Raw genomic sequence first — 71,498 nt, forward strand, 5'->3', positions numbered from 1 at the left:
CCTACATGCCCCAAACTTGGTCTGGTCTGCTCATCAGAGTCCCCTCTACGGGCGTGTTTTGGATTGTATTTTAAGATTTTTGACCATATTTGTCTTCCCTTTTTGTCTGGCCCATAACTCTGCCTAGAAAGGCCCTACATGCCCCAAACTTGGTCTGGTCTGCTCATCAGAGTCCCCTCTACGGGCATGTTTTGGATTGGATTTTTTTTTTTAAATGACTATATTTGTCTTCCCTTTTTGTCCGGCCCATAACTCTGCCTAGAAAGGCCCTACATGCCCCAAACTTGGTCTGGTCTGCTCATCAGAGTCCCCTCTACGGGCGTGTTTTGGATTGGATTTTAAGATTTTTGACCATATTTGTCTTCCCTTTTTGTCTGGCCCATAACTCTGCCTAGAAAGGCCCTACATGCCCCAAACTTGGTCTGGTCTGCTCATCAGAGTCCCCTCTACGGGCGTGTTTTGGATTGGATTTTAAGATTTTTGACCATATTTGTCTTCCCTTTTTGTCCGGCCCATAACTCTGCCTAGAAAGGCCCTACATGCCCCAAACTTGGTCTGGTCTGCTCATCAGAGTCCCCTCTACGGGCATGTTTTGGATTGGATTTTAAGATTTTTTACCATATTTGTCTTCCCTTTTTGTCCGGCCCATAACTCTGCCTAGAAAGGCCCTACATGCCCCAAACTTGGTCTGGTCTGCTCATCAGAGTCCCCTCTGCGGGTGTGTTTTGGATTGGATTTTTTTTTTTAAATGACTATATTTGTCTTCCCTTTTTGTCCGGCCCATAACTCTGCCTAGAAAGGCCCTACATGCCCCAAACTTGGTCTGGTCTGCTCATCAGAGTCCCCTCTACGGGCGTGTTTTGGATTGGATTTTAAGATTTTTTACCATATTTGTCTTCCCTTTTTGTCTGGCCCATAACTCTGCCTAGAAAGGCCCTACATGCCCCAAACTTGGTCTGGTCTGCTCATCAGAGTCCCCTCTACGGGTGTGTTTTGGATTGGATTTTAAGATTTTTGACCATATTTGTCTTCCCTTTTTGTCTGGCCCTTAACTCTGCCTAGAAAGGCCCTACATGCCCCAAACTTGGTCTGGTCTGCTCATCAGAGTCCCATTTACGGGCATGTTTTGGATTGGATTTTAAGATTTTTTACCATATTTGTCTTCCCTTTTTGTCTGGCCCATAACTCTGCCTAGAAAGGCCCTACATGCCCCAAACTTGGTCTGGTCTGCTCATCAGAGTCCCCTCTACGGGCGTGTTTTGGATTGTATTTTAAGATTTTTGACCATATTTGTCTTCCCTTTTTGTCTGGCCCATAACTCTGCCTAGAAAGGCCCTACATGCCCCAAACTTGGTCTGGTCTGCTCATCAGAGTCCCCTCTACGGGCATGTTTTGGATTGGATTTTTTTTTTTAAATGACTATATTTGTCTTCCCTTTTTGTCCGGCCCATAACTCTGCCTAGAAAGGCCCTACATGCCCCAAACTTGGTCTGGTCTGCTCATCAGAGTCCCCTCTACGGGCGTGTTTTGGATTGGATTTTAAGATTTTTGACCATATTTGTCTTCCCTTTTTGTCTGGCCCATAACTCTGCCTAGAAAGGCCCTACATGCCCCAAACTTGGTCTGGTCTGCTCATCAGAGTCCCCTCTACGGGCGTGTTTTGGATTGGATTTTAAGATTTTTGACCATATTTGTCTTCCCTTTTTGTCCGGCCCATAACTCTGCCTAGAAAGGCCCTACATGCCCCAAACTTGGTCTGGTCTGCTCATCAGAGTCCCCTCTACGGGCATGTTTTGGATTGGATTTTAAGATTTTTTACCATATTTGTCTTCCCTTTTTGTCCGGCCCATAACTCTGCCTAGAAAGGCCCTACATGCCCCAAACTTGGTCTGGTCTGCTCATCAGAGTCCCCTCTGCGGGTGTGTTTTGGATTGGATTTTTTTTTTTAAATGACTATATTTGTCTTCCCTTTTTGTCCGGCCCATAACTCTGCCTAGAAAGGCCCTACATGCCCCAAACTTGGTCTGGTCTGCTCATCAGAGTCCCCTCTACGGGCGTGTTTTGGATTGGATTTTAAGATTTTTTACCATATTTGTCTTCCCTTTTTGTCTGGCCCATAACTCTGCCTAGAAAGGCCCTACATGCCCCAAACTTGGTCTGGTCTGCTCATCAGAGTCCCCTCTACGGGTGTGTTTTGGATTGGATTTTAAGATTTTTGACCATATTTGTCTTCCCTTTTTGTCTGGCCCTTAACTCTGCCTAGAAAGGCCCTACATGCCCCAAACTTGGTCTGGTCTGCTCATCAGAGTCCCATTTACGGGCATGTTTTGGATTGGATTTTAAGATTTTTTACCATATTTGTCTTCCCTTTTTGTCTGGCCCATAACTCTGCCTAGAAAGGCCCTACATGCCCCAAACTTGGTCTGGTCTGCTCATCAGAGTCCCCTCTACGGGCGTGTTTTGGATTGTATTTTAAGATTTTTGACCATATTTGTCTTCCCTTTTTGTCTGGCCCATAACTCTGCCTAGAAAGGCCCTACATGCCCCAAACTTGGTCTGGTCTGCTCATCAGAGTCCCCTCTACGGGCGTGTTTTGGATTGGATTTTAAGATTTTTGACCATATTTGTCTTCCCTTTTTGTCTGGCCCATAACTCTGCCTAGAAAGGCCCTACATGCCCCAAACTTGGTCTGGTCTGCTCATCAGAGTCCCCTCTACGGGCGTGTTTTGGATTGGATTTTAAGATTTTTGACCATATTTGTCTTCCCTTTTTGTCCGGCCCATAACTCTGCCTAGAAAGGCCCTACATGCCCCAAACTTGGTCTGGTCTGCTCATCAGAGTCCCCTCTACGGGCATGTTTTGGATTGGATTTTAAGATTTTTGACCATATTTGTCTTCCCTTTTTGTCTGGCCCATAACTCTGCCTAGAAAGGCCCTACATGCCCCAAACTTGGTCTGGTCTGCTCATCAGAGTTCCCTCTACGGGCGTGATTTGGATTGGATTTTAAGATTTTTTACCATATTTGTCTTCCCTTTTTGTCCGGCCCATAACTCTGCCTAGAAAGGCCCTACATGCCCCAAACTTGGTCTGGTCTGCTCATCAGAGTCCCCTCTACGGGCGTGTTTTGGATTGGATTTTAAGATTTTTGACCATATTTGTCTTCCCTTTTTGTCTGGCCCATAACTCTGCCTAGAAAGGCCCTACATGCCCCAAACTTGGTCTGGTCTGCTCATCAGAGTCCCCTCTACGGGCGTGTTTTGGATTGGATTTTAAGATTTTTGACCATATTTGTCTTCCCTTTTTGTCTGGCCCATAACTCTGCCTAGAAAGGCCCTACATGCCCCAAACTTGGTCTGGTCTGCTCATCAGAGTCCCCTCTACGGGCATGTTTTGGATTGGATTTTTTTTTTTAAATGACTATATTTGTCTTCCCTTTTTGTCCGGCCCATAACTCTGCCTAGAAAGGCCCTACATGCCCCAAACTTGGTCTGGTCTGCTCATCAGAGTCCCCTCTACGGGCGTGTTTTGGATTGGATTTTAAGATTTTTGACCATATTTGTCTTCCCTTTTTGTCTGGCCCATAACTCTGCCTAGAAAGGCCCTACATGCCCCAAACTTGGTCTGGTCTGCTCATCAGAGTCCCCTCTACGGGCATGTTTTGGATTGGATTTTTTTTTTTTAAATGACTATATTTGTCTTCCCTTTTTGTCCGGCCCATAACTCTGCCTAGAAAGGCCCTACATGCCCCAAACTTGGTCTGGTCTGCTCATCAGAGTCCCCTCTACGGGCGTGTTTTGGATTGGATTTTAAGATTTTTGACCATATTTGTCTTCCCTTTTTGTCTGGCCCATAACTCTGCCTAGAAAGGCCCTACATGCCCCAAACTTGGTCTGGTCTGCTCATCAGAGTCCCCTCTACGGGCGTGTTTTGGATTGGATTTTAAGATTTTTGACCATATTTGTCTTCCCTTTTTGTCCGGCCCATAACTCTGCCTAGAAAGGCCCTACATGCCCCAAACTTGGTCTGGTCTGCTCATCAGAGTCCCCTCTACGGGCATGTTTTGGATTGGATTTTAAGATTTTTTACCATATTTGTCTTCCCTTTTTGTCCGGCCCATAACTCTGCCTAGAAAGGCCCTACATGCCCCAAACTTGGTCTGGTCTGCTCATCAGAGTCCCCTCTACGGGCGTGTTTTGGATTGGATTTTTTTTTTTAAATGACTATATTTGTCTTCCCTTTTTGTCCGGCCCATAACTCTGCCTAGAAAGGCCCTACATGCCCCAAACTTGGTCTGGTCTGCTCATCAGAGTCCCCTCTACGGGCGTGTTTTGGATTGGATTTTAAGATTTTTTACCATATTTGTCTTCCCTTTTTGTCTGGCCCATAACTCTGCCTAGAAAGGCCCTACATGCCCCAAACTTGGTCTGGTCTGCTCATCAGAGTCCCCTCTACGGGTGTGTTTTGGATTGGATTTTAAGATTTTTGACCATATTTGTCTTCCCTTTTTGTCTGGCCCTTAACTCTGCCTAGAAAGGCCCTACATGCCCCAAACTTGGTCTGGTCTGCTCATCAGAGTCCCATTTACGGGCATGTTTTGGATTGGATTTTAAGATTTTTTACCATATTTGTCTTCCCTTTTTGTCTGGCCCATAACTCTGCCTAGAAAGGCCCTACATGCCCCAAACTTGGTCTGGTCTGCTCATCAGAGTCCCCTCTACGGGCATGTTTTGGATTGGATTTTTTTTTTTAAATGACTATATTTGTCTTCCCTTTTTGTCCGGCCCATAACTCTGCCTAGAAAGGCCCTACATGCCCCAAACTTGGTCTGGTCTGCTCATCAGAGTCCCCTCTACGGGCGTGTTTTGGATTGGATTTTAAGATTTTTGACCATATTTGTCTTCCCTTTTTGTCTGGCCCATAACTCTGCCTAGAAAGGCCCTACATGCCCCAAACTTGGTCTGGTCTGCTCATCAGAGTCCCCTCTACGGGCGTGTTTTGGATTGGATTTTAAGATTTTTGACCATATTTGTCTTCCCTTTTTGTCCGGCCCATAACTCTGCCTAGAAAGGCCCTACATGCCCCAAACTTGGTCTGGTCTGCTCATCAGAGTCCCCTCTACGGGCATGTTTTGGATTGGATTTTAAGATTTTTGACCATATTTGTCTTCCCTTTTTGTCTGGCCCATAACTCTGCCTAGAAAGGCCCTACATGCCCCAAACTTGGTCTGGTCTGCTCATCAGAGTTCCCTCTACGGGCGTGTTTTGGATTGGATTTTAAGATTTTTTACCATATTTGTCTTCCCTTTTTGTCCGGCCCATAACTCTGCCTAGAAAGGCCCTACATGCCCCAAACTTGGTCTGGTCTGCTCATCAGAGTCCCCTCTACGGGCGTGTTTTGGATTGGATTTTAAGATTTTTGACCATATTTGTCTTCCCTTTTTGTCTGGCCCATAACTCTGCCTAGAAAGGCCCTACATGCCCCAAACTTGGTCTGGTCTGCTCATCAGAGTCCCCTCTACGGGCATGTTTTGGATTGGATTTTTTTTTTTAAATGACTATATTTGTCTTCCCTTTTTGTCCGGCCCATAACTCTGCCTAGAAAGGCCCTACATGCCCCAAACTTGGTCTGGTCTGCTCATCAGAGTCCCCTCTACGGGCGTGTTTTGGATTGGATTTTAAGATTTTTGACCATATTTGTCTTCCCTTTTTGTCTGGCCCATAACTCTGCCTAGAAAGGCCCTACATGCCCCAAACTTGGTCTGGTCTGCTCATCAGAGTCCCCTCTACGGGCGTGTTTTGGATTGGATTTTAAGATTTTTGACCATATTTGTCTTCCCTTTTTGTCCGGCCCATAACTCTGCCTAGAAAGGCCCTACATGCCCCAAACTTGGTCTGGTCTGCTCATCAGAGTCCCCTCTACGGGCATGTTTTGGATTGGATTTTAAGATTTTTTACCATATTTGTCTTCCCTTTTTGTCCGGCCCATAACTCTGCCTAGAAAGGCCCTACATGCCCCAAACTTGGTCTGGTCTGCTCATCAGAGTCCCCTCTACGGGCGTGTTTTGGATTGGATTTTTTTTTTTAAATGACTATATTTGTCTTCCCTTTTTGTCCGGCCCATAACTCTGCCTAGAAAGGCCCTACATGCCCCAAACTTGGTCTGGTCTGCTCATCAGAGTCCCCTCTACGGGCGTGTTTTGGATTGGATTTTAAGATTTTTTACCATATTTGTCTTCCCTTTTTGTCTGGCCCATAACTCTGCCTAGAAAGGCCCTACATGCCCCAAACTTGGTCTGGTCTGCTCATCAGAGTCCCCTCTACGGGGACTTTTTTTCCCATTTTTTTTTTAAATGACTATATTTGTCTTCTCATCAGAGTTCCCTCTACGGGCGTGTTTTGGATTGGATTTTAAGATTTTTTACCATATTTGTCTTCCCTTTTTGTCCGGCCCATAACTCTGCCTAGAAAGGCCCTACATGCCCCAAACTTGGTCTGGTCTGCTCATCAGAGTCCCCTCTACGGGCGTGTTTTGGATTGGATTTTAAGATTTTTGACCATATTTGTCTTCCCTTTTTGTCTGGCCCATAACTCTGCCTAGAAAGGCCCTACATGCCCCAAACTTGGTCTGGTCTGCTCATCAGAGTCCCCTCTACGGGCGTGTTTTGGATTGGATTTTTAAGATTTTTGACCATATTTGTCTTCCCTTTTTGTCCGGCCCATAACTCTGCCTAGAAAGGCCCTACATGCCCCAAACTTGGTCTGGTCTGCTCATCAGAGTCCCCTCTACGGGCATGTTTTGGATTGGATTTTTTTTTTTAAATGACTATATTTGTCTTCCCTTTTTGTCCGGCCCATAACTCTGCCTAGAAAGGCCCTACATGCCCCAAACTTGGTCTGGTCTGCTCATCAGAGTCCCCTCTACGGGCGTGTTTTGGATTGTATTTTAAGATTTTTGACCATATTTGTCTTCCCTTTTTGTCTGGCCCATAACTCTGCCTAGAAAGGCCCTAAATGCCCCAAACTTGGTCTGGTCTGCTCATCAGAGTCCCCTCTACGGGCATGTTTTGGATTGGATTTTTTTTTTTAAATGACTATATTTGTCTTCCCTTTTTGTCCGGCCCATAACTCTGCCTAGAAAGGCCCTACATGCCCCAAACTTGGTCTGGTCTGCTCATCAGAGTCCCCTCTACGGGCATGTTTTGGATTGGATTTTAAGATTTTTGACCATATTTGTCTTCCCTTTTTGTCTGGCCCATAACTCTGCCTAGAAAGGCCCTACATGCCCCAAACTTGGTCTGGTCTGCTCATCAGAGTTCCCTCTACGGGCGTGTTTTGGATTGGATTTTAAGATTTTTGACAATATTTGTCTTCCCTTTTTGTCTGGCCCATAACTCTGCCTAGAAAGGCCCTACATGCCCCAAACTTGGTCTGGTCTGCTCATCAGAGTCCCCTCTACGGGCGTGTTTTGGATTGGATTTTAAGATTTTTGACCATATTTGTCTTCCCTTTTTGTCTGGCCCATAACTCTGCCTAGAAAGGCCCTACATGCCCCAAACTTGGTCTGGTCTGCTCATCAGAGTCCCCTCTACGGGCGTGTTTTGGATTGGATTTTAAGATTTTTGACCATATTTGTCTTCCCTTTTTGTCTGGCCCATAACTCTGCCTAGAAAGGCCCTACATGCCCCAAACTTGGTCTGGTCTGCTCATCAGAGTCCCCTCTACGGGCGTGTTTTGGATTGGATTTTAAGATTTTTGACCATATTTGTCTTCCCTTTTTGTCTGGCCCATAACTCTGCCTAGAAAGGCCCTACATGCCCCAAACTTGGTCTGGTCTGCTCATCAGAGTCCCCTCTACGGGCGTGTTTTGGATTGGATTTTAAGATTTTTGACCATATTTGTCTTCCCTTTTTGTCTGGCCCATAACTCTGCCTAGAAAGGCCCTACATGCCCCAAACTTGGTCTGGTCTGCTCATCAGAGTCCCCTCTACGGGCATGTTTTGGATTGGATTTTTTTTTTTAAATGACTATATTTGTCTTCCCTTTTTGTCCGGCCCATAACTCTGCCTAGAAAGGCCCTACATGCCCCAAACTTGGTCTGGTCTGCTCATCAGAGTCCCCTCTACGGGCATGTTTTGGATTGGATTTTTTTTTTTAAATGACTATATTTGTCTTCCCTTTTTGTCCGGCCCATAACTCTGCCTAGAAAGGCCCTACATGCCCCAAACTTGGTCTGGTCTGCTCATCAGAGTCCCCTCTACGGGCGTGTTTTGGATTGTATTTTAAGATTTTTGACCATATTTGTCTTCCCTTTTTGTCTGGCCCATAACTCTGCCTAGAAAGGCCCTAAATGCCCCAAACTTGGTCTGGTCTGCTCATCAGAGTCCCCTCTACGGGCATGTTTTGGATTGGATTTTTTTTTTTAAATGACTATATTTGTCTTCCCTTTTTGTCCGGCCCATAACTCTGCCTAGAAAGGCCCTACATGCCCCAAACTTGGTCTGGTCTGCTCATCAGAGTCCCCTCTACGGGCATGTTTTGGATTGGATTTTTTTTTTTAAATGACTATATTTGTCTTCCCTTTTTGTCCGGCCCATAACTCTGCCTAGAAAGGCCCTACATGCCCCAAACTTGGTCTGGTCTGCTCATCAGAGTCCCCTCTACGGGCATGTTTTGGATTGGATTTTTTTTTTAAATGACTATATTTGTCTTCCCTTTTTGTCCGGCCCATAACTCTGCCTAGAAAGGCCCTACATGCCCCAAACTTGGTCTGGTCTGCTCATCAGAGTCCCCTCTACGGGCATGTTTTGGATTGGATTTTAAGATTTTTGACCATATTTGTCTTCCCTTTTTGTCTGGCCCATAACTCTGCCTAGAAAGGCCCTACATGCCCCAAACTTGGTCTGGTCTGCTCATCAGAGTTCCCTCTACGGGCGTGTTTTGGATTGGATTTTAAGATTTTTGACAATATTTGTCTTCCCTTTTTGTCTGGCCCATAACTCTGCCTAGAAAGGCCCTACATGCCCCAAACTTGGTCTGGTCTGCTCATCAGAGTCCCCTCTACGGGCGTGTTTTGGATTGGATTTTAAGATTTTTGACCATATTTGTCTTCCCTTTTTGTCTGGCCCATAACTCTGCCTAGAAAGGCCCTACATGCCCCAAACTTGGTCTGGTCTGCTCATCAGAGTCCCCTCTACGGGCGTGTTTTGGATTGGATTTTAAGATTTTTGACCATATTTGTCTTCCCTTTTTGTCTGGCCCATAACTCTGCCTAGAAAGGCCCTACATGCCCCAAACTTGGTCTGGTCTGCTCATCAGAGTCCCCTCTACGGGCGTGTTTTGGATTGGATTTTAAGATTTTTGACCATATTTGTCTTCCCTTTTTGTCTGGCCCATAACTCTGCCTAGAAAGGCCCTACATGCCCCAAACTTGGTCTGGTCTGCTCATCAGAGTCCCCTCTACGGGCGTGTTTTGGATTGGATTTTAAGATTTTTGACCATATTTGTCTTCCCTTTTTGTCTGGCCCATAACTCTGCCTAGAAAGGCCCTACATGCCCCAAACTTGGTCTGGTCTGCTCATCAGAGTCCCCTCTACGGGCATGTTTTGGATTGGATTTTTTTTTTTAAATGACTATATTTGTCTTCCCTTTTTGTCCGGCCCATAACTCTGCCTAGAAAGGCCCTACATGCCCCAAACTTGGTCTGGTCTGCTCATCAGAGTCCCCTCTACGGGCATGTTTTGGATTGGATTTTTTTTTTTAAATGACTATATTTGTCTTCCCTTTTTGTCCGGCCCATAACTCTGCCTAGAAAGGCCCTACATGCCCCAAACTTGGTCTGGTCTGCTCATCAGAGTCCCCTCTACGGGCGTGTTTTGGATTGTATTTTAAGATTTTTGACCATATTTGTCTTCCCTTTTTGTCTGGCCCATAACTCTGCCTAGAAAGGCCCTAAATGCCCCAAACTTGGTCTGGTCTGCTCATCAGAGTCCCCTCTACGGGCATGTTTTGGATTGGATTTTTTTTTTTAAATGACTATATTTGTCTTCCCTTTTTGTCCGGCCCATAACTCTGCCTAGAAAGGCCCTACATGCCCCAAACTTGGTCTGGTCTGCTCATCAGAGTCCCCTCTACGGGCATGTTTTGGATTGGATTTTTTTTTTTAAATGACTATATTTGTCTTCCCTTTTTGTCCGGCCCATAACTCTGCCTAGAAAGGCCCTACATGCCCCAAACTTGGTCTGGTCTGCTCATCAGAGTCCCCTCTACGGGCATGTTTTGGATTGGATTTTAAGATTTTTGACCATATTTGTCTTCCCTTTTTGTCTGGCCCATAACTCTGCCTAGAAAGGCCCTACATGCCCCAAACTTGGTCTGGTCTGCTCATCAGAGTTCCCTCTACGGGCGTGTTTTGGATTGGATTTTAAGATTTTTGACAATATTTGTCTTCCCTTTTTGTCTGGCCCATAACTCTGCCTAGAAAGGCCCTACATGCCCCAAACTTGGTCTGGTCTGCTCATCAGAGTCCCCTCTACGGGCGTGTTTTGGATTGGATTTTAAGATTTTTGACCATATTTGTCTTCCCTTTTTGTCTGGCCCATAACTCTGCCTAGAAAGGCCCTACATGCCCCAAACTTGGTCTGGTCTGCTCATCAGAGTCCCCTCTACGGGCGTGTTTTGGATTGGATTTTAAGATTTTTGACCATATTTGTCTTCCCTTTTTGTCTGGCCCATAACTCTGCCTAGAAAGGCCCTACATGCCCCAAACTTGGTCTGGTCTGCTCATCAGAGTCCCCTCTACGGGCGTGTTTTGGATTGGATTTTAAGATTTTTGACCATATTTGTCTTCCCTTTTTGTCTGGCCCATAACTCTGCCTAGAAAGGCCCTACATGCCCCAAACTTGGTCTGGTCTGCTCATCAGAGTCCCCTCTACGGGCGTGTTTTGGATTGGATTTTAAGATTTTTGACCATATTTGTCTTCCCTTTTTGTCTGGCCCATAACTCTGCCTAGAAAGGCCCTACATGCCCCAAACTTGGTCTGGTCTGCTCATCAGAGTCCCCTCTACGGGCATGTTTTGGATTGGATTTTTTTTTTTAAATGACTATATTTGTCTTCCCTTTTTGTCCGGCCCATAACTCTGCCTAGAAAGGCCCTACATGCCCCAAACTTGGTCTGGTCTGCTCATCAGAGTCCCCTCTACGGGCATGTTTTGGATTGGATTTTTTTTTTTAAATGACTATATTTGTCTTCCCTTTTTGTCCGGCCCATAACTCTGCCTAGAAAGGCCCTACATGCCCCAAACTTGGTCTGGTCTGCTCATCAGAGTCCCCTCTACGGGCGTGTTTTGGATTGTATTTTAAGATTTTTGACCATATTTGTCTTCCCTTTTTGTCTGGCCCATAACTCTGCCTAGAAAGGCCCTAAATGCCCCAAACTTGGTCTGGTCTGCTCATCAGAGTCCCCTCTACGGGCATGTTTTGGATTGGATTTTTTTTTTTTAATGACTATATTTGTCTTCCCTTTTTGTCCGGCCCATAACTCTGCCTAGAAAGGCCCTACATGCCCCAAACTTGGTCTGGTCTGCTCATCAGAGTCCCCTCTACGGGCATGTTTTGGATTGGATTTTTTTTTTTAAATGACTATATTTGTCTTCCCTTTTTGTCCGGCCCATAACTCTGCCTAGAAAGGCCCTACATGCCCCAAACTTGGTCTGGTCTGCTCATCAGAGTCCCCTCTACGGGCATGTTTTGGATTGGATTTTAAGATTTTTGACCATATTTGTCTTCCCTTTTTGTCTGGCCCATAACTCTGCCTAGAAAGGCCCTACATGCCCCAAACTTGGTCTGGTCTGCTCATCAGAGTTCCCTCTACGGGCGTGTTTTGGATTGGATTTTAAGATTTTTGACAATATTTGTCTTCCCTTTTTGTCTGGCCCATAACTCTGCCTAGAAAGGCCCTACATGCCCCAAACTTGGTCTGGTCTGCTCATCAGAGTCCCCTCTACGGGCGTGTTTTGGATTGGATTTTAAGATTTTTGACCATATTTGTCTTCCCTTTTTGTCTGGCCCATAACTCTGCCTAGAAAGGCCCTACATGCCCCAAACTTGGTCTGGTCTGCTCATCAGAGTCCCCTCTACGGGCGTGTTTTGGATTGGATTTTAAGATTTTTGACCATATTTGTCTTCCCTTTTTGTCTGGCCCATAACTCTGCCTAGAAAGGCCCTACATGCCCCAAACTTGGTCTGGTCTGCTCATCAGAGTCCCCTCTACGGGCGTGTTTTGGATTGGATTTTAAGATTTTTGACCATATTTGTCTTCCCTTTTTGTCTGGCCCATAACTCTGCCTAGAAAGGCCCTACATGCCCCAAACTTGGTCTGGTCTGCTCATCAGAGTCCCCTCTACGGGCGTGTTTTGGATTGGATTTTAAGATTTTTGACCATATTTGTCTTCCCTTTTTGTCTGGCCCATAACTCTGCCTAGAAAGGCCCTACATGCCCCAAACTTGGTCTGGTCTGCTCATCAGAGTCCCCTCTACGGGCATGTTTTGGATTGGATTTTTTTTTTAAATGACTATATTTGTCTTCCCTTTTTGTCCGGCCCATAACTCTGCCTAGAAAGGCCCTACATGCCCCAAACTTGGTCTGGTCTGCTCATCAGAGTCCCCTCTACGGGCGTGTTTTGGATTGGATTTTAAGATTTTTGACCATATTTGTCTTCCCTTTTTGTCTGGCCCATAACTCTGCCTAGAAAGGCCCTACATGCCCCAAACTTGGTCTGGTCTGCTCATCAGAGTCCCCTCTACGGGCGTGTTTTGGATTGGATTTTAAGATTTTTGACCATATTTGTCTTCCCTTTTTGTCTGGCCCATAACTCTGCCTAGAAAGGCCCTACATGCCCCAAACTTGGTCTGGTCTGCTCATCAGAGTCCCCTCTACGGGCGTGTTTTGGATTGGATTTTAAGATTTTTGACCATATTTGTCTTCCCTTTTTGTCTGGCCCATAACTCTGCCTAGAAAGGCCCTACATGCCCCAAACTTGGTCTGGTCTGCTCATCAGAGTCCCCTCTACGGGCGTGTTTTGGATTGGATTTTAAGATTTTTGACCATATTTGTCTTCCCTTTTTGTCTGGCCCATAACTCTGCCTAGAAAGGCCCTACATGCCCCAAACTTGGTCTGGTCTGCTCATCAGAGTCCCCTCTACGGGCATGTTTTGGATTGGATTTTTTTTTTTAAATGACTATATTTGTCTTCCCTTTTTGTCCGGCCCATAACTCTGCCTAGAAAGGCCCTACATGCCCCAAACTTGGTCTGGTCTGCTCATCAGAGTCCCCTCTACGGGCGTGTTTTGGATTGGATTTTAAGATTTTTGACCATATTTGTCTTCCCTTTTTGTCTGGCCAATAACTCTGCCTAGAAAGGCCCTACATGCCCCAAACTTGGTCTGGTCTGCTCATCAGAGTCCCCTCTACGGGCATGTTTTGGATTGGATTTTTTTTTTTTAATGACTATATTTGTCTTCCCTTTTTGTCCGGCCCATAACTCTGCCTAGAAAGGCCCTACATGCCCCAAACTTGGTCTGGTCTGCTCATCAGAGTCCCCTCTACGGGCGTGTTTTGGATTGGATTTTAAGATTTTTGACCATATTTGTCTTCCCTTTTTGTCTGGCCCATAACTCTGCCTAGAAAGGCCCTACATGCCCCAAACTTGGTCTGGTCTGCTCATCAGAGTCCCCTCTACGGGCGTGTTTTGGATTGGATTTTAAGATTTTTGACCATATTTGTCTTCCCTTTTTGTCCGGCCCATAACTCTGCCTAGAAAGGCCCTACATGCCCCAAACTTGGTCTGGTCTGCTCATCAGAGTCCCCTCTACGGGCGTGTTTTGGATTGGATTTTAAAAAAAATTGACCATATTTGTCTTCCCTTTTTGTCCGGCCCATAACTCTGCCTACAAAGGCCCTACATGCCCCAAACTTGGTCTGGTCTGCTCATCAGAGTCCCCTCTACGGGCGTGTTTTGGATTGGATTTTGAGATTTTTTACCATATTTGTCTTCCCTTTTTGTCCGGCCCATAACTCTGCCTAGAAAAGGCCCTACATGCCCCAAACTTGGTCTGGTCTGCTCATCAGAGTCCCCTCTACGGGCGTGTTTTGTATTGAATAAAAAAGAAAAATTGACCATATTTGTCTTCCCTTTTTGTCCAGCCCATAACTCTGCCTAGAAAGGCCCTACATTCCCCAAACTTGGTCTGGTCTGCTCATCAGAGTCCCCTCTACGGGCGTGTTTTGGATTGGATTTTAAAAAAAATTGACCATATTTGTCTTCCCTTTTTGTCCGGCCCATAACTCTGCCTACAAAGGCCCTACATGCCCCAAACTTGGTCTGGTCTGCTCATCAGAGTCCCCTCTACGGGCGTGTTTTGGATTGGATTTTGAGATTTTTTACCATATTTGTCTTCCCTTTTTGTCCGGCCCATAACTCTGCCTAGAAAAGGCCCTACATGCCCCAAACTTGGTCTGGTCTGCTCATCAGAGTCCCCTCTACGGGCGTGTTTTGTATTGAATAAAAAAGAAAAATTGACCATATTTGTCTTCCCTTTTTGTCCAGCCCATAACTCTGCCTAGAAAGGCCCTACATTCCCCAAACTTGGTCTGGTCTGCTCATCAGAGTCCCCTCTACGGGCGTGTTTTGGATTGGATTTTAAAAAAAATTGACCATATTTGTCTTCCCTTTTTGTCCGGCCCATAACTCTGCCTAGAAAGGCCCTACATGCCCCAAACTTGGTCTGGTCTGCTCATCAGAGTCCCCTCTACGGGCCTGTTTTGGATTGGATTTAAAAAAAAAAAGACCATATTTGACTTCCCTTTTTGTCCGGCCCATAACTCTGCCTAGAAAGGCCCTACATGCCCCAAACTTGGTCTGGTCTGCTCATCAGAGTCCCCTCTACGGGCGTGTTTTGGATTGGATTTTAAAAAAAATTGACCATATTTGTCTTCCCTTTTTGTCCGGCCCATAACTCTGCCTACAAAGGCCCTACATGCCCCAAACTTGGTCTGGTCTGCTCATCAGAGTCCCCTCTACGGGCGTGTTTTGGATTGGATTTTGAGATTTTTTACCATATTTGTCTTCCCTTTTTGTCCGGCCCATAACTCTGCCTAGAAAAGGCCCTACATGCCCCAAACTTGGTCTGGTCTGCTCATCAGAGTCCCCTCTACGGGCGTGTTTTGTATTGAATAAAAAAGAAAAATTGACCATATTTGTCTTCCCTTTTTGTCCAGCCCATAACTCTGCCTAGAAAGGCCCTACATTCCCCAAACTTGGTCTGGTCTGCTCATCAGAGTCCCCTCTACGGGCGTGTTTTGGATTGGATTTTTAAAAAAATTGACCATATTTGTCTTCCCTTTTTGTCCGGCCCATAACTCTGCCTAGAAAGGCCCTACATGCCCCAAACTTGGTCTGGTCTGCTCATCAGAGTCCCCTCTACGGGCCTGTTTTGGATTGGATTTAAAAAAAAAAAGACCATATTTGACTTCCCTTTTTGTCCGGCCCATAACTCTGCCTAGAAAGGCCCTACATGCCCCAAACTTGGTCTGGTCTGCTCATCAGAGTCCCCTCTACGGGCGTGTTTTGGATTGGATTTTTTTTTTTAAATGACCATATTTGTCTTCCCTTTTTGTCCGGCCCATAACTCTGCCTAGAAAGGCCCTACATGCCCCAAACTTGGTCTGGTCTGCTCATCAGAGTCCCCTCTACGGGCGTGTTTTGGATTGGATTTTTTTTAAAATTGACCATATTTGACTTCCCTTTTTGTCCGGCCCATAACTCTGCCTAGAAAGGCCCTACATGCCCCAAACTTGGTCTGGTCTGCTCATCAGAGTCCCCTCTACGGGCGTGTTTTGGATTGGATTTTGAGATTTTTTACCATATTTGTCTTCCCTTTTTGTCCGGCCCATTACTCTGCCTAGAAAAGGCCCTACATGCCCCAAACTTGGTCTGGTATGCTCATCAGAGTCCCCTCTACGGGCGTGTTTTGTATTGAATAAAAAAGAAAAATTGACCATATTTGACTTCCCTTTTTGTCCGGCCCATAACTCTGCCTAGAAAGGCCCTACATGCCCCAAACTTGGTCTGGTCTGCTCATCAGAGTCCCCTCTACGGGCGTGTTTTGGATTGGATTTAAAAAAAAATTGACCATATTTGTCTTCCCTTTTTGTCCGGCCCATAACTCTGCCTACAAAGGCCCTACATGCCCCAAACTTGGTCTGGTCTGCTCATCAGAGTCCCCTCTACGGGCGTGTTTTGGATTGGATTTTGAGATTTTTTACCATATTTGTCTTCCCTTTTTGTCCGGCCCATAACTCTGCCTAGAAAAGGCCCTACATGCCCCAAACTTGGTCTGGTCTGCTCATCAGAGTCCCCTCTACGGGCGTGTTTTGTATTGAAAAAAAAAGAAAAATTGACCATATTTGTCTTCCCTTTTTGTCCAGCCCATAACTCTGCCTAGAAAGGCCCTACATGCCCCAAACTTGGTCTGGTCTGCTCATCAGAGTCCCCTCTACGGGCGTGTTTTGGATTGGATTTTAAAAAAAATTGACCATATTTGTCTTCCCTTTTTGTCCGGCCCATAACTCTGCCTAGAAAGGCCCTACATGCCCCAAACTTGGTCTGGTCTGCTCATCAGAGTCCCCTCTACGGGCGTGTTTTGGATTGGATTTAAAAAAAAATTGACCATATTTGTCTTCCCTTTTTGTCTGGCCCATAACTCTGCCTACAAAGGCCCTACATGCCCCAAACTTGGTCTGGTCTGCTCATCAGAGTCCCCTCTACGGGCGTGTTTTGGATTGGATTTTGAGATTTTTTACCATATTTGTCTTCCCTTTTTGTCCGGCCCATAACTCTGCCTAGAAAAGGCCCTACATGCCCCAAACTTGGTCTGGTCTGCTCATCAGAGTCCCCTCTACGGGCGTGTTTTGTATTGAAAAAAAAAGAAAAATTGACCATATTTGTCTTCCCTTTTTGTCCAGCCCATAACTCTGCCTAGAAAGGCCCTACATGCCCCAAACTTGGTCTGGTCTGCTCATCAGAGTCCCCTCTACGGGCGTGTTTTGGATTGGATTTTAAAAAAAATTGACCATATTTGTCTTCCCTTTTTGTCCGGCCCATAACTCTGCCTACAAAGGCCCTACATGCCCCAAACTTGGTCTGGTCTGCTCATCAGAGTCCCCTCTACGGGCGTGTTTTGGATTGGATTTTGAGATTTTTTACCATATTTGTCTTCCCTTTTTGTCCGGCCCATAACTCTGCCTAGAAAAGGCCCTACATGCCCCAAACTTGGTCTGGTCTGCTCATCAGAGTCCCCTCTACGGGCGTGTTTTGTATTGAATAAAAAAGAAAAATTGACCATATTTGTCTTCCCTTTTTGTCCAGCCCATAACTCTGCCTAGAAAGGCCCTACATTCCCCAAACTTGGTCTGGTCTGCTCATCAGAGTCCCCTCTACGGGCGTGTTTTGGATTGGATTTAAAAAAAAATTGACCATATTTGTCTTCCCTTTTTGTCCGGCCCATAACTCTGCCTAGAAAGGCCCTACATGCCCCAAACTTGGTCTGGTCTGCTCATCAGAGTCCCCTCTACGGGCGTGTTTTGGATTGGATTTTGAGATTTTTTACCATATTTGTCTTCCCTTTTTGTCCGGCCCATAACTCTGCCTAGAAAAGGCCCTACATGCCCCAAACTTGGTCTGGTCTGCTCATCAGAGTCCCCTCTACGGGCGTGTTTTGGATTGGATTTTTTTTTTTAAATGACCATATTTGTCTTCCCTTTTTGTCCGGCCCATAACTCTGCCTAGAAAGGCCCTACATGCCCCAAACTTGGTCTGGTCTGCTCATCAGAGTCCCCTCTACGGGCGTGTTTTGGATTGGATTTTTTAAAAAATTGACCATATTTGACTTCCCTTTTTGTCCGGCCCATAACTCTGCCTAGAAAGGCCCTACATGCCCCAAACTTGGTCTGGTCTGCTCATCAGAGTCCCCTCTACGGGCGTGTTTTGGATTGGATTTTGAGATTTTTTACCATATTTGTCTTCCCTTTTTGTCCGGCCCATTACTCTGCCTAGAAAAGGCCCTACATGCCCCAAACTTGGTCTGGTCTGCTCATCAGAGTCCCCTCTACGGGCGTGTTTTGGATTGGATTAAAAAAAAAATTGACCATATTTGTCTTCCCTTTTTGTCCGGCCCATAACTCTGCCTACAAAGGCCCTACATGCCCCAAACTTGGTCTGGTCTGCTCATCAGAGTCCCCTCTACGGGCGTGTTTTGGATTGGATTTTAAGATTTTTGACCATATTTGTCTTCCCTTTTTGTCCGGCCCATAACTCTGCCTACAAAGGCCCTACATGCCCCAAACTTGGTCTGGTCTGCTCATCAGAGTCCCCTCTACGGGCGTGTTTTGGATTGGATTTTTTTTTAAATTGACCATATTTGTCTTCCCTTTTTGTCCGGCCCATAACTCTGCCTACAAAGGCCCTACATGCCCCAAACTTGGTCTGGTCTGCTCATCAGAGTCCCCTCTACGGGCGTGTTTTGGATTGGATTTTGAGATTTTTTACCATATTTGTCTTCCCTTTTTGTCCGGCCCATAACTCTGCCTAGAAAAGGCCCTACATGCCCCAAACTTGGTCTGGTCTGCTCATCAGAGTCCCCTCTACGGGCGTGTTTTGTATTGAATAAAAAAGAAAAATTGACCATATTTGTCTTCCCTTTTTGTCCAGCCCATAACTCTGCCTAGAAAGGCCCTACATGCCCCAAACTTGGTCTGGTCTGCTCATCAGAGTCCCCTCTACGGGCGTGTTTTGGATTGGATTTAAAAAAAAATTGACCATATTTGTCTTCCCTTTTTGTCCGGCCCATAACTCTGCCTACAAAGGCCCTACATGCCCCAAACTTGGTCTGGTCTGCTCATCAGAGTCCCCTCTACGGGCGTGTTTTGGATTGGATTTAAAAAAAAATTGACCATATTTGTCTTCCCTTTTTGTCCGGCCCATAACTCTGCCTACAAAGGCCCTACATGCCCCAAACTTGGTCTGGTCTGCTCATCAGAGTCCCCTCTACGGGCGTGTTTTGGATTGGATTTTAATATTTTTGACCATATTTGTCTTCCCTTTTTGTCTGGCCCATAACTCTGCCTAGAAAGGCCCTACATGCCCCAAACTTGGTCTGGTCTGCTCATCAGAGTCCCCTCTACGGGCGTGTTTTGGATTGGATTTTAAGATTTTTGACCATATTTGTCTTCCCTTTTTGTCCGGCCCATAACTCTGCCTAGAAAGGCCCTACATGCCCCAAACTTGGTCTGGTCTGCTCAACAGAGTCCCCACTACGGGCGTGTTTTGGATTGGATATTTAATTACTTTTCAAAATACTTTTTGAGATGATCTTGTTGACATGGTCTCAGCTTTCTCTTAGAGCAGAAGACCTGTTGGCATGAAAAGTAGAAAAGTATTACAGTATTTTTGAAAAGTATTTTGAAAAGTATTTTGAAAAGTATTTTGAAAAGTATTTTGAAAAGTATTTTGAAAAGTATTTTGAAAAGTATTTTGAAAAGTTATTTGACCAAGCACTTGAGGGTTATGGTAAGAGAGAGAAACTTTAGGACTTTACCATGGTGAAGAAATTGGAGTATTGGACTGTACCATGTTGAAGAAAGGGTTTCGCTTGACTCCGCTTGACCTGAGAGAAACAAAAGGTAGGAATGGTAGCCACAAAGAGGGGTACTGGCATGATTTTAAATGAAGATCAAGCTGATCTGTTTGTCTGATAGACATAGCAACTGGTGACTGGCACCAAAGGTGTCAGGACCACTCCCCAGAAATGAATTGAGGCCCTGGGCTGCCCCCCCAAAACAATGCGGCGAGGCCCAGGGCCACCCCCCCAGAGAGATGGGGAGAGGCCCCTGTGAAGCTAAATGGGTCCCCTGACCTGTCAGTCCAGGGGACATGGCAGTGTAGGGCAGGACCAGGCACCTGAGGGTTACAGAAAGAGACTTTAGGACTTTACCATGGAGAAGAAAGGGGGGGTTTGGACTCCCGCTTTGGATTTTTTTAGACTTTTTCTTCCACCCCATAACTCTGCCTAGGAAGGTCCCCCAGGCCCTAACTTGGTGTGGTTTGCTCCTTAGATTCCCCTGTAAGTGCAGTTTTTGGATGGAATTGTTTTACACTTTTTCAGTGAGGGAGAGCTTGTCATCCATGTTAATCCATGGTAACCTGGTAACCATGGTACTTAAGTATAAAAAGTATACAATTATCATGGTACTTAAAGTATACTAGTAGTGTACAACCAACCTTTCTTTAGGGTTAGACATTGAGATAATCTCTGAAACTTTAAGTCATTCGCATATTTGGATGCATTTTTATTGGTTAGATTTACAATGCATTCACCCATTGCATAACAGTGCGTGCAATAGCATAGGTACTGTGCTTAAAACTATACCTCGTGCATGTTCTCTACCATAATACTAATTTAAAAAACAATAAAAAAAAACATTATCCAGTATATGCCAAAAAGAGGTCACAATGTAAAAAAAACATTAGGCACAATAGAGAAACCAATGATTAGAAAGGCATAGAAATAAGAAAAATACATATGTGGGGCATACATTTTTACACATTGAACTTTTTGATAACTCACAGTAAATGTAGTTAGACTGCATTAGATCAAAACAATATTGTATGGCTATTTATGGAGTGAAAAAGCGTTCCCTATATATTTTGAGCAGGCACCATCTTTATACAAATTTTACAGCACAGATTACAATAGCACATGCACACACTGCACATGCATGGTAGATTTTATACGAAAACACATCAGTCAGCAGCCACAACATGTGTTCAAACAAATATGTCTATGTTTTCTTACATTTCATAGTTCAAATGTGTAAAACATTTTTTGTTGCTTTTTGATAATTTGAATTTTTAGTGATTAGAATAGAATAGATTTTCTATGATTTATATTTTTTTCCCATGGGATTCACTTTTAACACAGTGATATTTCCACTGAAAAGATGTTGAGTTTCAGAATGAAAATCACAATCCTTCAGTCGAAGAGGAAGCTTAGCTGCCTTTTTTTCAAGAAAAACAAGAAAAACATGGCCACTGATGTTCATTGTTCAGGGCAGAAAATATAGTCCAAGGCTTGTCTCTCTGCTGCAGCCACATTTGGGTGCCAGAAGTCGACGCTGAAAATGACCCGTGGTCCATCCTCTGCCACCCCTTCATGAAAAGCAAGAACGTTAAATAATTTCATAAGTTGCAATTTGATCTACAGCGCTACCTAGTGAGCCTTGTAAATTTGGATAATGTTCTCTGTATTTCAGAAAAGATATTATTGGGATGGCATGCCCTCTTTCAGTGAAGTATTTAAAACGCCATTCAAAGACTGGGATGAAAATGTGAAATGAGTGAGCGGTGTAGCTCACTTACCATTGTGGGAAACAGTGTGAAGGAAAGAGTCATCTACCAGGAGGCAGTGCCCCTCTGACCAGCACTGAGGCTCACCGCCCACTACCAGCTCACACTGAGGTGGGGTCTGTAAACCTAAGAGGACATCAATAGATGTGGGAACAAGATGGCATGAGCTGTTCATCTTTTTTTTTTTTATTGGGTGGAGAAAAGATTTTGAGTAAGTAAGTAGATTCACTCAAAATATAAGTAAGTAGATTTTTCAAGAATTACAATTTAAACTTTAGTCATAACTACGGTGGCCCTGAAGTGCAAACCACAACCCCTAATATGAGTACATCCTTCAAATGAAAACACTTCCCCCAAATACGAGTCAAATCCCCCCAAATAGGATGACTTGCTCACCTCCCCCCAATACAAAGACACGCTCCCCCAAATGGGAAACAACATTACATTAACTCAAAAACACATTACATTAACTCAAAACGGAAAGGGTTGGTACTACACTTTGTCACTAAAAATTCAATAAAAACTAAGAACTTGCAGCCCAAGTACCCCCCCAAATCTTACTCTGTATCATAAATAAATAAGATATATTTAGGTACAGTATGGTTAATTATGCAGATTTTATCCTTTTATTGATTTTATGATTTTATAGACTTGATGTCAAGATTCTCACATCAGAATCTGATTGTCTGCTGAGGGCTGTGAAAACATGAATTGAGTAAGCAATAAACCCAAATATGATTATCTTCCTTTATGGATCAATGAACCAGACCCCCACCTAAATGACAGCGTAGACGGGTGTTGGTGGGGCCATATGATCCACTCAATGTAGCCCCAGGTCCTAAAAGCCAGAATCCAGCAGCCCCCAAAGAATTGCTGCTTATGAAGGTGCGAAGTGAGAGGAGAGTACGGTAGGTGGAGGGGCTGGAGCGGCAGTTGGCGGTCATACACACACCTGCATTGTAAAGGAGAAATGCTGCCTGGCCCTGAAAAAGAAAGCTCTGCAATAAATGGCTAGTTTTCAAAATGAATGAATAAAGAAAGAAAGAAAATTACTAAATAAATAATTAAATTTTTGGTAATGAAAACATAAAATTGCATATGGAAGTTGTAGTTAGTTTTTACCTTTGGTCCAAAACAAGTCCAACCAAGTTTTGGGTCAATTCCACGTTGGTAGATAGCCTGGAACTCTGCCAGGATAACAGGGTAGTTGGCCTCCAGTATTTCAATGTCATGGCGATGGGCATCACGTGGAAAGTAGGGGATGCTTGGGACATCTGGAAGGAAGAAAAGATGAGGCCTCTGGATAGCGGAGCGGTCTTTTGACCTGACCTGATAGAAAGAAATGTTTTATGTATTAAACAGGAAGAAATGTACTAACATTTATCAGCTGTGCAATCATTGATTGTTGAATGTTGTCTCCACGGATTAAATTAAGGTATACCATGATGGTTGACTCCCTTGAGTGAGTGAGCTGGCCCCTTTTTGAACCTTTCCAAATATTTTCAACATTCCACAGTGCAAGTTATTTTTCAGAAACAGTAGCTAGCCAGCTTTGTTAGTTGCCGGGCTAAGTTACCGAGCATTATACTCGTAGCAATGCTTCTACCATGCTAATGTTACTTGCCAAACTTCTAATGAATACATTCTGAGGCCATACTAAAGCAATTGTTGCTTAGTTTTTTGCCTACATGCTCAGGTTGCCACACTATATCGGCAACTGTCCTTACAGTCTGATACTTTTCCAAAAATATTATTTCAACATGACAACATATCTTAACTCATAACATCTCTATTAACTCATAACATCTCTATTAACTCATAACATCTCTCTTAACTCATAACATCTCTCTTAACTCATAATTCAAACATACATATAAGGTGCATATGAGGCAATATGTAGATGTATAAATAGACATAAAACATACCTGCTCACGGAGGCCCTTGTGGATGCGCCCCATCCCAGCCCAGCTATAGCGCTTAGCATACTCTTGCAGTGCTGCATACAACTTCCTACCACTTGAAGAGGTCTGAGCTGGAAACAAGACTTGGCTTAAAACTGGTGTGAGGTAACCCTGCTCTTGTTCTTCTTCATCTCCTGTCTCCAATGCAATGCATGGAGTGCCCTGTTCACTGGACAACACTTTGGACGCTGCAATGTTCTCTGGTCTTGCACTACCTGCACGGGATAAAATTGATCGCATTGAACTGGACTTGAGCTTTCCTGTGTGTGCTCGGCCTGAGGCTGGAAGATCAGAGCCAACCCGGTAACAGTACCATAGGAAGAGAAGGAGAAGAGTCCACAGGAGCCCATTCAGAGGTCGGACCCCTGATTCCGCATATGGAGTGAGGGGGAGCAAGTCCATTGACCAATGCATCCTGGGCAGGAAGTGCTCTGAAATGATGCAGTAACTAAAGGTGAGATGGACTGAAAAATAATGAATGAAAGAAGGGAAAGTGGTAATGATAATAATAATAATTCCACAGCCCCCACACAGTATACAATACATTTGTGTTTGAGTTATGAACAATTGAACAGTATGGAACAAACTAGTGGAAAAATAGAGCTTGAGACAAGGCAGAGCATCTGGACTTCAGTTAAATATATATACAGTAGAAGGGTATATATATCTACTGTAACATGTGGGTTTCCCCATATGATTTCCTTGTTGCTGTCATCTGGACATGGTAGTTTGCCTAAAGGCTGTTTTATTAATTATTGACAGACTGAACTATGGTCCAACTGTATGTTTCAATATTAGTTTTTGGTCAGAATTCAAATGAGTGCATAATAAATCTATATTATTACAATGTTTTAATTTAGATTTCAGAAATAAATTATTGTTGTCTCACAGACTAAAATAAGATTCGATTTAATTTCTCTGTTTGCATCTTACAAACAGTTTGATGTTACCTACCTAGGTCTGAACCATTGCAAGCCAATATATAAACAAGTTGTTAATCTTAGCACTTTAAAATGGCCATTACACTGAGATGAAACAGTAATAGGCTTATCAGTGAACATTTGTTAAAATTACAGTATTATATGTTTTAAATATGGTGCTAAACTTGTCTTATCATCATCAGTTTGACTTACCACGGCTTATTTATTTTCTGTATTTCACCCTGTTCCTGGTTGCACAGCTGCAATTCTCTATGCTACATAATGTTCCGCATTCTACGTTCCCGCAAATCACCGATGAGTCCAGACTCTATACGGAAAATACCGAAGTAGCAAATAACACGGTTATTATTGTGAACATTTCTGTATTAAATTTTAAATGTAATATTTTCCAACGAGCTTCAATACCACTTAATAGGTCACGAGCACCAAAGCACCAAGGAAACCAATTTCAGCCCTTAATGGTAGACAGAAGGGCTAATGGTTCAACTGCGTTGAGGTGGTGTGTGCTATAACTGAAACAACCACTATACGGCGCAGCTGATAAGCGTAACTCCATGCACAAATGCCCTCACATCCCATCGATAGCCAACGCGTCAAACCTAAAAGATAAAACCTGCAAGCTCTGTGCGTTCTACCACCTTGGTGGCCTTGCAAAGAATCAGAGAGGCAAACGAGAAGTATATCTGAGGAAGAAGACAGTGGGGTAGGATACCTTTTTACAATACTGGTTGGATATGTATTAATTTCAGTGGGACTGTGCATCGTAAAAACATATTGCACGCGTTTGCCGAGACAATTCTACACAATAGGGCCGGGATGAGAAGAACTGTCATAATTTTCGTTAGCAGCATCGGTAGCCTACTGGTATTTTTGATGGCAGCCTACTGTCATTTACGACCGAGAAAACGTTGGCTCTAAATATTTTTTGGAGTCAAAAGAGGCATTCTTTATATGCGTCTATATTAACGTGAAGATCCGTTGGCTAAACCGAATTCCACTATTCTCCATGAAACGTTATTTTTGTTCAGCAATAAATGTTACAACAGATTGTGTATAGCTTTCAAATTACGCTAGCCAAATGTTTTAGTCGATGACCATTGCCATGAAAATATGTTTACATTTCATGTCTGTCCGAGGAAAATGACAAGCATAATGTGTTGATTTGATAGATATTGTCAAGGTACGGAGGGGAACGCAGGACCCATGTGGGGCTGTAGACTATGTCGCTGTTGCGTCATACATTTAGACAAGCTGCATTTTTCATGTTTTTGACAGGTAACCCAAAAGGTATGTCCAAACTAGCTCCATGATTGCCGTAACTTGTAGGTCGGTGTAACATCACACAATCTATCTAGGTCTATTGTAGGCCTCGGAAGGCCTTGAAAAGTAATTTGAATGATTCAACAATGATTCTGTTTTGGTAGTCCCATGTTATTCTATGAACTGTAGTTAACTCTAAGCATTTCGAGTAATTTCCTGTCTAAGATGGTACGCTACAAGATCAAGGGATTGTCATGACATTATAAAAAATTGTTGAGTGAAATTGAGTTTTTCAGCAATGAAGTGAGCTTGGTTCTATTCTGCTTTCAGTCCACACTCAAATCAAACATAGACCTACAACTCATAACATTGTAAGTTATTGGCCTATAGGTCTATAACTTATGAAAAGCATTGGAACAAAGTTATTGTCTAGGCCTACTGTAGCGAGAACATTTTGCAACCTTACAACCTGAATTGGATTGATCAATTTTCTTCTACACAAATGCTTTATTTATTTTTACAATTCCGCACATATTCTAAACCAAATGCCAAAATATGAATGCGCTCAAGTATGTAGCCTAACTACACCCCTGCACCCTGCATTCTGACGCATCAACCAACACACAATATAATATGATTTGTCACTTCCACTCAATAACCTTTGAAAACTGTGGAATATTTAGTTGATTACATAACTATACAGTAATATGGTATAAATATGTACATTTACATTTACTCATTTACATTTAGCAGACGCTCTTATCCAGAGCGACTTACAGTAAGTACAGGGACATTCTCCCCGAGGCAAGTAGGGTGAAGTGCCTTGCCCAAGGACACAACGTCAATTGACACGGCCAGGAATTGAACCTGCAACCTTCTGATTACTAATCCAATTCCCTAACCGCTCAGCCACTTGACTCCCTGTTTAGCAGACGCTTTTATCCAAAGCGACTTAGAAGAAAGTGCTTTACAAAAAGTGCATAGGTCAACTATCATAACAACGAGATAACCCCAAAGGCAGGTAGACAAACATGAAGCACACATTGTGAAAAGCAAATAAGTGCCAATGGGTAGAACCAGAAGAGCATGTAGTTAAACAAATTACAATTAAACAACATGATCCTCGAAAGTGCTAGAGTGTACCTGCACTGTAAAAAACAAAACAATCTGGCATCTGGGATGCCAGATTAAACCCATTAAATTACAGTAAAAAAAATACAAAAAAATATGAACAGGAATTAACCGTAAAATAATTGTAATTTTCCTGTACCAAATTTACAAGATATATTACATTACAGGCTGTTCTTTACCGGTAAATATTACTTTTATTAATTAAACTTCAATGTAAAAATACAGCATTTTCAAAAAATAAAAATATTCAATAAAGCCAAGATATCACAATTTAACATGTTCATTCAAAACAAGTCGTGTGCACAACATACAGCATCCAGATGCTGTAATCAGTATCCAGATATTTACAACTGTAGCGTCAGCTAGCTGTACGAATTGGAGAGGAATATTGATCGCAGCACGTCTGTCTTATTAGACAGGTTAGATCGCCATCTAACTGGACAACATTCACACTCAGGGTGAATACTTAATTTATCCAAACTACAGACCATCACATTACACATATCAAAACAGAACGAACACAACAACAAAACTCCAAACAATGCTTATCTAACTAAGCTTAAAGCTTTAAAGGTCCCATGACATGAAAACTTCACTTTAGGAGGTTATTCAACATTAATATGAGTTCCCCTAGCCTGCCTTTGGTCCCCCAGTGGCTAGAAATTTCGATAGGTGTAAACCAAGCCCTGGGTATTGTTCTCCGCCTTTGAGAAAATGAGAGCTCAAACGCTCGGTTTTGAAAATCCCCTATTGTGACGTCACAATAGGGAAGGTTACCTCCCCTTTCTCTGCTTTGCCCGCACAGAGAATTTGGCCCACCAATGAAAAAACGAGCTACGACCGTACAAGCGCGACATTGGTTTTTCCTCGAGACATCATGACTTGCAAACGACCAAAGCATGGCAGTTAGCCCCGCCTCTTTCTTCCTCACAGCATTTAAAGCTACAGACACAGAAACAGGGCGTCCTGAGGAAAGCTCATTGTGGGACCGCTCGTAGTGCCTGTAATTCTGCACCAAGGCTGAATTTCGGGAAAGAGACTTCAGATACAGTATTAGGGGACCACTGAGGCCTATATAAAAGCATCCAAAAACAGCATGTTATGGGATCTTTAACTCTGTAGCTTTTCAGCTTGCCACGGGGTATTCTGGGTAACAGGAGCATTGCCGCTACACAACTATCTAATCAACTTTCCTTTGTCCTACTCTGGAGTCTTTACATTTATTAATTTAGCAGACACTTTTATCCAAAGCGACTTCCAAGAGAGAGCTTTACTAAAAGTGCATTGGTCAATGATCATAAACAACGAGATAGCCCCAAAAAGGCTTTTGCAGGCTTTTGTAGTCTTGGATATTGACTGGTGCATGCTGGGATTGCATGACAACTACACGAGCTCAGTTCACAATTCAAGGTTCCTATGTCTAAACCAAATAAGTTATTAAGAAGTTATTTGTCCGTGGGATGAAAGTAAATATCTGCAAAATAACTGTTCAAATAGCTAGTTTTGGTAAAGTGAAATTATGTGTTTTAACAGAACATTTTGGTGAAAATGTTATTCATATTTGTAAAAAAAACAGAAATTTTAGTGTATTTTTAAGTAACATATTTATTTTGCTGTAATTGTAATGTAAATATATACATTTAAAATTTTCCATTGTCTTTCTATCTGTATTTCCTGTCATTCAGAAATACAGAAAAAAAACACGTATAATTTACAGAAAAAGTACTGTGATTAATCTTTCTTTTTTTTTTTACAGTGTATTCATATTGTATTCATTCTTTAAGAACCCCCTTTGTAACAAGCTGAACCCCCTTTGCAACAAGGTATTCAAACAATGTTGTCGCCGTCAGTATTTCAGATGGAATCGCGATTCAAACAGTACCAACCACTACCACCGAAAAATATGGTAGATCCCAATAGAACAATCCAATCGGGACCAAGACGAACATTTTGACACTGACGTTGTGTATGTAGTCCAAATATTGAGGGATCCTTAGGGGTGGGAAAATAATAATAATAAGATATATGTGAGAGAACAATGGTTGTGCTCGCCAAAGGCTTCAGCATACCCAATAATAATATTCACAGCTAGTACAAGTAGTTAAATCAGTTACAACTAACCAACAAGTGCAACAAGTCCCTCAATAAGTGTCATTGTGTTCCTGGAGAAAATAAACTAACATCTGATCAACCAAATCTTTCTTAAGTATCGTTGTACTCCCGGAACAAGTGCGTCTTAAGCCTTTTCTTGAAGGTTCATGTAGATGAATAGTCGCTCTGGATAAGAGCGTCTGCTAAATGACTAAATGTAAATGAATAATGGAACATGTTATGTAATCCATTTAAAATTAATTCTGTGTAAATGTAAAATGTTTGAATAAATTCACTAGCCTAACCTTTTTCTTGCAATTGAAAAAGTCCCGTCAAGTTCTATTTGTAAATCTTTACTCTGGAGAGATCAAGGGATAACTCAATTGCTTGAGAGTTGAGAAATTATTAAGGGTACGGTACCAGTCATGTAATAAAGAGGATGTTATTAACAGTAAGATCTTACCACAACTGAAGCAGTCAACTATCCACTTATGCTGAAAGAATGTTGTTTTAGAGGTTTGAAATTGTGAGTATGATTTTTTTAAGGACAGCTGACCCCTGTATCCATCCTTTTCATCATCCTCAACTGAGATTATGTGAAATAATATTTTTAGATTTAAGTAAAATAAATGTTTATTGAAAAGGATGTTAAATCCTGCACTGTAAAATAAATGCTGCGTACCACTTAAAATTACACATACTATGAACACACCCTGGTCAGAATTACATTTCAGTTTCCTTCACAGATGGCATTTTCTTTCATATTATCCACCTAGAAATTCTATAAACCCTATTAAAATTCAGTGTTCAGGTTTAATAATTCGGATTTGTTCCCATGTTTTTCAGGAAAGCAAATGTGTTGCTTTATTACCTCTTCTTCTCCTCAGACTTTGCCATGATGTCCACACTGTTTGCTGTGACACTGTCAACAGTTATTAATCTAATATCAGGTAACAACAACTGGACTTTGTGTATGAGTGCATAGATGTAAGTATGTTTTATGTTTGATACTAATGTATTTCTCTCTTTATGTCTAGGTGTGAGCTTGGGGACTGTGGAGCCTGAGTCTCCTCCCACACCCTCCCCTGGTCCTCATGCTCTGGGTGACTTGATACATGCAGCTCTACTGAGGAAGGAGTACCTAGGACATGCCCCTATGGATACAGGTAACACCAATTACTGGGGCATTGGGGTATGTACTTTAGGAGTGTTTGAAATGTACCTTTAAAATTAAATTGACAGTCTGTCAAGTGAAAAGTATGTATTTTTTTAAAGAGATATTTTCAGCACAATTGAACATAGATAGACACGGAATGTAGGGAAGAGAGAGAAGACATGCAGAAATGAGGCCCTAACGCAGTATCCTGGATTAGGGCCTCATGGTACCAGCCTGTACCCTGTGAGCTAAACCTACAAATATGGTTCCATCTAAAGGATCCAAACCTTCTTTTTTTGTTTTAGGTTGAATCTGTGACTCTAAGACTATAAACCAGGCTTTGCTAGTATGACTTGTGAGTGTGTATGCATACTTCTCATTTTTTGGCAGACACAACCACCAACCCCACTCAAGCAGTCCCTGCTATTGGGCAGACTGAGCCTGCATCCACAGTGATGTCACCAGGGGTGCTCACTACAGCTTTGGGGTCGACCAGCCTGTCAGGAGCAAGGAGCAGCCTGCCATTTACAGAGGAAGAGACTACTACCACTTTGATCACCACAACAACCATAACTACTGTGCACGTACCAGGTAAATGTTAGGTGTTATGGATATAAAAAGGGGCCAGGTGAATAAGAGAGATATACATATTTAATCACTGTGGAATCTGGATGGGAATAAACCTTGTGTGTGCGTAATGTGTCAGTAGAAGCCTGTCAGTCCAACCAAGGGGGTTAGGGCTAGGGCAGCACCCAGTATGTAACAGTGCAAATTTTACACAACACTGATTAAAAAAGACAGAAAATTGGGAATTATTACAATCAAAGCAAACATGAAGTGTGATATGAGTTATTCTGCCTGTGGGAGGGTTCCACTCACTTTACAGATTAATTTACCTGCTGTGCGGGTCTGTTGTTCCATCCAGTCCCCCAGAGCAAGTGAAAAGTAAAGACTGGTTGTCTTTGGATCTTATTTATCAAAAAAAAATCATTTGAATCTCAATAAATAATCCACAAGATGTTCATCCCCATCCCACTCTCTAACCCTAACCCTGCATCCATGCCTCTCTGTGACCCACTTGCTCACATTGCCATTAATTGCCTCGTTAGCAATAGCAACACACTCTCCTTCATATCTATATACATTTTTGCTGTTAGCTTTACAATTCCTTCGGGCTGCTACAAAAACTGACTTGTTGCGTTGGCTAAAGTAGCTAGCTACTGTCAGCTATGTCTGTGACTGTTAGATGAATTTGTCTGTCAGAAGATGGGCCAAGGAATACACCACAATGTAAAAGAGTTGACTTGGTTTATTAGTCGAGCTGCTCAGATCACATCATCAGTTCATGACAAAATGATTAGCATGAGTGCAGACTCTGTCCCTCAAGACGTGCTTATATACATTAGCTGGACATGTTCAAACATAGAATGCACAGAATCGCTCCTTACTGGGTCTCAGAGATCAGTACATTTGACAGTAAAACAGAGAAAACAGGTGAAGTCATCGTGACTCATGTAAGCTCCTATTTGTGCATGTTTGCTCCCTACTTTCTCCTAAGAGTCTAAGCCCCAGTGCGTTCCGTGTCTATATTTTGCTCAGTGAGGGGCCTCGCTGCATGACCTCTTGACCTCACGAAGACCCAAGCTTCATGTACATAGAAAATCTGCCTATCAGTGACATAATGTCACAGATTAGCATGAAAAACAAAGTACATTGAATTGATGTCAGAGATCCTGCCCTAAGGAGGAGAGCAGGAGCCCATCCTCCTCTGCCCTCCACACCCAACATCGCCATCACCACTTCACAATCCTCTCCCAACATTGCCATCACCACTTCACAATCCTCTCCCCACTTGCCTGCCCTGCAGGTGAAAAAAAATAATTTTACTATAGGTTTTCCAAAAAACTCGAAACTCTACACACTAACCACAAAACCTTACACCAAACCAGCAAAACATTACACACACTTAGCAGTAGCTAACTAGCACAGACAGTCATTGGACATGCCTCACATTTTGTCATCTTGGTTGAGCGACAATGAGATTATGGTGCAGATCATGGACATTTTATCTATATTGTAAAATACCTTATAATTAAAGCCGACAGTCTGCACTTTGCTATCATTGTATCCTTTCATGGAGAGACACATGGTTGATTATTTTTTTCTCCCTCTTTAGTTCAGTGCAATGCCAGTCTCTCGGGCATGGAAGGAATTGTGGAGTCTCCAGAATCCATGTCACCATTTTCCCCCCTAGAGTGCATCTACAGCATCACTGTATATCCAGGGTATGGAGTGGAGTTGCAGGTATGAGAAGGCTATTGTCATTACAGTATGTTGTTAACTATTTAGCAGCCTCACTTATTTTGTGTAATCCTTCAAAGACATTAACACCAACCAGTTGGAATAAAACATATATGTTGTTTAGTAAAAGGTATATGCAGGTTTTTTCTTCTTCCACATATGATTTTGAGGTTAATTGTTAATCGTACATTTTATTGGGTACAGATGGTGATCCAAATATAAGTGAAGATTGGAAAAAAAGAACATTAAAATGGAAGCTAAAATATAATACATTTTGATCTCCATTACACAGGTGAAGAAGGTCAGCCTTTCAAAGAAGGAGTCACTGACCATTTTTGGATATGGAGAATTGGGACCTGAGGTTTTAGCCAATGAAACGTTGATCAATGAGGGTCAAGTAATTCGCAGCTCAACCAATAAGGTGCAGATTTACTACTGTAGCCTGCGGCAGACCAATCATGGCATTTTCAGCCTCCAGTATCAAGGTAATCATCCCAAATTACAATTATTAAACAAAAATGCTATGTACGAGGGGTTATGATATGTGTCAAACAATAAATACATTTTTGGTCCTGTCTCTTTCCATCTTCTGTCAATACATTTCTGACTCTCCACATATTCCAGCATTCCTCCTTTCATGCACGTTCCCTCTCTCTCCTGGGGGAGGGGGTGTAACAGTAACAGACATTCATCCGGGAGGTCAGGCACACTTTCATTGTGATCCAGGGTTTCAGGTCAGGGGTCACGAGGTAGCCACCTGCCTCAACACGACACGTCCGCATTGGAGTTTTCCTGAGCCACAGTGTGTGGGTCAGTAGTGCTCCTTTAAATTGTTTTTATTGTTAATTAGAAGTAATATTATGGTGGCTTCTTTTTCAGTCCAGTTCCAACATGTTTTTAAAGGAATCCTGAGTAATTTTTCCTATGAAATCAAAATAATTAATTGTCTTATCGCAGAATGACATTGGAAACAAATTGATTTAGCAACTTCAAAAACTGTGTCAAGCTTGTACCTGCCGGCACTCACAATGAATGCCCATAGAGATCAAATGTATGCAGTGACCCAGTGGCTGGTGTGCGTACTAGATAGAAGTATTTAGGAATGTCACAGTACTTAATCAAGCAGACATATACAGATAGCAGTAAGAAAGAAATGAAAAAAAAACATGTATTTCACAGATGTGTCCAAAATCTGATAATTGTTGTAGCTAGATTTAACTTCTTTCTCCTCCTTCTTCCTCCTCTTTTCTAGCTGTGTCATGTGGAGGGTGGATTCGAAATGCAACCATGGGACGAATTTTCTCGCCACCTCACCCATCTGCAAATAACCACAGTAACGGAAATAATCTGAGCTGCCACTGGTTACTAGAGGCCCGGGAAGGACATAGACTTCATCTCCACTTTGAAAGGGTTGCGCTGGATGAAGATGATGATAAGTAAGCTTTAATATTACTTGTATTGTTATTAGTATGTTATTGTTATAAAATTATTTAATACTAGCGGTGGTATCTAGTATTATGCTAGTGATCTTTACTGCTGCCACAATGACACTGTGAAATGGCAGTCCTATCCTTAAAGAGATGTGCTAACCAATGCTAGAGAAACTTCCTTCGTGAGATATAAATCTGTCAGATTTTCCATAGCTAAGTTACATTTTTTCCCAATAAACCTTTTCCTTTTGGTAAAGCCATAGTTGAATTGGAGGGGATGGCAGCAGCCAGCTAGCATTTAATTTTGATAGCAAAATAAGCTAATTAACAAATTAATTAGCCTAGCTACATTGTTTGTGGAATTTGAATTTAATGATATAAAAGATAGGAATCATCAAAACACGTTTTACTGTTTTGTATGTGAGTAAAAAAAATCAATCCTCAAAAGAAATGAAATTCTAAATGTATTATACTGGGTCAGATGGCTGAGTGGTTAGGGAATCGGGCTATTAATCATAAGGTTGCCGGTTTGATTTCGGCCATGCAAATTGACGTTGTGTCCTTGGGCAAGGCACTTCACCCTACTTGCCTCGGGTGATCGTCTGCTAAATGTAATGTATACCACGTCATACAGTACATCACAAAACACCTTGATGTGCATCGTTGAGTTAGGGTTGTGGTGGTCATTTGATTTTCCTTTCTTTTGAGGATTTTCACAAACCATGACTCACCAAATAATGTTTTGTTTACATTTTTATTATGAAAATAGCATAGACAATTAATTAGTTTACATTGACGCCCATGCCATCATCTCCTTTTATTAAGCCTAAATGGTTTAGCCTACTATTTGCAAAATAGTTGCAAACTATCAAAGTAATATCATTTGTTTCGTTCATGTGTGAATATGCTAAATGTATTTAGGCTATTAGTTTGTATTAATATGATATATTATATGTAATATGAGCAATTATGTTCATCCACTTTACAACACATATTCGCATTTTAGATTACAATTATTGTTCCCACTATGTCATGACATAAGAAGAATTATAGAAAATATATAAACTATAAGTATTTTGCTAGATATATCTTATTTAGGCTGCATAACCTTTATCTGAATGATAGACTTGTGCAAGGGAATCCTTGCGACATCTGCTGATAGAAAGGTGAATTGCAGCTTTGAAAGGCAGGGGAAAAAATGGCAGAATGCGCAGCTAAACCAAAACATGAGCAAAATAGCCTTAAATTAGCTTTCCCCGGTGTGATTTTGAAAATGTAAAAATACTGGGTGATAAAAAACACATATCTAGGAAAAGTTAAGAAATCAGGGCCCTGGAATTTGATTGAGTGCGAAGATGAAATTTTATTTCTCTTCACTGGGGTCAAATGACTGCTCAGCGCTGAACATAGTCTCACGACTTCTGGATAAATTGCGACAGCACAATAAAAATGTCTGTCCATTTTGCCAGTATTATTTGTCCTGTGACAGCTACACAATCTACACAATATTGGGCAAGTGGTAATACTGTTATGGCTGAACGGTGTATGTTTGTAATTTAACATTTCCTTCAGTGCAACTTAAGGGCCTAAACCAGCCCCTAACTCAGATATATGCTTGTCAAATATTTTCTTAACTGTAGGGAAATTACATTGTTTCTCAACTCCAAAAAAAACCTACATATGCAATATAAATTACTCATATATTATTTATTGTATTCGTATACATTACACAATATTAAGAGAATATACTATTAACCATAGTATATTCTCCCCTCCCTTTGGATAAAAGCTTCTTGTTCTTACCCCCCCCTCCCTCCTTCCGTAAGGCTGATTGTGCGCAGCGGCAACAGCTCTACAGCTCCTCTGCTCTTTGATTCAGACCTGGATGATGTTCCAGAGCGAGGGATTGTGAGTGAGGGCTCTATGCTCTACCTGGAGCTCACAGCAGACTCCTCTGCCATACCACTGCTTCTGGCTCTGCGCTATGAAGGTGAGCATAAATAACTCACAATGTTCCCGTTATACCTCCATAAGTCACTTCCCTCTCTTTCTAAAACATCTATCAACAACAGCATCAAGTCAATCTGGTTCATCTATAAACAGATTTGTTTTTCCTAGAATGCACTAAAATATGTGTCTCTTCTCCATCAGCTTTTGACAGTGAACACTGTTATGAGCCCTACTTGCCTCATGGAAATTTCAGTAGCAGTGACATCACCTTTCAGCTGGGTACAACTGTAACCTTCTCCTGCTCTTCGGGATTTGTCATGGAACAGGGCTCTGGGATCATTGAGTGTGTTGACCCCAGTGACCCCCACTGGAATGAGAGTGAGCCTGTGTGTAGAGGTAAGAGCTAAGGCTGAAATATATAATATATATTCCACAGTAATTGAATGACTTCAGATTATGTGGGTAATGAGGTTAGACCAGTTGAGAAACACTGGTTTCTATCATTCACCCTGCAATACACTGTTGCTGAATGACTGAATGTCTTTACTCTTAAAACGATCTCCTTTTCTCTGTTCTGTTTCATACTACTCCTATTAATTATTTTATTGTATTACCCTGTTTCTCTCCTTGCCTCCTTCTTTCTCTTTCTTTAATTGTTCCATTTCCATCTACATCTCCCTATTATCTTCTATTACCCCCAAATTGTCATTTCCTGTGTCTCTCTCTTTCATTCGTGTCTAAGCTCTATGTGGGGGGGAGCTGACTGACCCCACAGGCACTGTCCTTTCTCCCGACTGGCCTCAGAGCTATTCTAAAGGGCACGACTGTGTGTGGCAGATCCATGGAAGTGAGGAGAAGCGCATTGAACTGGATGTGCAGATGTGAGTTTAGCCTGGCTTGGTTTAAGTGATTGTCAATTCCTGCAAGATATCTAGTTATTGTATAACTATGTAGGATGCTACTTGTTTAAAAATGCACTGGCAAGGGAGGAACAATGCTATTGGATCATATCTTCTATTACTCAAAGGTAAAGACGGAGGAATCAATACAAAATCACTGAAGTTAGTTATTGGTGGTTTGTTTTCATAATGTGTAATAAAATGTCTTGAGAATAAATTATTGTGTTATATTCACCTCTTAGTGCAGCTATTGTGACTGTCAACAGTTTCTGCAATAGCAAAGGTAAGAGATACTTAATATCATTCCTGATTCTGGTTTTCTTTCTGCTTCTTGAAGCTTAAATATTCGTCACAAGGATGTCCTCACCATTTTTGATGGACATGACCTCATGTCCCATGTGATTGGTCAGTACCTGGGGTCCAAAGAGCGTTTCCAGGTTGTCTCAGGAGGCTCAGAAGTCACTATTCAGTTCCAGAGTGACCCTGATGATTCCACATTTATTTTAAGTCAAGGATTCCTTATTCACTACCGTGGTATGTATTTTGATAAGTTTTTCTTTTTACCTGAATAAAAATGTTATATATCCATAGACAATATCAAAATGTTCAGATTCTGACTGTGGTAATTTGCTAATGTTAAGTGTGAAATTAGTTGAGTAATAGTAGTCCATATCAAAATTCAACTTACTGTTTGGTTCCTCTGCCTTGGCAATAAAAAAGATGCCATTAGTACATTTTGAAATTCCATTCTATTCAGTTTCAAGTGCATATGTAGCTGGCACACTCTGTCTAAGTGATGGTGTGGTTGTGTTGTGTTCTGGTACAATTATAAGTGCTGAGGACACTACCAATTCTACCAATTCTCCTTCTGGGTTTAGCCGTTTTCACAAACAGATTGACATCAAGTTTAGGCTGTGGCATTGAAGACAGCAACCCACCACACAATCTTGAGTTTAAATACATTATTTAATGTGACCACTTACTGTACATTAAAGTTTTGAATTGCTTAAATGTATGATGCTGCTAGTACTTGCTGAGCAACAGTCTTACTAGCATGTTGTAGATACACGTCGTATCAATGCATCGTTGTGATGTTGGGCTAGCACTGAGGTCCCTTGGTGCACACAAGGCACTTTTTGCCACAAAAACTTAATTCAAGCCTAAACCGTGCAATGTCACGTAAATCCCAATAGAAGCAACACAATCGCTACCAAGACAAACCTTTTGACACCAGCGTTGTCTATGTAGTCCAAATATTTACGGATCCTTAGGGGTGGGAAAATAATAATAATAAATATATATGAGAGAGTACAATGGTTGTGCTTGCCGAAGGCTTGAGCACACCCAACTAAATCATAACCTCATAACTGACTCAGGTAATTTACAGTTAGCGCTTTTTGTAAAATGTTCATAAATTCCGCATAGGTGCACAACTTTTAACAGTTTTTAAAATATACTTTAACAGTAATACAATTTATATTTTATATTTTAATTTAAAATTATAGGCAACAATTTTACACATTCTAAACTTTGTTTTTGGAACTTTTATATTTTAATGCTATAGAGTGACAAAGACCTCACTTTTTACTACCTTCTCGTTCTTATAGAACTAGCAATAAACAGGCACATACGCGCAACACTGACAACTCTCATAAACCTAAATAGCATATGAACATCCCAAAATGGATGAATGACACTGGGGTGAAATGGTGACAATTCATTCTGAGAACTTATTACAGTTTATTGAACGGAATAACTATATAAAATGTTATTCTGGTCATTTATTGTAATCATGTAATCCTGCACTGAAGTTATGAACATATCATCTGAACACCTCAATTTTGACATTATCCTTTAAAAAAGTGAAAATGCCTTTCAACAATTGCAATCCATATTTTCATTCATTTTCAGAAGTTGAGCCCAACGACACCTGTCCCATTCTCCCTCAAATTGAATTTGGATGGATTAGCTCCTCCCACACGTCTCCTGTCAGGGGCAGTGTGTTGACATACCAGTGTCAGCCTGGGTATGATATCAGTGGCTCTGACATCATCACTTGCCAATGGGACCTTTCCTGGAGCAACAGTCCACCTACCTGTGTTAAAGGTGAGATGGAGGTATTGCTTAGGGTTGACTTTAGTTTGCACTGTAACTGTATAATAATTCTGTATTATTATTCAGTTTTTATAGAAAACTAGTTGGAAGAATTGTTTGAAGAAAACGTAACAAGAAAGGTTTCCTTTTACAGTTTCCATTAAGTCTCCAAGTTTCTTTCATAAAAAAGTATTTGTTTTCAGCCAAGTCCCTGTATCTTTTGAGCATTTTTTTCAGTCAGTTTTATAAAACTTTAAGAAAGAACACCTAAGACATATGCTACAGTATTGGGAAAGATGAGGCAGAGGGTCTCCGCGTACGACGGGTGGAGTGCATTATAAACAAAACGAACAAACCCCATCATCACTCGTGGAAGGGATGGTACAAAATTTGTAACAGAAAACTGTATTTGTTAGACAGCACCCAGAAAGTCTGATAAGGACAAGACACAAGGACTGCTATCTTAAATATGCAATTCAAGTCACTGACATGTAAACAGAAAACAAACTTTGTCTTTGATAGTGATAATGCCACTTCAGTTGAACTTTTTGAGTTGTACAATAGTTGTCACAAAATTGCCAAAGCAGGTTGTGGGAGTGACAGAGAAGCAGTGTGAAGAGGTGTTCTTGAATACGTAGAATTACTGGTGTTTTGTCTTCATAATTGTTTATCCTATTTGCATTTATGTCACTACGAAACATTTACTACCATAAACATGTTTAAAACATATTAATTTAGCTGTCCAGACATTAAAGGTCCCATGACATGAACATTTAACTTTAGGAGGTTATTTAACATTAATATGAGTTCCCCTAGCCTGCCTTTGGTCCCCCAGTGGCTAGAAATTCAGATAGGTGTAAACCAAGCCCTGGGTGTTCTTCTCCGCCTACGCTCCGATTTGAAAATGTTCCTCTAATGTCGTCATAGGGTTACCTCCGCTTTGCCCGACCAGAGAATTTGGCCCGCCATTGAGAAAATGAGCTACGACCATGCTAGCGCGATATTGGTTTTTCCTCGAGAGACATCATGGCTTGCAAACGACCGAATCATGGCAGTTAGCCCCGCCTCTCTCCTCCTCATAGCATTTAAAGCTACAGACACAGAAATGGCATGTCCTAAGGAAAGCTCATTGTGGGACTGCTCGTAGTGGCTGTAATTCGGCACCAAGGCTGAATTTCGGGAAATAGACTTCAGATACAGTATTAGGGGACCACTAAGGCCTATATACAGCATGCCATGGGTTAGGGTTAAGATTTATAGGTCGTTATGACCCTACATTTCAAAAAATGTAATTATTTCCTTCATGGTGAATTAATTAAAATTCACTATTTAGTCATTGCCTATCCATCCTTATTACTTATACAACTGTAAATATTTATTAGAAATGTCCATTTGTCCTGTTATGCTGGATAAGAACATTGTATACCCTAAGACTTATAAACAAATTATTTTAAACAATCATCTGTGTTGAAAATGCCTATTAATCCCCAGGTGCATGTAGCTTTCAGCTATAAAGGGTTAAACTGTCATGTCTGGAAATGCTTAGGTCTTGATTTTTCCATAATGTACATTTCCACAATGCTAACACTTTTCCAAACTAGTTTCACACCCACTGTAATAACATCCAAGCCCTATCTCGTGTACCTCAGGTAGCTAATAACAGAATGTTTGGCAAATGCTTCTGTTGTTATCTATGTTGCTAGGCGCTAATCTCACACCATGCAGCCTCCCTACGTGTTTATTTTACAAAATCCTAATCTTTTATGAATCAGTTGGTTATTCCACCCATATTTTATATGCAGTCTAATTGACTCATCTAACAATGTTATGCTTTGATTGTTTTTTATTATTGTACAAAGACAATCCATAGTTAATATTAAGCTGAGATGTCTGCACATATTTATTAATTTCAGTTCAGCAGTGTCCGGATCCAGGGGAGGTTGTAAATGGAGCCCGTTCTGTACGGCCGGAAGCTGGTTTTGCAGTAGGAACTGTGGTGCGCTTCTCCTGTAACCAAGGTTATCAACTAGAGGGTCCTGGGCAGATTACTTGCCATGGGAGAGACACTGGCACTCCCAAATGGAGCGACCGCAGTCCAAAATGTGTCTGTGAGTCACAATACTAATGTGTCTGTATTTTTGTACCCAGTATCTTATTGGTCCTCCAACAATGAAAGGAGTCATCCCTAACTCCCCTCACCATTCTCTCTTTCAATCTTAAACAGTGAAGTATGACCCATGTCCAAACCCGGGCGTCCCTGACAATGGTTACCAGACTTTGTACAAGCATAGCTACCAGGCTGGAGAAACTCTACGGTTCTTCTGCTATGAGGGCTATGAACTGATTGGGGAGGTCATCATCAACTGTGTTCCAGGCCACCCCTCTCAGTGGAATAGCCCACCACCCTTCTGCAAAGGTAAAAACTATCTTGGATCTGTTTAGTCACAGTAAATTACCATACATTAAACCAGACAGTGTCCTATGTAACAATTTGGAAAAACATTGTTCTATTGAGCAGCCTGTAAAGGAAATGTTTAATTTAAAATAATAAACAAAATGAAAATATAATATTCATCTCTGTTTCAGTGGCATATGAGGAGCTACTGGATGATCATAAATTGGAAGGTAGTACTCTTGTAAAATGTGTTTAATAAATATCCCTCTATACAGTTACGGATTGATGACATCTCATTTCATAGAAAGTGGCTTATCTTTACGTTTTCTTCTATTTTGACTTTTTCCAGTTTCCCAGTCATTTGAGCCGTCCCACCAGATCCTAAGTGAGAACATAGCCTTGGCCATTGTCCTGCCTATTGTCCTAGTCATTCTGCTGATTGGAGGAATTTATATGTATTACACAAAGTAAGTACACTTTTCTACTCTTTACACCCATGAGGAAATATTATTTTACCTAAATTAAATCCACTATATAGAAGGTGAAGAAAGATTTCTCAGTGATTGTATTGTAATTTAAGACCTACTGTTTTATAAAAACTTGTAGATTACAAACTAGAACTAATCCTGTTGTACAGATCTGTGGGACACATTTTAAATGTTTACTACGATTGAAGACTGATACAATTAATACGTTTTTTTTCTTCTTCAAAGAACATGTAAAATAAAATAAAAAATCTTCAAGTGGACACTGTGCTCCCCCCCCTAAACATTTAACCTTTTAATGAGTGAGTTCCAAATATTTCTGACGGTCCCCACAGCGCAAGTTATTTTTTCTGAAAAGGTAGCAAGCTAGCTTAGTTAGCTGCCAGGCTAAGTTACCTTGCATTATACTCGTAGCAATGCTACTACCATGCTAGTGTTACTTTCTAGCCTTCTAATAAGAACATTTTGAAGCCATACTAAAGCGTCTGTTGGAAAATAATCAATTGGAATGTTCAAATCAGATATTTGCAATGTTACGCTTTGGGACCCACATTCAAACAATCATATATTTGTGATTAAAATCTCATTAAAAGGTTATGACATACTGTACATACCATAGACCCAGGGGTAATAATAATGTGTGTAGGTTTAAAAAGTAACAATTAAACAAAAAGGTTTGCGGTGTGCATTCAGTGTATTTCCAGGCCCTGCTGTTTGAACACCGACAGCCTGTCTGTGTGCTTGCCTGTCTGAATGTCTTCTGATTTTTACCCTTTGTAATGTGTGAAACTACATTATTCAATACATTATTTAGATACATTGTAAAAAGTGTACTACTTTACTACACTCTACCCCAGGCAGGTGCAAATTGGTGGTTAGTTTGCAGAAATGGATTTGGCTGTATTGTTTTAAACCCCCAATAAGGTTGTGGGTCCATCAGACCCGTAAATATTGGGTGAGTATCAAAAATATGGACGCCACACCACTTCTAACTAAAACACCACTTTTTAATTTAGATTTTTTGTACCTAAATTAGGTCTCAGATAGACTGGCATTGTAGATTTATCGATCATTTGCTAAATATGTTTTTTCATGGATGATTTATTTCTCTATTATGTATGTCTGTGGCATGGTGTGGTTGAAAATGCATTCAGGGTCTTGAGTGGGTCCCCTCCTTTCTGTCTTAGTATAGCTCTATACTTTGTGCACAGTTTCAACCTCTCTTCTTATTTGTAACACCAACAAAACACCTGTCAATATTTTCAGGCCACATGAAGTGAGGTTAACGGCTTCATAAACCAACCAAGATATTCTAGGTGTACAGAATACACGTCTGACTCAGAAAGGGTAGATGTTCTAGGTGTACAGAGTACACGTCTGACTCAGAAAGGGTAGATATTCTAGGTGTACAGAGTACACGTCTTACTCAGAAAGAGTACAGCTGGTTACAATGTCTGAAAAAGTTGTCTATAGGGACCACATGGCTTAATCCTCAACTGAAAACATCTTCCTATGGCAATTATAAGAGAGTAGTTCATTGTATTATTAGTTATTATTTGGGGGAGACAAGCAAGGTTGTATTATTTCTAAATAAATACTATAAACATTAGTTTACTGTTTGTGTATGTACATCATGAATTTTGGATGTTAAATGTTTAATAGCAATGAATAGTTATGCTTTTGTCTGGATATACTCGTCTCTTCATGAGTAGTGTCAGTGATGAGTAGTGAGTCATGGAGAGGCTGTAATTCTGTCTGTTTTTCTTTATTTTGATCTATGTCTCTCATTCCCTCTTCTTCTCAGTGTATGTAGACTACAGTGGAAGCCTCTGTTCTGGAAGTCTCTCTCACACACACACTCATACAGTCCAATTACAGTGGAGTCTGATTTCAACAACCCTCTATATGAGGCAGGGGTAAGTGTAACAATGTCAAAAACATTTACTATACAGGTATACTTATCCAAAATATAAGTTTTTACATCTGTTAATTAGATAGAATGTATTAAATAATAACAAAGTAATAGATGTAGATTGATCTAGCTAAAATGTGGAGTCAGGTGGCCGAGCGGTTAGGGAATCGGTCTAGTAATCAGAAGGTTGCCGGTTCGATTCCCTGCCAGGCCAATGACGTTGTATCCTTGGGCAAGGCACTTCACCCTACTTGCCTCGGGGGAATGTCCCTGTACTTACTGTAAGTCGCTCTGGATAAGAGCGTCTGCCAAATGACTAAATGTAAATGTAATGTAAATGTAAAATGTTGTTACCCTTTGTTAACTTAAACTTAGATAAACCTAAAGCTATTGGTTATTTACATGGAAAACATTTAACTATTCCTTTAGTACACAGCAAATCAGTAATTGTTTATTAACATATTTCAACATTCTAAATAAACTGTTTTGTTTTACTGTTTGTTTCCCAGGATACACGAGAATATGAAGTGTCTATTTAATATGGAAATGTAAAAAAGAAAAACTGGGAGACATGGCTTCTTTTTATCCCTTCATCTCAAGCCTGCCCTCTAACCCTAACCCAAGCCTGCCCTCTAACCCTAACCCAAGCCTGCCCTCTAACCCTAACCCAAGCCTGCCCTCTAACCCTAACCCAAGCCTGCCCTCTAACCCTAACCCTCTCCATGTCCTACCTGTTCTTTACAAGTGTAAAACTTTAACTGTGAATCATTTCCCTCCATCCCTCCAATCTCCCCATCTCGCTTTGTATTGATGGTCTGAGCTTGCGTTTTAACATTTATGTACTTTACGGCTGTCCTTCAGTGTTGTGCTCATATTCACATACCAACTTCGTCTCACATTAGGACTGGTGCCTTACAACAAGTAAGATGAGAGAGAGAGAGGCAGAGACAGAGAGAGGGAGACGGAAAGAAAAAGAATGAAAAAGAATGAAAATTGCATCAAAAGAGAGTTGAGGGTGAATAACACATTGTTAGAATTGATATAATTGTGTATAGAGGCAATTAGAAATCTACATATATACGGTTTACACATTATTCAGTTCTGGTACTTTATGTACATCTTTAGTGTGATGAAGGTTATACTGAAATTAAAAAAAATAAAAACGAGAGAGGAATGCAGACACATACACACTGCCATCATTTCACCACACGCACAACCCCAGACACAATTGCGCACACACAAAACACCCAAAAATATTGAATGTAAATACTTGGTTAAATATTGAGGCTGACTATATAAAGTATGTAGACTATTCAGTGCCAAAATGTAACATTGCATCATGTAATGTATCTAAATGTTTCTCTTGTTGCCATAGTATTTCCTTCATGAAATGTAAATTATGTGTAAAGCCAGCAATACAGATTGTTCTTTGCTGTTTCAAATTGTATTTTCACCTGTTTTTGACTGATGTGAAGAAAAGGTGAAGGCCTGAATGTCATCGCGCTATAGCACGCAATGATTGTATATTTTACTGCTTGTACTGAATCATGTTTTATGATTATGGTAAGTGAAAAGTATCATTGTTATTGATGCAGGTTTGGTGTTGTACATGCACTGTGTTGATGAAAATAGCTATATTGGCTGCTTGCTGTAATGCAGTATAAAAATAAAAGCTTTTTAATTTCTTACAGTTTATTGTTTGAGCAGTGAACTTGCGAGTCCTAGGGACTGTTGAATTGTACATTTATTCTGCTCTTATTACTATTTATTATATATACGGTATAATGTAGAAAATGTATTATTTATTTGAGAGAGAAAATTAACATAAAATAAAGTATTTGTTGAATGGTTTTATGAGGTTGTGTCCTGATTCATGCAAACAAATCATGAATTTATAACATTTACAATTGTTTTTGAAAAACATCAGAAAGTTAACTGCCAGTAGAACAGAGCCCTGCCTAAAGTTGCAGAATTCCGCGAATTTTCTGCCTTGGAAACTTTTCATGGGAATTTGGGGGAATTAACCCTAACAAAATTAGATCTGGATGACAATTTAAAAACATTTCTAGGTCTTTAGATTGAGAGCATTTGAAACTAGAGAGGGTACAATTTCTGGGGAAATTGTAGGGTGTGCTTGCTTGCGTCGGTTGCAGGTGGGTCCATCCCATTAAGTTTTTCCCTTCTAGTGATATTTTCAAGCATTTAGCCTAGCTAGGCTACTCATATTGCATAATTCATTAAGAACCCCCTTTGAAACAAGCTATTGTAACAACATTGTCACCGGAAGTATTTCAGATGGAATTGCGATTCCATCTGCTAACTGAAAATATGCCCCCAAAAAACGTAAATAAGCTTGACATTATTTAGGGGAAATGGCTAATTCAAAAGAAGTTCGCTATGAACAAGCTAGCTGTTATTGCAAGCCAAACATCAGTGAGGGGATTGTTTGAAAGCGCCAGAAATTAGAATGTTTCTTTGGACATAAAGTTTAGGCTGTGGCATTGAAGACAGCGACGCACCACACAAGCTTGAGTTTAAATACATTATTTAATGTGACATTACTTACTGTACATACAAGTCTTGATTTGCTTAAATGTACATGTGCTGCTAGTACACCACGGCACGATAATCGCTGTGCAACAGCACATCTATGCACGTTGTATCCATGCGTCGTTGCTAACGTGTGCTGACGTTGTGACGTAGGCTAGCACTGAGTTCCCTTTGTTGACAAAAGGCACTTTTTGCCCCAAAAAAATCATTTCCATCTAAACCGTGCAACGAAACGTAAATAAAAATACAAGCAACTCAATCTCTACCAAAACAAAACTTTTGACATCGACGTTGTCTATGTAGTCCAATTATTGACGAATCCTTTAGGCCGATTTATACTTCTCCGTTTTTACGGAGACGGACACAGGGAACGCCCTCTCCGACGAGGAATTCCCTCTCCGTGCCCTCTCCGAGCCCCTCAGAGAGCTCTACGTGCACCTCCTGATTTTCCTGACTATCCGTCTGTCCGTCCGTCATTTTACGGATACCCCTTGGCTGTGATTGGTCCGTATTAAGAACCGCTTGCGTCAGGGGCGGGGTTGCCGTGATAAACAGGATGAACAGAATCCTTTGACCGCCATTGCTGTACGTTTTTACAATTCATATTTCAGCTAAACAGTACATGTAAATCAGCATCTGAATTAAAATTTGACGAGAAATGGGCAGTGTAGTTGCTGAAAATGTGCGTATTTTATTGATGAAACGGCTAATTTGTACATTTGCTCCGACTTCTCGATAACCTAGGTAAATAAACACTCAACGACGACTTACAAAAAAACGTTGCGCCACCTACTCTTCTGGCGGTGAATTGTTTTCAGCACCCACAGCCTTCGGAGTACTATAAATTCAACCAATCCACTCCGTCCGTCCGTCTGTCCGTAACGGAGTCGGAGAAGTATAATTCGGCCTTTAGGGGGCAAAAAGGCGTGAGCACACCCAATAATAACCTTGACCCTGCCTCCACTTTCTCCATTACTTTCTTTTTCCCTACTTCTCTCTGTTTCTGCATCTGCTTTTTGATGTTACAAAAGAACAACAATCAGTTAACTATAGTCAAAAATGAAAATCAATTCATTTCCATATAATAACCCTGTTAACATGGCCTAGTCTATTGTGTACAGTTGCATTGCTGCATCTGTCAAAGTCTCCACTGGACCCTGTCACCACAGCAGCCTCCATCTCTAACCCTAACGCTAACCACAGCACCATTAGGGATAGGCTAACCCTAACCCTAGCTCTATATATTTGCTAGAAAATTGAAAACAATATGGTTTGGATATTTGAATTTTCTAAATGTCGAAAATGCAGCTGCTTGCACCTGACACCTCTGGTACTGCCGCATCTTCGGGCTGCAGACTCTCCCTAACTTAGCTTGGCTTTTGGCGGTCTAAACATTTGTTCAATATTTTTACATTTTGCAGCATTTGCTTGGAGTGCCCGTTGTTTTTTGTCTCTTGCTTTTACCGCGCCACCCTTTTCTCCTTTTCTTTTCCTTTCCATTTCTTTGCAAAAGAAACTTTAATACAATGCATTGCTTCCACCCACTCCAACGAATTGGCCATACGAAAACAATAGATTTTTGACCAATCGCGATCTGTAAACGGGGGGGAGTCAGGTGGCTGAGCGGTTAGGGAAGCGGGCTTGTAATTAGAAGGTTGCCAGTTCGATTCCCGGCTGTGCCAGGTGACGTTGTGTCCTTGGGCAAGGCACTTCACCCTACTTGCCTCGGGGGGAATGTCCCTGTACTTACTGTAAGTCGCTCTGGATAAGAGTGTCTGCTAAATGACTAAATGTAAATGTAAACCGGATGGACAAGTGCACCGTTCAAGTTTACACCGGGGAATCCCCAACCCCACACCCTTTGGATTTTGGATCGGTTAAACAGTTGCTTGGTATTCAGGCCGTCTTCAAAGTAAGCGTAAACTATTAGGCTATATATTTGTTTGCATAGTGCCATGGCCATAGCGGCCGTTAGTTTGACCGGCCGTTCGGGAAATTTCCCGATTCTCCCGATGGCCAGTCCGACACTGTGGACAGGGCATGCAAGGAATTGCAACTTCACTGAATTCATACAGGTGTGTTTTCACCTAAATGAAAAATACAATGCAAAATACAATGTAGCCTATATATGCATTTATATAGCCTATATTATGTGTGTCACTGAAATATGTGTGTGTCACTGACATCTTACTCACTGACTGCATCACGGCCACTGAGCCTTATCTATAATACTAGGAATTTGTGTGTGTTCATCATGGGCACTGTGCACTGGTATGGCCGTGTGCACTTATGCACCTTTTCGGTCGGTTATTTAATTTCTATTGACTTGAGAAATGTGACGTTCTAAGCAGGTATAGGGTGCAAGGGTGGGTGACAACAACGATAGGGATGTTTTTTCTTTAAGGGACTGAGACATTTTAAGCTACGATATCTTGTTGTAATGCCACTGTCTGACCTATACTCCAGAGCAAAAGGTGGCGGTAATGCACCAATAAACTGGATGCAGTAAAACAAGAAGTAGACATTCAGTTACATGCACAGTCAACAACGACAGCTTGCAGTTTGCTTTGTACTGTGTATTATAGCTAGTTAGTTAACCTAAGCTTCTCAACATTTACATTCAAACGTAGCCACTGCAGGACACTTGCAGCGACTTTGCTGGCCTGGTTTGGTGAGTATCTAGTCTAACGTTAATTTACACATAGGCCAGCTAGTAGGCTACGTGAGTAGCAGTATGTAGCAGGCACTTTAGCTAGCTAAAAATATGGCAACTACTGGAGATAACTTCTTACCAAGTCTACCTATGCATTGAGAATGGATCACCTTTGGGCTCCCAGGAACCCTTCGCCATAACTGTGGTAGACTTGGACCGGGTTGAACCGTGCATGATACCGGAGCGGCAGGATTCTAAAATCACTGATTTGATCAGCGTTTACACGTCGATTGTTTGTCAGTGTAACAGGAAGAAGACGATGCGCAATGGACAATTTACCGCTATGGCAACTTAAATTAAGAAAGTGAATACATGTGAAAATAATTCAAATTTAAGAATGAATATAGGCCAAGCAAATTGACTTGAGGTACGTTTTTTTTTCATACCAACGATTAGCTAGCTAGACATACCTAGCTTCAAATTACTAAATGTAATGTAGTTAGTGATATGAAACCAATCACAAATTTGCAATAGCATGCGACCACATTACGTACGCACAGGCAATGTTAGTGAACTGACCGAAAGAGCGAGCCGTTGTTGCTATAGTGTCAAAAAAGCAAACAAGCTAGCCTAACACCTAGCCGAATTGTTCTGCAGATAGATTGTATTGTACGTTGTACATTAAATCGTACAAAGTAATTTTGAGCTAAACTGTGTACTGTATATTTCATCCAGTATGTAGAGCTATCACTAAGCGCGTTGTTGGTTTTACCCATGGCGGAGCTAACCCTTACCTACGAGGACGCTGTTACTGACACAATTGATCGCTAGATGGCGCATACTGCAACCTGTATGTTAGAGTTTACAGAGCTTTGAGTCCAGATAAATGACTGTAAAAAGAATGGACATAGTAACAGCAGAGAATGCCTGGTAACAGCCAGACCCCCGCCCCTCGGCTTGAGGCAACGGTCCCGGTGGATGTTGGTGGTATTGCATTTCCGATTTGGTAGCCGACTGGTCGAGTAGCATGTACCTGCAGAGCCGGAGAGCTGTTTCAGGACCGCAGTTCTAGGTCATATTATTGGGTCGATTTTATTCTATTAACTCCAGTCAACATATCCAAAACTCTCCCCCTATATTTGTTGCTGTAGCCAGTTTTGCAAATGGTTGCACACATACATGACGGTTATTTATAGAGATTATTTCCGTTAATTTAAAGCAGATCTTACAATTTTGTAATGAATGTTATTATGTTGATGGCATGACAAACGTAATTATAAACTAATATAATTAGGCTAGTGATATCGTGGCATGTTAAGGCGTCATTATAGATTGTTGTTCTTCTGGAGCAAAGATGAAGATGAATAAATCATGTCTGATAACCACAATATTGTTATGGCAGAGCAGGCTTGCTGTGTCTACTGTATATAAGTCTATGGTAACAGCCCCTCAAAAGTGAAGCCAAAACATCTCAATCGCCACCTGATGGCTGGCTGCAGTACAGGTCATAAGTCCCGCCCCTCCATTTTAGTGGATGGGACATGAGCCAACTAAAAGGTCAAAATGCACGCCTAATAGTGCGTTTACGCTGCGTTCACACTGCAGCGTTTTTTAACGCTCTGCATCGCTTGCCTTCCCACAGTACACCACGCTCGGGGGCGTGTTAGACAAGTTAATACAGAGTTGTAGTTCTCTAAGGTCACTGTTGTAGTCATGGCCAAGCGTGCAGATTTGGGTTCATGTACTCACAATATCGATCAAAATACCACTTTTACACAACATTTATGTAAGTGCAAGATTTTACTAGTGCAAGATTACAGTAGAATACATGTTACGCCACCGGTCACTCAATCAGTCGTTTGTAGGCTGGGCTAGCAGTGGCACAGAACAGTCACGTAATGTGACGAGACTGAATTTAAAAGTAGGCTATAAAAACACACTAGGAACAATGACGACATCGGCAACCATGCACCATGCATTATTAGTTTAATGTAATCTTTAAGTTCAGGCTCGTCACATTAGTAACTTTGTTCTGAACAGAACTGGGTGTGCAGACACATACAAAAAGTTTCTCCTCCATCTTGAAATTGTCAAACCTAGAAATGTTTATCATGACCAACGGTTGCTACGTTACAAGAAACAAGAAACCAATCCGATTGGCCAACGCTCCGTTTTCACGCTCCTCATTTACATAAAGTTGAGAAAATCCAACTTGCAACGCTCCGCTCCGCTCGCCTTCCCACAATGCCCTACGCGAGCGTCAACGCCTGGTTTCATTGAAAATGAATTGGAAGCCGACGCCCCGCGCCGCCCGCTCCGCTGCAGTGTGAACGCAGCGTTACACTGCAGCGACGCAAATCGCTTGCCATCGCTCGCCTTCCCACAGTTCACCACGCGCGGGGGCGTATCAAACAGATTAATGTAGAATTGTAGTTCTCTAAAGTCACTGTTGTAGTTGTCATGGCCAAGTGTGCAGACTTGGGTTTACGTACTCGCAACATCGATCAAAATACAACTTGTATACAAAATACAAAACTGTTTAATAGACATACACGTTGACATGTGTAAAAACGTTTTATTATAGTACTCAAAGTCTCTGCTAATCTGTCGATACGACCAGGGAGTTCCAGCCGGGCTTATAGTAGTAGCCCGGCTGGAACTCCCTGGAACGTAACTTTGTTCGAGAGTACAAAGTACAAAAAAAACACCAGGAGCACCGACAACGTCGGCAAACCTGCGCCTGGCCTCATTCTTTTTATTAATGTCTTTGTACAAATACAGAGACGTATCGTACAGGACTGGATATGCAGCCACACAGGCGATTAGTTTCTCCTCCATCTTAAAAACTGAAAGCTAGACATGTTTACCATGGTTGCTACGTTACGAGAAACAAGAAAACACTGCCATTGGCCATCGCTACCGAAAATCGCTCCTCATTTGCATAAAGTTGAGAATCTCAACTCGATCGCGTCGCTACCCACAATGCACCACGCAAGCGATTCGCCTGGCTCCATTGAAAATGAATGGAAAACATGTTGTCGCTCGCGTCGCTGCAGTGTAAACGCACCATAAGAATTATTTTGCAAAGACGGTGTCTGTCATTTTAGGTTGTTCTTATCACACTAATGTCTGCTCAAGTGCTCATTTTTTGCTCAGTTTGTTTTTAATTAGTTATTTGACAATAAAAAAGGGGTTAGTGTGCTTGTGATTGGAGTGTTGATCAGGACCTCGATACCGCGGCTCCACCACCCGATCACTACTGTGCAGACTTTGCCTACGTTCTGCCATTTATGCTCCAGCCTCTTCTGCTTACTCTCTTACCACTGTCACGCAGCGGGTGTAGCGGTTGTGTACTCATCGTGCGTTGTGTATTGATGGCACCAGTTGTATGTAACAGACGTGGTCTTGCTCCATCAGAGGGTTCACTTGGCCAATGGTTGCTCCGGGAGTCAAACCTGCCACCTCTGGCATCCCAAGCGCGACCACTACCAGCTACGCCAAAGAAAATCTAGCTATTCATTGACGCGGGTGGCCTGTTACATACTTGAGGAGTGAGTTTCACCGATTCACACCGGCAAAACGGGGACCATCAGACAGACCCCCCCCCCCCCCTCAGACAGTTAGCTAGAGCTAGAGACGTTCACTGACAAGCTAGAGACACATTTATTTTGACAGACTGTTACAGAATGTAACAAACTCACACATTACACACATTGTTTCTTTTGTATTATTGTTTTTATTGATTTTATGCAAAGCACCTTGAGCTGCAATTCTTGTATGAAATGTGCTATATAAATTAAGTCTTACCGTAAAACTTCAAATAATAGCCGAGTCCCAAATAGACGCCTGTCTCTTTTAAAACGCCTGGTGTGACAACAGATTTGGGTAAATAAAGGCTGGTCTCAAATAGAGGCCTGGTCTGTTTTTTTTTTTTTTTTTGTGTCGGGTTGTATTTGATCTTTTAAAACCCGTCAGATCGTTTGTTCTATGTTTTGATTTGATTTCACGTGACAGACGCAACCGTTCATAAACGACTCATCACTATGGCAACATAACAAACAGGTTAACGAACTTTCTTTTAGTCTTCAGTTTTTCTTAATTCTCTCAATACCACCATGGAGACAAAAAGAAAAAAGTATGATTTGACATTTAAGCTGACAGTTGTCAAATTTGCCGAACAAAATTCTGGAGAAGCAGCGGCAAGACATTTCTCGATTGATCCTAAGAGAGTGCGAGAATGGCGTAAACATAAAGCAGAACTGCAACGTCTGTCCAAGGAAGACGACAAAAGGGCCAGACTGCGAGGTGGAGGGAGGAAGAAGGTCAGTGAAGAGCTGGAGGTGAGCGTGTGTGAGTGGATCCACAGCATGCGGGCAAAGCATCTCAGAGTCTCACGTAAAATGATCAGGGCCAAGGCAAAAGAAGTGTATGCAACAGTGAGTGATGGCAGGGATGAGGAGAGATTTACTGCGAGCGCTGGCTGGCTGGACAAATTCCTGAAGCGCAACGACTTTTCAGTCAGAAGACGCACAACTGTAGCCCAGAAAGACGCCAAGCACTTCACTGAGAAACTGGTGAATTTTGTAACATATACAACGCGGATTATTAAGTCAAAGAAAATACAGCCGAAAAACATTATAGCCATGGACGAAACAGCGGTGTGGTTTGATATGGTGGGCTCTACAACGGTGGATGCAAGAGGTGCGCGCAGTGTCCCACTGAAAACCACAGGTCATGAGAAGAGCCACTTAACTGTGGTGTTGGCTGCGAAAGCAGACGGGACCAAAATGAAACCGTACGTTGTCTTCAAAGGGGGGATCAAGGAGGTGAAAGCAATGCAAAATATCAGTGGGGTGGTGGTGGCCACGTCCAAAAATGGATGGATGAACGAGGAGCTGACTGCAGACTGGCTTCAGAGAGTGGTGGGAAAGCTTAACTTTGCCCCTCGTCTCCTAGCCTGGGATTCATATCGCTGTCATATCAGCGCAGCGACCAAAGCTGAGCTCAAAAGGGGCTACAACATAACCACGGCTGTGATACCCGGTGGCTGTACAAAGTACATACAGGCCCCTGACGTCGTATGGAACCAACCGTTCAAAGCCAGCCTGCACGAGTCCTATGACAACTGGATGGCAGGGGATGTGGACAAGGAGTACACCGCTGGAGGAAATATGAGGGCCCCAGCTCGCCGCTTGTTGGTGTCCTGGGTACTTCAAGCGTTGGAAAAGCTAGATACGGAGCGACTGAAAAATTCCTTTAAGGTATGCTTGTGCGCAGCACGCGCTGTGTGTGTGTGTGTGTGAGGGAGAAAGAGGAGATAATGTATTTCATTAACTTCGGGATGTTATCCTTAGGTATGTGGCCTGACAGTAGCTTCTGATGGAAGCGAGGATCACCTTATCCATTGTTTCAAAGAGGGAGAACCGTGCGCATCTGGGCGGGAGCTGTTACTGCAAGCAAGGCAGGCAGAGTTAGCGGAGGCTGGAGAGGGAGGAGTGGAGGAGAGCGACGTGGAGGAGGAATTTGCCAATGAACTTGTCATTGAGGATCGTGGGGATGATGATAGTGATGAATAGAGTAATTTTCTATCAAATGATTGCAGTTGTTTTACAGGGTAGCGTTCTTTCTTGTTGATGTGTTTCGGGCAACAAGTTCATATATGATGGATTTTAGCGGTAGATATTGTTCTGCCCATTGCTGTCACATCATTTCTTTTTTATGCTGCCAATACCGGTAATCTAAGACATTTCTTACATTAAATGATTTTTAAACATACCGGTATTCGTTTAGCAGTAATTTATATTGTTCTGCTTATTGCTGTCACATCGTTTCGTTTTTTGTGTTTTTTTTATGCTGCCAATAGCCAAAGACAATTCTTACATTAAATGATTTGTTAAACACATTCGAATTAATTATAAATATTAATTAAATACGAATAATACGAATAAAAAATAAATAATATAATGTGGTAACCTCCTATTGTCAATTAAAGGCCTGTCTCTTATAGACGCCTGTCTCAAATACAAGCCGGTGCATTTCGGCGATTTGGGTAAATAGAAGCCCGGGCTATTATTTGAAGTTTTACGGTACTTACTTACTTACTTGTCGAGATATTAAAATGTCATTCTGGGCTACACTCAAAAGGTTGGAGGCTGCAGCCCCTGAAAAATGGTTGGCGACACCCCTGCTCAGAACTAGGTCATCAAATTCTGTGATGGTACTGCTATTTTTGGCATATTATACAGGGATAGCAATCAATCAGTTTATTACTCTAAAATAAAAGAAACTGTTAAACCCTGTTGACATGTTATGTTAAGATGGTCTCCTATCTGTGCCTTTGTTTTTCATTCAGGAATCTGTAGCTTCATGAGCTGCTATGTCTGCTGAGGCTTCAGCTCAGAGGATGGCAACTTCCCCAGTCCCTGTTCCTCTGTCTGCCAGCCAGGGCTCTGCCAGCCAGGGCTCTGAGGAGAAGGAGAGTGGTGGAGCACTGGCAAGGAGCAAGTATATCAAGTTGAACGTGGGGGGCTCCCTGCATTATACCACAGTACAAACCCTGAGCAAAGAGGAAAGCTTGCTGAGGAGCATGTGTGATGGAGGAACCGACGTCGCTATAGACTCAGAAGGTATGTGACACTTCCTGCTACCAGAGCTCACACTTTGGGATTAGAAGAAACAGTGCTGATTGTTGAAAGTTGCAAGAAAGAAACATTTCATATGGTTTTATTCTAGGCTGGATAGTGTTGGATAGGTGTGGGCGCCATTTTGGATTGGTCTTGAACTTCTTACGGGATGGCTCAGTGCCTCTCCCTGAAGCCCACAGAGAGCTGGAGGAAGTTTTGAAAGAGGCTCAGTACTACAGGGTCCAGGGGCTGGTCCAACACTGCCTCGCTACCATGCAGGTACTGTCTCGCCTCATCTGTTTAATTTTGCAGTGGAATTGGGTGTTCTTTATCCATACCCTTATAATAATCAGAACCCATGTATTGAATAAAATGCTGTTTATGTAACAATTCCTAAAATCTATATATACCTCAATCTACTTCTAAAGATTTGTCTGTGTTTTTTGTCATATCAGTCCTATTTATTTTTTCATTGATATATTGATGGAGAATGTGGCTCTGGTGTCCCTCAGATGCGAAATGACATCTATGAGGGGGTGTGCCGCATTCCTATGATCACCTCAGCCACAGAAGAACAAAGGATGATTGCCACCTGTAGGAAGGTGAGAGAAACGAATGGGAATATCGAATGCCAAAGGAGAGCTTCAAGAGAAAAAGGTTCAGGGCAATACAGGGTGTTAAGACAACAATAAATCTTACATGTGCAAATGAAATATTATCCAGTAGTGAATTATATTTGAGCAGTAAATATAAATGAATTCATATTTTAATGTTTTCTGTCTTCTGCAGCCTGTAGTTAAGCTTCAAAACAACAGAGGAAACAACAAGTACTCGTATACCAGGTAATGTTACCCTTCAAAATGGTTCTCAGAAAAAGACATACCCTCACCTAAATACCAAGCACAGAAGTGTTAACTTCATACAAGTAGTAGTGATAATAATAAATGTTTGTGGTGAGTTATGTTTTGTGAAAAGCCTCAAAAGAAAGGAAATTCAAATGACAACCAGAACCTACTCCACTTTTTCTAGGTTTATTCACTCCAGGCTTTTTCTTCTAGATATCTTTCAATATACGAGTTACCAAAAACAAAACAGTTCATTGGGTAGAATCACAGAAGCTCCTCGTGGATGAATAAATTGTAATTCCCCCTGGGATGTTAAGTCATCTTTAATTATATGAAATCGAAAATTTGTGAAAATGAATCAATTTACTGTACTGAATTATCAAATGATCTGGAGTCGTGCGCAAGCTAGCCAGATGTTGTAGAATATTTTAATGGTTGTCTAGCCAAAAGGTTTCCCTAAGCCCGAGAATCAGCTTTATTCAACAAGTTACACAAACAAGGAATGTACTGTGGCAGGAAGGTTCATACGATAAACATATAAGAATCTTAAATATTAAAAAGTAGAAAATGTACAACTGTCTAAATAATTCTAAACACTACTATACAATGTAAAATATAAAATAAGATAAGAAATAAGTGCAATATGACTGGTGATTTTGTGCAATAAAGTGTGTATATTAGGCTTTGCGATTGGTTGTGATATGTTGGAGAAATTTGCAGTAGTGTGTTCAGATTTTGAATGGAGGTGCCAACCAAATCATTTTCATCCAAGGAGTCCTTCAGATACTCTAATAATAATCTAGTAATATTTAAAAAGCATTATCCAGTCACTTTTACTAATGAAGGCCAGAGTATTCACAGTCACTGAACTTTAACAGTAAATAATACAAAAAACTGCTTTGACAGTACTGGATCATTTGTCATTGGTTTTCTTGGTGTCAGATACATTTATAATTATGAGTAATGATTGGTTTGAGCCGTATATTACTGACGCCTTTCACAAGATTTTCATGTAATTATTGAAAATGTTGGCACACACATTAGTTATTATTAATTGTTATGGACTGACAAACCTAATTTTTTCCTTTTCATTAGTAACTCTGATGACAACCTACTCAAGAACATTGAGCTGTTTGATAAGCTGGGTCTACGCTTCAACGGCCGTGTTCTGTTTGTCAAAGATGTGCTTGGTGATGAGATCTGTTGTTGGTCCTTTTATGGCGAAGGCCGCAAGATTGCTGAGGTCTGCTGTACCTCCATTGTCTATGCAACTGAGAAGAAACAGACCAAAGTGAGTGCCTCGAAAGAAGTTAGAGTACCGTGATGATGTATAATCTGGCGACGGTGTGGTATACAGTTTTTGCAAAGTAAACATACGCACATGGGCAACATGGCATGCCAATAATGCTAGCCCACATGCGATCAAATCAAATTGTATTTTTATACCTGCAATGTCACACAGGGCTTCCCGTGCCCATTGAACTGCACCTAAACCCCTCAAAGAAGACAAGGAAAAACTCCCAGGAAAAAAAATACTAACCTCAGATAGACATCTGGTGATAGAGAGGTGCAGACAATAGGCTGAATACAATTAGAAAAGTATGAGTAGTCAAACATGGATATCCTTATGTTTAACCTGCTACTGATATCCAGGCAAAGGCTAATTTCTTGTTCAGGAAGTTTCCTAAATTAGGTCATCTTAGATTTTAGAAAATATATTTTTTCTGTATTATTGAGGGTGAAGAAAATCTATATTGACATATGGTGAATAATTTTAACCCCAAATTAACAGAATTATAACTATGAGTAACTCCCAGGAGCATACCGTCTTGTGCCTCATGAATCATTTATGTAGTCTGTAAGCCTCTATGTAGTCTGAAAGAAATAGGGCGCTATGTCAATGAAAATGGTCATAGTAACATTTATTCTTGTCCATGTCAGTTCATCATTTAATCTGAGTTGATGACTACTTTCAATGAATAGTTAATGTAGCTGATGTAAATTGGTTAAACTCACTCAAGTATAAGTACAGAATCAGGATGAATGAGAGGTCGGAGACCAGCTGTGTGGAGGGTTAGGGCTAACCCTAACCCTTAATCACTGGGTTAGGGTTCCCTTCATCACTGCTGTCTCAATCATCTCTGGCGAGTGTCCGCCTTTGAATCTGGATATGTGAGGGTCTAGCAGTTTGCTCCTGGTTAGAAAGGAAGGTGGCTTATTGTTGTTAAATATATGTATAATATTCTTGTAAATTAAAAAAATCTGTTCAGTGCTTGGACCTGATCATACTTTTTCATACCTGATAGGTGGAGTTTCCAGAAGCACGTATTTTTGAAGAAACTCTCAATATTCTTATCTATGAGAATGGACGCTCTGGTCCCGGTGGAGTGGGTCTTTTGGAGTCTGGTGGCTCGGGTTCCTCTCCCAGGGCTGGTCAGCTGGAGGAAGAGGGGGCAGGAGGGGACAGGGGGGCCGGCATGGCAGGAGGGGACAGAAGGGTGAGACGGATCCACGTGAGGAGGCACATTATGCATGATGAGAGGGGCCATGGTCAACAGACTGTCTACAAGGACTGAAAGAGAAGTCTTTATTCCTGGGGAAATGGAGAGGGATATTAAAAGATGAAGATGCACTACTAGGAGGTAACATTGGGAATCACTGCACATATGATAAATAGAATCCTTTATAGACTGGAAAACACCTAACTTGAAGTTCTCTTGATTTCAAACTTTGGAGAGGAACCTTTGATGTTGGCACAATGCGCTAATAATGATGCCCAAGTACCGTCAACTGGTTTGATATTCCCTGCTTATTGAATGAATGATATGTCATACCAAAATAACATGTACTCACATCATTTCAACAGTTATTGTTAGTGTCATGAACACAAAATAGAGGAGTTCAGTCATAATTTGGTACTTAAACATTGCACAAGTAGTAATTGGGGAGTCTTGGGGATTTCTGGGGAAGGATATGTAAATAGAAACTACACCCACTATTTGCTTTCATATTTTTTTTTATTACATTTGTCATCATTAAGTTATAAAAAATATGGTTAATTTATTATATTTATTATTTTATTATTGTGAATGTATTATGTAAGATCATCTTGTAGGGATTTTGTAGTAGAAGGTTTAGGCAGCTGATTTACAGTTGAATGACAATTTAACTGTAAACATGTAATTTCTGAAATATAATGGATTTTTGTTCATTTGCATTTCAAATTCCAGTTCTGAAACTGAAAGTACCATACCAATGCCATATAATGGGGAGTTTTATTTTTTTGTTTTTACAGATGTGCAAGCCATAATTTCTCAACATTATGTAATTTGTTTGTCCAATGTTAAACTTAGTCTTGTTAAATGTCATTGTCATCATTCATTTGTCATTGTATATAGTTTTATATTTGGATCCTTGAAATAAGTGATTTTTCTCTAACTGTGACAAGTTCCCACATTAAATGTGAGTGACTAACATCTAAATGTGGTATGGATGGAATATTTGTTTTATTTTTTAATATTAGATTATTTGCATCCTATATGATGTTTTCAGTCTGTTAAACTAAACTGATCTAGCACTTCTTGGGGTACAAGTTTCTTAATTCGGGAAGCATTCACTGTGAGCAGTTACAAAAGTAAACAGTATTAGATGACATGATGATGTAAACAATACCTTCTTCCACAGATTTCAGATGTGAATTGCAAAGGTATCACGCAATTTTAAAAGTATCCTTTTTCAACCGTATAGCCTAATTCAAGATCTCTCACAAATGTATTCAAAATATAATATTTTATCTAATTTGCATAGGTAACCCCTAGTAACACCTCTTCTAATTGTATGTGCCAATGACAATTAATCTTTGGATCTAATTCTAAGGTTAATGGCACTGGAATAGTATGGAATGCTTAGTTGATAAATGACAGCAAATCATCAAGTGTGTGTGGGTGCAAATCAGCATCAAACGATCATAGCCCGGCTACTAAGGAGTATGTTAGAGTTTAACTATGTACACAACAGAACTTCTTTCATTTAATGCTGTATTATGAAAGTAATAACCAAAGTATAATTTAAAGGGGTGATTGACTGGGTTTTTGGGGTATTTCACACTGTTCCTTAAGGTCTCCAAATAGGGTATGTAACATTGGTTGGGCTGAAAATGGCCCAGGTGCTGTTCTATGCCCCCTGATACATCCTCTGAAATTTTCCCGGGAAAAAACGCTAGGTTTTCTCCTTTTATGGTATTCTCATGAATATATAGATGAGCTGCGCGCTGATTGGTTGGTTTACAACGAGTGAAGCTGTGGAGCAAAGACGCAACACGGCCAACACTCACTGAAACAACGAAGGTAGAGACTTGAAATAAAAATGTACAAATAAATCTATTGTGTCTACACAACACTGTTTTCAACAGATTGTCTAGATATCATTTGAAATGATTACGTTAGTCAGACCCTCCAGGAATTCGCGATGTTGCGATCGCACCAATTCACGCGAATTCAATGATTCCCCGCGAATTCAGCGCGACGTTGCAATTTTAACCAATCACCGCAATTTTCCAGCAACTTTGACCAATCATCGTCGTCTCCCACAACTCTCTCCAGTAGGGGTTAAATCCAGTGTTGCGGCTGAACGCGTTCATTGAACGAAAGTTCATGAACTCGTTGATAATTTTGGTGAACGTGAACTGAACGTACTGTATTACTGCCTGATGAATGATACTGTGAACGCATTCATTCTGGTGTCTGTGAACTCTTTCACTCTTTTTAATTTCGTTCAGTAAGGTGCCATATTTCTAGAGACTTCCAGGCGAAAAACACACCGTTAACAGTCCTGTATCCAGGGTTGCCCAACCAGTCAATTGCTGCGTGTGCTTTCTTCTACTGTCTATGCCTGGCAAGCGTGAGAGCGCCGAGTTGCGTAGAGGCCGAGAGCGGTATTGCAGACAGATGGAGATTTCAATCTTTTTTGGTAAAAAAAAGGGAGATTCCTCCCTTCAATGCATGCGAATGTAAATCCTGGTTGGATAAGGATTAAAAATGGGATATGATGAAAATTGGCATGTTGGTAAGGTTATTTAGGGGACTATTTCTCAATGGTTTTATTCTTTGATGAATGTTTGTTAATTACTTAATTTTCAACCAATAACTCGATTAAAATGACAAAGAGGGAAATTCGCAACTTTTTATCGCAACTTTTACTTGCTCCCGCAATTTCATCGCAACAAACACCTAAAAAACACCGAAACTTTCATCGCAACTTTTTGGAAAAACTCCCGCGAAATCAGGAATTTTAGCCCGCAACTATCACAAAAAAGGCCTGCGATATCCTGGGGGGACTGGTTAGTTGTTTCCACTTCTGTTGTCAAAGCAAACTGGATCGACTTAGGTGGGTAGAACGTTACATCTTAGCAACCAAACTATATCGTGATTCAACTCAGCTTCAGTTAGCTAGATAAAAAATAATCTGCCAAAACTCTGGACAAACATGCATCGTGAATTGTAGATTTACATGTACGGGTTATGTATTCGAATGAAACACAGTCAGGAACAAGAAATAACGTTAGCCCCATTGCCAATAAACTAAATCATCACACATTCTACCAATGGTAGATACAGGCAGGATACGTTAGCATCAGTGTTGGGGTAGTTACTCAGAAAAAGTAACTAGTTACAAGTTACTAGTTACTTCTGAAAATTGTAACTAGATTACCTTACTAGTTACTGCATTTGAAAAGTAACTTCACTACTAGTTACTTTACTTTCCAAAATTTTAAGCAAATGTCCAAATTCATTAACCCTACTCCTGAGAACAAAACCAGCATGTTATAGGAACCATTGTAGTGGTTTAAGAAAAATAAATGTACATTACATTTAGACATTTAGCAGACACTCTTATCCAGAGCGATTTACAGTAAGTACAGGGACATTCCCCCGAGGCAAGTGGGGTGAAGTGCCTTGCCCAAGGACACAACGTCAGTTTGCATGACCGGTAATCGAACTGGCAACCTTCGAATTACTAGCCCGATTCCCTCACCGCTCAGCCACCTGACTCCAATAATGGCACTATTCCCATAAAATAGAAACAGAAATGCACTTAACCCAAAATATAGAAACAGAAAATCCACTTCATCATTGCCTAAATAAACAGAAAATGCACTTTATCCCAAGAAGTTTATAATTTCTCTATTCTTCAAAATAGCGATTGTATCGCATGAGTAAAAGTCTCTTGAATCTTTTGTCCGACAGCCTGTTCCTCCTCAGGGTCAGAAAAATACTGCCCAGGCTGAAAAGCCTTTCGACAGGTGCACTTGATGGTATTTGAGTGTTGTATTGCTTTGCAATATCCTTAATCCTAGGGAACCTGGAGAGAACCTCCCAGTTGGATCCGGGAATTTGTAAGTACTCCATGACTTCTGTTTCTGCTGTGTAGGAAAACTGTGTAGGAAGACTTCAAAATCAAAAAAGTCAGTGTGACTGGAGGTGGTTGGGCTCTGAACTGCTGGTCCAATCTGTGGCTCATTAGGAATCCGGGCACGACACTCAGAAATTAGCAGGCTTTTAACAGCATCTCTTCTCAAATCAAATCAAATGTATTTGTATAGCCCTTTTTACACGCAAGCATGTCACAGAGGGCTTCACATATGCCCATAGAGCTGCCCCTCAACCAACCTAAACCCTCAAGGAAGACAAGGAAAAACTCCCAAAAAACTGTCAACAGGAGAAAAAAAAAAATGGAAGAAACCTTGGGAGGAGCAATTCAGAGAGGGATCCCCTCCTCCAGAGACGGTTGGTGGGAGAGAGGAGCAGAACACAGGCTAAACATAGTCATACAGTGTCGATGGGTTTTAAAACACCAAAATCCATTATTCAACTTTATAGATGTAGGACAGGACCGGGAGACTCGCGACCAGGTCCAGCGTTGGCTGACCGACGACCAGGCAGGTGCTGACAACTCAAACCCCCCACACCACAAGGGATGTGTGTGGGGGGGGGGACAGAGAGAGGAGAACAGGGATTAGAGAATGCCAGGCGCAGCTAACAGTTACAGTCATAATAGAATGAGATCCCCACCGGTCAAGTGTGGACTGGTGCAGCAATTTAACAGAGCAAAAAAGGGGAATTTGATGCAACCCCACACACCAAGACAGCGACAGCCCCCCTCATTTGGAACATGAAATCTGTTCCAGGGGAAGAGAACTCTAAAATAAGTTATACTTAAAGAATAAGGATGGAAACAACCCGTCCCCCGTTGCCTCCAACTAGTAACATACTTACCTTTAACAGTCGTAGAATTGACTAAACAATAACGTTTTTAACCTAATTTTAAACGTCGAAACAGTATCAGACTCCCTAATTGAGACGGGTAGTTTATTCCAGAGAAGAGGCGCTCTATATGAGAACGCCCTACCTCCAGCTGTTTTTTTCTTAATTTTGGGAACCACCAGATAGCCGGCATCTTGAGATCTAAGTGTCTTCTCATCTTTACATTTACATTTAGTCATTTAGCAGACGCTCTTATCCAGAGCGACTTACAGTAAGTACAGGGACATTCCCCCGAGGCAAGTAGGGTGAAGTGCCTTGCCCAAGGACACAACATCAGTTGGCATGACCGGGAATCGAACTGGCAACCTTCGGATTACTATCCCGATTCCCTCACCGCTCAGCCACCTGACTCCCTTTGAGCCAGCGGACCTTGAATTTGGGCATTGTTGCAGCAGCCATGAGAGCATCCTTGCGGTCCAAGACAGATGAAAATCTGCCTTTGATCGCCTGTGATATGAAACATATAGGCTACAGTTCAATAAAGGGAACAGCTTTTTAAATGGGCACAACCCACATACTCAGCTCTGCTGCTCATCCTACAAATGCATGTTCCTAACAAATGTGACACTATTTAAAAGGGAAATAAACAGGCTTTCCAACGCTATAAGATTTATTGCCAAGAAGCGTTGTTACAACAAAGAAATAATCTACCAAACACAAATGTTTACTTTTTGTGCTGAGTTTAAATGCTATACACTGTAGACTATTATGTAAGGGGTATTCATTTTATCATTCAATATGTATTTACCTGTACAATAGCTTCAGGCATGCCAGCTGTCATCTGAGAAAGGCCATCCTTCATCGCAAGCAACTTCAACATCAGAATTTCCAAGGTTGGCAGGGGGGTGCCATAGTAGCAATCATCATCACCTTGTAGTATATCTAATGCAGCAGCAAGAGGTTTTGACACTATACAATATTCCTTCAGGAACTGATACTCTCGCTCAGTGATGCATTTAACACCCAGTCTATAGCAAATGTTATTTAAATCTCTGATTGGGATCTCTATGATGAGGGACAGGGTGTCATGAGTCGATTTCCAGCGTGTAGCAGTGGGCATGATGAGCTTTCTTTTGATCACATCCTCAACCTGGTCTGAAGCCACAGTAGAGCGACTAGGGTTAGGGTTAACCTGTCCAGAGAGCTGTGCACTTGGCGAGAGCACTTCTGTAAACTGCTTTACAGTCATTGTTACTTGTCAGCCATTTCTCAAAGTCATTTTTGGAGATCAGGTTCAGTGTATGCAAAGCACAGCGCAAGTGAGGCGGCAATGAATATGTCGCGTCTGATTCTGTAGAGAGTACTTCAGAAACATCGGTAAAAGTGACTACCTCCTCATCATCGGATAGCTCATCAGTCAGACCCATTATCAGGCTGGGATTCAAACATTCTGAAGGCTTTTACAAAATTGCTGCCATTATCTGTAACGCATGCTGTGACTTTATGCGATAGTCCATAAGCTGAATGAATCTGTTCTATTTCATTAGCTATGACATCATATGTATGTCTTCCTCTCACTCTCTTACAGGCTAGAGCTGCCTTCTGACGTTTAAAACTAATGTTGTTAATCCAGTGAGCGGTCATTCCTAAATAACTTTTGTTGTTGGCGGACCAAATATCTGCAGTTGTTGTAACATAATCCAAGGACTCAAACGTTCTTTTAAGATTGGAATGTCAGAATAACATTGGTCTAGGTATTGGGAAAATGTTTTCCTGTCTGACGTTGGCATGCGAGTATACAGCTCACCTATGGTTCAGCTACAGTAAAGCAAAGATGCATAAGATAAAAGTGGCATACAATGATGCACTTAGAATCCTGTGTAAGTGTCCAAGATGGACCAGTGCCATTTGTTTGTGATGAATAATGTTCCCACCTTCCATGCTGGGCTGAGGAATTGTATGTACAGATTTATGTCCCGATTAACAGAGTCAAGGAATACAATTTTAACCGCCTTAACCAACCCTGCACTTGGTGATACCAGATATACCTCCCAACTCTGGAAACACTGGAACACGCATATATATCTGTTTTAATTGTTGTGCATATGTATGAGCTATATGTATATTTGTATGTTTTGTATGTTCCCCTTATGTAATATGTGGTAGCCAGTATGTCTGTATGTATTTATGTTTGTGTGTACTCCTCTTGTAATATGTTATGTGTATTTTTTTATCTGGACCTTGAGTCTGCAAATAAAGTTAAATAAATAAAAAATATTCAGATCACGTGAAAAATGATCCAAAGACTCGTATCCGAAGCATAGACATATATTAGTAGACACAGCAACTTTTCTCTTCCAAGATGGCGTCCCCATTCATTTCTCTGAAAAATGCTCAGTTCAAGTACAAATACAAACACACACTAACACTTCCTGTTCCGACACAACACAAACACTAACACTTCCTGTTCCGACAACACAAACACTAACACTTCCTGTTCCGACACAACACAAACACTAACACTTCCTGTTCCGACACAACACAAACACTAACACTTCCTGTTCCGACAACACAAACACTTCCTGTTCCGACACAACACAAACACTAACACTTCCCGTTCCGACAACAAAAAACACTAACGCTTCCTGTTCCGACAACACAAACACTAACGCTTCCTGTTCCGACACAGCACAAACACTAACGCTTCCTGTTCCGACAACACAAACACTAACGCTCCCTGTTCCGACACAACACAAACACTAACGCTTCCTGTTCCGACAACACACAAACACTAACATTTCCCGTTCCGACACAACACAAACGCTAACGCTTCCTGTTCCGACACAACACAAACACTAACACTTCCTGTTCCGACAACACAAATACTAACACTTCCCGTTCCGACACAACACAAACACTAACACTTCCCGTTCCGACACAACACAAACACTAACACTTCCTGTTCCGACAACACAAACACTAACACTTCCTGTTCCGATAACACAAACACTAACACTTCCTGTTCCAATAACACAAACACTAACACTTCCTGTTCCGACAACACAAACACTAACACTTCCTGTTCCGACAACAAAAAACACTAACACTTCCCGTTCCGACACAACACAAACACTAACACTTCCCATTCCGACACAACACAAACACTAACACTTCCCGTTCCGACCCATCACAAACACTAACACTTCCCGTTCCGACAACACAAACACTAACGCTTCCTGTTCCGACACAACTCAAACACTAACGCTTCCTGTTCCGACAACACAAACACTAACACTTCCTGTTCCGACACAACACAAACACTAACACTTCCTGTTACGACACAACACAAACACTTCCTGTTCGGACACAACACAAACACTAACACTTCCTGTTCCGACACAACACAAACACTAACACTTCCTGTTCCGACAACACACAAACACTAACACTTCCTGTTCCGACACAACACAAACACTAACACTTCCTGTTGCAACACAACACAAAAACTAACACTTCCTGTTGCAACACAACACAAACACTAACACTTCCTGTTCCAACACAACACACACACTGTCTCACACACACACACACACACACACACACACAGCCTCACACACACACACACAGCCTCACACACACACTGCCTCACAAACACACAGCCGGAACAGGAAGTGGCAGTGTTTGTGTTGTGTTGGAACAGGAATTACACACTGCCTCACACACACTGCCTTACACACACATACACACACACACTGCCTCACACACACACACACGCATACATATGGAAGCAAATCAGTGACATAATGTTTTGAATTTTAAAAGGCATCGAATACTTAATATTGAAATTTAAACAAGACCGAATTCTCATATGAATATATTTCAATGTAAAATAAAATTCAGGTTGCTCAAATTCAAGTCATTTACATCATAAATTTGTTGAAACCACATTATGACATTAAAGATGATAAACAAAGTATGAAAATAAAAATACATAGGCCTAGCTTACTGTAATAAGCGATAAAACATCTAATGTGGTCACTATTATACATTTAATTTGGTCTGCTACTTTTTGGGAGCCCTCTTTCTTGAATTTTGCAGACTGAGGTGTTCCCTGGCGTTCTGATTAAATCTTCAAATTCGGAGTAACCTTCGAGCAAGCTGTTGCTCTGTTAGCTCTGTTGCGGAAAAAACGGGGCGCTCTTTTTGGCTATGGTGAGCAGCCATAGACTTATGTGAGCAGCCAATAGCAGCGTTGCTGATCAAGGTTTCTACTATCGATACATACCCCCTTTTTGGATGTGTCATTTGATCTTGGATGTAATAAGCGACGTACGGAGAACGGGCCCCTGTTCCGACACAACACAAACACTGCCACTTCCTATTCCGACAACACAAACACTAACACTTCCCGTTCCGACAACACAAACACTAACACTTCCTGTTCCGACAACACAAACACTTCCTGTTCCGACACAACACTAACACTTCCTGTTCCGACACAAACACTAACACTTCCCGTTCCGACAACACAAACACTAACACTTCCTGTTCCGACAACACAAACACTTCCTGTTCCGACACAACACTAACACTTCCCGTTCCAACACAACACTTCCCGTTCCGACACAACACAAACACTTCCCGTTCCGACACAACACAAACACTAACACTTCCCGTTCCGACACAACACAAACACTAACACGTCCCGTTCCGACAACACAAACACTAACGCTTCCTGTTCCGACAACACAAACACTAACGCTTCCTGTTCCGACACAACACAAACACTAACGCTTCCTGTTTCGACACAACACAAACACTAACGCTTCCTGTTCCGACAACACAAACACTTCCTGTTCCAACACAAACACTAACACTTCCTGTTCCGACACAACACAAACACTTCCTGTTCCGACACAACACAAACACTAACACTTCCTGTTCCGACACAACACAAACACTAACACTTCCTGTTCCGACACAACACAAACACTAACACTTCCTGTTCCGACACATCTAGTATTTTTCTAAATCTTGGCGATTCGATAGTGGACAGTGGAGGCATGTCTTCCACGATGTACCCGGCAACTAGTTTGTTAATTTCCTTTTGTGTTACCTTCTGCGCTCCAAGACCAAGATGCTGGAAAATCTTAGCTTGTTTAGGCGGGGTTGGTTGGTGATGAGCGTCTTCAACTGACAGGCTAGCGGGATCTGTCGCCACAAGTTTTGAAGTGCTATGCTGGCCTGTCAAATGCTTCATCAGGTTGCTCATTGAGTTGACAGCAGTTGAAAGACACCTCTCGCCTGGACATAGAGTGCATTTTACTATAATATTTTTGTCCTTTCGAGCAACAAAGTTAAAATAATGGTTGACTGGCAAAAATGGCTTGGGTAACACAGGAAAGTGTGTTTCTGAGGTCTAGTAAAGTAGTGTAGTTACCAATATTTTGAGTGTAATGCGTTACTTTACTTTGTTACCTATAATAGTAATATCGTTACTGTAATCCGTTACTTTGTAACTCGTTACCCCCAACACTGGTTAGCATTGCTAATAACTGTTAGCGACAACATCATACAGCTTGCGGTTGTGATGAACCTAAGGTCGCAACAGCACCTCCTTTCTGGTTCAGCTTCTTAGCAAATCCTGATTTAAATTGTCCCCAGTTTTCGTGTCTTGTTCTTTGGAAAGATAGTGAAAAGTGTCAGGATTCCCGGTACAGCCTGGAACACTGCATTTACGGCGCTCCATTTTCAATATCTTGAAAACTTATGAACTTTCTTATTTGTAATTCCTGTGGAAGTACCGAGCAGCGCGCAGTTAGCTAAAAAAGTGTCGGAGATCTACGCGACCTCCGTTTATGTTCCTGGACCAGAAAACCAGAGGGCATTTTGTACATTTTGGGGCGTGACAAAGTTGATGCTGCAAGTTGTGACGTCAAAACAAAAGCTAGCGTTTGCAAGTTGCAGTTTCAAAAAGTGAAATTTTGATAGGAAAGAGGTTTCAATGGACTTTGAGGTTCACTGTATGTCTATTTTACACACCAAACTGTCATTTTTCAACTATGACAAGGTAAAATCGGTTTTGCAATCAATCACCCCTTTAAAATGCCACTGTGCTTACAGGGAGTCAGGTGGCTGAGCGGTTAGGGAATCGGGCTAGTAATCGGAAGGTTGCCAGTTCGATTCCCGGCCGTGCAAAATGACGTTGTGTCCTTGGGCAAGGCACTTCACCCTACTTGTCTCGGGGGAATGTCTCTGTACTTACTGTAAGTCGCTCTGGATAAGAGCGTCTGCTAAAATGACAAAAAATGTACAACCTTGTGTCCAAAGGAAGTGTTGGGAGTGCCTTGAGTCATTTGAGATATTTTACATTACATTTACACATTTAGCAGACGCTTTTATCCAAAGCGACTTCCACGAGAGAGCTTTACAAAAGTGCATAGGTCACTGATCATAACAACGAGATAGCCCCAACATTGCGAGCAACCAAAACATGAAGCCTACATTGTGAAAAACCAAATAAGTGCCAAAGGGAAGAACCATAAGAGCATGCAGTTAAACAAGTCACAATTAAACAACATGAAACTCAAAAAGTGCAAGAGTGTACCTGTAGAAAAACAATCAACAGTAAAATATTTCACAGCGAGTACAAGAATTTAAATCCGTTACAACTAACCAACAAGAGCAACAAGTCTCTCAAGAGTCATTGTGATCCTGGAGGAAACTAACATCAGGTCCAGCCAAGCATTCCTAAGTGCCGTTGTACTCCCGGAACAAGTGCGTCTTGAGCCTTTTCTTGAAGGTGGAGAGACAGTCAGTGTCTCTGATGGAGGTGGGGAGTTGATTCCACCATTGGGGGGCCAGACAGGAGAAGAGCTTGTGTTGGGACCGGGCGCTCTTGAGCGGTGGGACCACCAGACGGTTGTCAGAAGAAGACCGTAGGTGGCGGGTGGGGGTGTAAGGCTGGAGGAGAGACTTGATGTAGTCGGGTGCACTCCCGTTCACCGCTCGGAAGGTCAGTACCAGAGTTTTGAATCTGATACGTGCCGTGATGGGAAGCCAGTGGAGGGAGATGAGGAGCGGGGTAACATGGGAGCGTCTGGGTAGATTGAAGGCCAGACGGGCCGCTGCGTTCTGAATCCTCTGGAGAGGGTGGGTTGCGCATGCTGGGAGACCGGTGAGCAGCGAGTTGCAGTAGTCCAACTTTGAGAGGACAAGTGCTTGGACTAGCAGCTGGGTGGAATGCTCAGACAGGTATCTCCTGATCTTCCGGATGTTGTAGAGGGTGAATCTACATGACCGGGAGACCGCAGCAATGTGGGCTGTGAGGGAGAGCTAGTCATCCATGGTCACCCCGAGGTTCCTGGCAGAGGATGAAGGGTTACCGTCGCCGATCCCAGGGTGATTGAGAGATCGTGGGAGATGGAGGGTTTGGCCGGGATGATGAGGAGTTCTGTTTTGGCGAGGTTCAGCTGGAGGTGGTGCTTGGTCATCGAGGCGGAGATGTCTGTGAGGCAGGCCTCGATCCTAGCTGAGATCCCCGGATCAGTCGGGGGGAACGACAGGTAGAACTGTGTGTCGTCAGCGTAGCAGTGGTAGGAGAAGCCATGGGAGGTGTTGATTGGTCCAAGCGAGGTGGTGTACAGGGAGAAGAGGAGGGGTCCAAGGACGAAGCCCTGTGGGACACCAGTGGAGAGCTGGCGTGTGCCTGACACTTTGCCTCCCCAGGAGACCTGGTAGGATCTTCCCAACAGGTAGGATGAGATCCACTGAAGTGCAGTGCCAGTGATGCCCATCTGCTGGCCAGAAAGTCTGGCGAGCAGGATTTGATGGTTAACCGTATCAAACGCTGCAGAAAGGTCCAGCAGAATGATGACAGATGACCTTGAAGCCGCTCTGGCAGACTGGAGGGCAGTGGTGACTGACAGGATAAAGTATAAAGTATCTTAGTTTTATAACTAATATAATAATTTATAAAGAATCTACTGTGGTACTCTGTGTCTAGAGGAGGCTACACAAAACGCACCTGACGCATGACAAAATATCAAATTTCAATAGCATTAGTTTTGTGTCTGCTGCGGCAATTAACTGAAACCTGAA

The 71,498-nt window shown here is 41.8% G+C and overlaps 3 protein-coding genes across 6 annotated transcripts; 2 read left to right on the forward strand and 1 right to left on the reverse strand.

Moving 5' to 3' along the window:
• Nucleotides 1-20,398: 20,398 nt before the first annotated feature.
• On the reverse strand, nt 20,399-24,846 carry asphd1 (aspartate beta-hydroxylase domain containing 1). 3 transcript variants are annotated; one of them, XM_062484377.1, is made up of 7 exons: nt 24,554-24,841; nt 23,734-23,851; nt 23,385-23,491; nt 22,582-22,788; nt 22,235-22,442; nt 21,472-21,585; nt 20,399-21,261 (listed from the first exon to the last, which is right to left on the reverse strand). In XM_062484377.1, exons 2-7 carry the CDS (start codon nt 23,768-23,770, stop codon nt 21,152-21,154), a joined length of 783 nt encoding a protein of 260 aa, XP_062340361.1. In that variant the 5' UTR covers nt 23,771-23,851; nt 24,554-24,841; the 3' UTR covers nt 20,399-21,151. The 3 variants fall into 3 exon arrangements, with proteins under 3 accessions (XP_062340361.1, XP_062340351.1, XP_062340343.1); XM_062484367.1 differs by having other exon boundaries at nt 23,385-23,884; nt 24,554-24,846; XM_062484359.1 differs by having other exon boundaries at nt 23,385-23,851; nt 24,554-24,842.
• A 59-nt stretch (nt 24,847-24,905) lies between these two features.
• sez6l2 (seizure related 6 homolog (mouse)-like 2) lies at nt 24,906-45,316 on the forward strand. The gene is made up of 20 exons (XM_062484350.1): nt 24,906-25,064; nt 29,731-29,793; nt 29,881-30,009; nt 30,390-30,590; nt 32,176-32,303; nt 32,593-32,785; nt 32,925-33,110; nt 33,553-33,736; nt 35,557-35,720; nt 35,882-36,076; nt 36,423-36,561; nt 36,917-37,113; nt 38,491-38,685; nt 40,587-40,781; nt 40,898-41,089; nt 41,260-41,298; nt 41,418-41,535; nt 43,358-43,469; nt 43,975-44,069; nt 44,180-45,316. The coding sequence occupies exons 2-19, from the start codon at nt 29,739-29,741 to the stop codon at nt 44,002-44,004; spliced, it is 2,652 nt and encodes an 883-aa protein (XP_062340334.1). The 5' UTR covers nt 24,906-25,064; nt 29,731-29,738; the 3' UTR covers nt 44,005-44,069; nt 44,180-45,316.
• Nucleotides 45,317-48,511: 3,195 nt separating this feature from the next.
• kctd13 (potassium channel tetramerization domain containing 13) lies at nt 48,512-59,547 on the forward strand. Of its 2 annotated transcripts, none has more exons than XM_062484388.1 (7): nt 48,512-48,686; nt 55,021-55,294; nt 55,401-55,570; nt 55,804-55,893; nt 56,081-56,133; nt 57,232-57,427; nt 58,443-59,547. In XM_062484388.1, exons 2-7 carry the CDS (start codon nt 55,045-55,047, stop codon nt 58,710-58,712), a joined length of 1,029 nt encoding a protein of 342 aa, XP_062340372.1. In that variant the 5' UTR covers nt 48,512-48,686; nt 55,021-55,044; the 3' UTR covers nt 58,713-59,547. The 2 variants fall into 2 exon arrangements, with proteins under 2 accessions (XP_062340372.1, XP_062340381.1); XM_062484397.1 differs by having other exon boundaries at nt 55,031-55,294.
• The last annotated feature ends 11,951 nt before the right edge of the window (nt 59,548-71,498 follow it).

This window comes from Osmerus eperlanus, chromosome 2 (assembly GCF_963692335.1).
Source record: "Osmerus eperlanus chromosome 2, fOsmEpe2.1, whole genome shotgun sequence".
NCBI classification, from domain to species: Eukaryota; Metazoa; Chordata; class Actinopteri; order Osmeriformes; family Osmeridae; genus Osmerus; species Osmerus eperlanus.

Bases quoted from the DNA above. Each gene is read 5' to 3' on its own strand.
- asphd1 (XM_062484367.1), bottom strand. From the start codon at position 23,834: ATGCATTGGTCAATGGACTTGCTCCCCCTCACTCCATATGCGGAATCA. The intron at 22,443-22,581 runs GTAAAAACTAAC...TTTCTTTTTCAG, and splicing joins GGACTTGTTTTGGACCAAAG to GGCCAGGCAGCATTTCTCCT. The intron at 21,586-22,234 runs GTGGGGGTCTGG...ATGTCCTCTTAG, and splicing joins CCGTCTACGCTGTCATTTAG to GTTTACAGACCCCACCTCAG.
- sez6l2 (XM_062484350.1), top strand. From the start codon at position 29,739: ATGATGTCCACACTGTTTGCTGTGACACTGTCAACAGTTATTAATCTA. The intron at 32,304-32,592 runs GTATGAGAAGGC...TCCATTACACAG, and splicing joins GGTATGGAGTGGAGTTGCAG to GTGAAGAAGGTCAGCCTTTC. The intron at 41,090-41,259 runs GTAAAAACTATC...TCTCTGTTTCAG, and splicing joins CCCACCACCCTTCTGCAAAG to TGGCATATGAGGAGCTACTG.
- kctd13 (XM_062484388.1), top strand. From the start codon at position 55,045: ATGTCTGCTGAGGCTTCAGCTCAGAGGATGGCAACTTCCCCAGTCCCT. The intron at 55,295-55,400 runs GTATGTGACACT...GTTTTATTCTAG, and splicing joins CGTCGCTATAGACTCAGAAG to GCTGGATAGTGTTGGATAGG. The intron at 55,894-56,080 runs GTGAGAGAAACG...TGTCTTCTGCAG, and splicing joins TGATTGCCACCTGTAGGAAG to CCTGTAGTTAAGCTTCAAAA.